The 71,893-nt window shown below is 37.5% G+C and overlaps 2 protein-coding genes and 1 pseudogene across 2 annotated transcripts; 1 reads left to right on the top strand and 2 right to left on the bottom strand.

The window, feature by feature from the left end:
• The first annotated feature begins 12,912 nt into the window (after window positions 1-12,912).
• On the top strand, window positions 12,913-13,893 carry LOC129264457 (uncharacterized; annotated as a pseudogene).
• A 6,522-nt stretch (window positions 13,894-20,415) lies between these two features.
• LOC129267881 (uncharacterized) lies at window positions 20,416-35,619 on the bottom strand. The gene is made up of 11 exons (XM_054905528.2): window positions 35,443-35,619; window positions 32,585-32,765; window positions 31,391-31,462; window positions 29,443-29,519; window positions 29,018-29,071; window positions 28,481-28,566; window positions 27,738-27,860; window positions 26,216-26,296; window positions 23,008-23,146; window positions 21,313-21,395; window positions 20,416-20,562 (listed from the first exon to the last, which is right to left on the bottom strand). The coding sequence occupies exons 1-11, from the start codon at window positions 35,566-35,568 to the stop codon at window positions 20,454-20,456; spliced, it is 1,131 nt and encodes a 376-aa protein (XP_054761503.2). The 5' UTR covers window positions 35,569-35,619; the 3' UTR covers window positions 20,416-20,453.
• A 21,007-nt stretch (window positions 35,620-56,626) lies between these two features.
• LOC129267781 (G-protein coupled receptor moody-like) lies at window positions 56,627-60,312 on the bottom strand. The gene is made up of 3 exons (XM_064105301.1): window positions 59,902-60,312; window positions 57,755-58,297; window positions 56,627-57,508 (listed from the first exon to the last, which is right to left on the bottom strand). The coding sequence occupies exons 1-3, from the start codon at window positions 60,310-60,312 to the stop codon at window positions 57,173-57,175; spliced, it is 1,290 nt and encodes a 429-aa protein (XP_063961371.1). The 3' UTR covers window positions 56,627-57,172.
• Between the last annotated feature and the right edge of the window lie 11,581 nt (window positions 60,313-71,893).

The raw sequence follows: 71,893 nt of genomic DNA, 5'->3' as shown, positions 1-71,893 counted from the left end.
TTGATCTTATTCTTTGATTTTTCTGCTTTCACAAAAGCTAACTTGCTCCAAGAGTTTCATTCTCCTTTAAATCATATTTTCCTGAAGATCTATTTACCACCAGGTTATATTGATTCAATTTTGATTACTCTTCTTAAATGTAAAGTTACAGCATTACATGAAACCTTTTCATTGTCTACATTCCACCATATTGTGATTACTGATGATTACTGATATTGGAGGTGTTGTGGCTCAGAGTATAAACCTCCTGACTTTAAACCACAATGTTTGGGGTCTGAATCCCACCTTGACACTCGCGTCATTTGGCTAGGCTACTTTTGCTACTCTTCACCCAGGTGTAGTAAATGGGTACCCGGTAGGAAGAAATTCCATGAATGCTTAAGTGTCCGATCAGGGTAGCCGTGCTGAAGCCGGGGTAATGGTAAGCAGTGCTTAGTCTTAGAAATATTGTATTAAGCACTATGTAAATGTTACATACTACTAACAAGAAACTTGGTGGGATTCACAATGATTTTTTTTATGTTGAAGCCACTCTCGTTCCTTCTAGCATCAGAAATCTGAATTTGTAATTTGCAAAAAGAAAGAAGAATAACATATTACAGGGCAGTTTATTTTCCTTTCTCTATTTGAATTCTCTATTACATTTATATATTTATTGTGAATTTTCAACATGCTAAAAGTCATGTATATTATGTAAATGCATATTTTGAAAGCATTTTAATTTTGCTTTTCCATACATGAAATGATAATTACTTGATCATGGTGATACCTTGTTTCATTCCATGTTGCTATTAAAATAGAGGGAAGATGGTGTGATATTGGGCATATGTAGAAAATTCATATTTAAGCTTTAATAATGTCACATTTTCTTGAAGATGATTTAGCATCATTCAGTGGTTTACCTCTGAAATTCTCAGAAATACGGCAAGGTTAAAGCCTGTTTAAAACTTTGGAAAAGGGACAATCATGTGAATTATACTCGGGTATCATAGCATACAAATCTTACATACGAGAAGTGGCCAAGGAATCCCAATTATAACCACAATTCTTTTTGAAAATTTGAAAGTTGATCTTTTAGATGTACAGTGCATTCTCTCTGCGATGTTTTTATTTTTCTTACAAAAGGGCAAATCTTATCTTAACAAAATTGTGATCGGATATAAAAACATTTACAGAAAAGATTGTATCCTGAAATTTTCAGCCCATTCCATTCCTGGGAAGAGGAAAACTAAAATTACATAAAATTTCTATGTTCTGTGAAAATTGAAAGAAATATGAAAATAGACAACTGAGTAATGATAATAATAATAAACAGTTCTTGTATAGCGCATATCACAATTATGAATAATGTCTCTATGCGCTTCCAAAGGACTTGGATATTATTACCCCAGCTGTAGCTTGGCTGCCGTAATTACTCAGATTGAGATTGAGTAGATTATCTACCTTTCTTTTATTTAATGTTATTTAAGTTGACTCTATAGGCCAAATTTATTTCTATGTGAAAGCTGCAAAGTCCTCATGGTCATAAGATTTTTTTTAAATTATGCATTGATTACTTATCCTTTGCTCATGCCTTGTAATTGTACATGCACTTGCACTTGTTATCTGTAGCCACTAGCCAGTACTCGGATTTTGAATGACCAATTATTTTGCCTTGTGATGAGCATCACATTTTAGCAACTCAGATTTCATTATTACCACGGCATGCCTCATGCAATCTATGCTGCATTCTGTAGAGCACTGAGATTAATTCAGCAATGAAATTATTTCACAAGTGTCTCTCTCTACCCAGGTGAGGCAGATGTTGAAATAATTCATATTCTGTGTTTGGAATGGTTCTTTCAGTGTGTTTAACCGTGCTATTCTATTTACTGAGAGCAAAGTACTGTATGTGTCTTTGTTTGATCAATAATTTTGGTATATTTGGGTATATTCAGTTCAGTAAAGTGAATAGAAAAATTAAGCTTGTATTGATTTCATTATGCAGTGAGACCCAGGCTGGGGTTTCACAAAACCATAATTAGGTTTATGAAGGACACGAGCATCACGTTATCCTGTTGTTTACCAACAGGGGCCTGTAGCATAAAACTTTTTACCTGAGAAAACTCTGGTAAAGACTGAAAACTAAGGTTAGTCTGATTTCTGCCATTGACTTTAACATAGGGCAAAAACTCCGGTAAAAACAACCTGACTTTTCTCTGGTAAAAAGTTTTATGCAACGGGCCCCAGGAGCTTTGTGGAAAATTTCTGGTAATGGTATCTGTGTGACCAAGTACACATTTTATTTTACCTACTCTTATACATCTCTTGCATTGATACAATAATGTCCAAGTGGGCTAGGCTAATTTGAATTTGAATCAAATTTTACTATTTACGTAACCATAACAAAATAGCAGGATGCCTGCGAATTTAAGAGAATATCTGTAATATGTGTGTTTTTTTTCTTGTTTTTTTTTGTGGGAAGAATTTCTTGAAAGAAATATCTGTGACATGTGTTATATCTGAAAATTAACTAATTAAGATCATGCAATAGGTTCGCTCACTAAAAACAATCACAAATCCCAAAATTAAATCCGTCTCTGAAAAAAAAAGAAATCACCTGTGAAAATTGCAATATTGCAATGATGAAAGAGATTACTTGAATAGCATGCCATATGCAAGTGTATCCCACAAAAACGAAACCCGTTTTCAGATATAGATTTCACTACTATTGTGAATTTGATAGGGTCGTCGTACCATTAACCAATCTTATCCATTTTTTTTGCACAACCTGATTTAGACATTAAAATTTAAAACTTGTCTTGCTTGGTGGTGCGTGAAGTGTTCATCTTGTATTAGGTATCAAAATATAGAGGAATAACTGAATTTTATGAAAATGTAAATGAAATATCTTTGAAGAAAATAGACATGGGAATCCAAGTTTTCTTTTTTCTGGGATGCACTGTATTGTCCATGTTATATCAGCCTAAGACTGCGAAACATTCCCTATATTCTCACGTTTCTTATTTTTTCTTCAAATCCATATGGTTTTAGTTTTCTGTCATTCTAAGAACTACCTTGCACCACAAAATGTTATTAAACAAAGTACATTGGTTCACTTACAATTTTATCATTAAAAACATGATTTCTTTATTGAAAACACTTTTCCCAACATAGAATCCCTGAGGCACATGACAAAAAGGGATTATTTCTATGACATCCTTTATTTTCTTATACACAATAACACTGAATAAAAACATCAGGTTCCAATAAGAAAAGAGAAGCGATTTCAAATTTAAATTGATTCAATAAAAACTTCTCTAAATTCTATAAATCAATCAAGCAGGAAAATTAATCTTAAGCCTCTCCTGTAGTTTAAAGGCAATTCCTGTTTTGAAAGACCCTAAACATAGTTTGTGAGTTTCTTGGTTTGAACTGATCAGAAGCATAAAAATGATATAAACTCGTCTCATGTTATATATTAAATAAATAAAAGATAATTTTTTCCCTTGGCAAGTGGAACGATTCTAAAACATCTGCTCTGGTGACAATTGCTTGGATGAAAAATCGGCATGTTAAGCCAAACACAAAACCCAAAACTAAAAAATGAAATAAGACCCTAACCTTACTCTACATTATTCTGAACAAAAAACATCTACAATCCTAACTCTAACCCTATGCCCTCTGAGATATTAAGACCAGAGCATATATCACAAGAGCAAATGTGTCTCCAGTGGAATATCAAGAGCTCTGTTTGCTCAAGAGAATGTAAGAATAGCTGTGGAATCACATCCAAAGACAGGTTAGGGTCAACCCCCCCTGACAGATGTCAAAGTTTATGCACTCAGAAATACATGGAAGTTTTACTTCAATCATGATTGGAATATCAGATAATTTGTAACACTTATTAAGCATTTAAGTTGGTCAATATGACACCACTATGACTAACCAATTACAGATCAGCAGTACTATTCTTCATAACAAATTAGTTATGATCTTATTGTATAAATATACAGCAGGCAATGGAATGTCATGTGTAAAATAATTATCAAAATGTACTCTAAAATCAATCTATAGAAAAATGAAACTATTTTAGTCCCTGTTCTATCCATACAAAAATGGCTGAAACTCATCCCTTTCCCTCTGCTCATGCAATCTGAAAATATCATGACTTAATCACTGGTACACTATCTCAAAGTGAGTGGGCAAGAAAGAATCTACATCTATACCACTTGGAAGGTACTTTCGCCACTTTGCATTGATCATTGACATTTTGCAGTGGATGGGTGGTGTCAATCAATCTGAACCTTGCCCTAAATTCACGACTGCTACACAACATGTGCTGTTACCCAGGAGCCATTTCTTGTGAGAATGAGTCTTCCAAAATTTCCAGTTTTATGGTCCTGAACTTTCTGTAATCTTGATCAATAGCACATTTTTCATTCATGTCCTTGTTTTACAATTTAAAAAATGCACATTTTTTAAATAACTGATGAAAATAAATATTATTGAGAATCAGAGTTAGCACAAGAAAATGTCACCTGGGGGCTGTTTCATAAAGCTGTTCATAAGTTAAAAGTGACTTTAAGAACTGGTGATCTTTTGTAATGGTAAATGATATTCACAAGTAAATGTTCATTGGTGATAATTTAGCGTGTAAGAAAGGATCACCAGTCGTTCTTTAAGTCGCTCTTAACTGACGAACAGCTTTATGAAACGCGTACCAGATGATCGTAAGGCCATGGAGCTATGTTTAATAGCTCCATGGTAAGGCCATGCATAAATCACGATCAGCTATGTGAAACACAACCCTTGTTAAGGGAATAATTAATTTGTTGGGTGATAAGGACAAGAAATAATATATTCATTTTTCTCAAACAATACTGTACCACAAGGGTATCACATGCAACTGCTGTGTGAATTTTTTTCACAGGCAGACTTCACACAGCAGTTGCATGTGTTACTCTTGAAGGTATTGTTGGAGAAAAATAAATATCTTACAACCCTAGTTGTATACAGTATTGAAACATGAGTGTTGCAATGAGAGCGATGAGTTATGTGACTGCCCCTCTCTTTGGTGGGCAGGCATACAGAAGTGATGCAAGATATCCCAGTGCATATCCTAGACGGGGGGCTGTAACAAGGAGCTTAGTGATTGATCATATAGTTGATTTGTACGCTTGATTGTGCACAATGATAAATGTAATCAATCATAAAACTCAGCCCTATAATCAAACACTAAGCTTTGTAATACATGGCTTAAGGGGCTGTCCAATACACTAGTAGCTGTTTGAAAGCTCACACACTTTACAATCAACTGGTTTATGTTCTATTCTACATAATCAAAAATTCTTCCTATATTTCTTTTAACAAAGTGGACTTTAAGTTTTATGTAACCCCTATAAATTTGGACAACTATTGCTTAATTTCAATAACGAAAGATCAGTTTTCAGCTTGAGCTAATGTGATAAAAAAGGATCTAGAACCCGAGTTCAATAGTAAAAGAATCATGTTCCAGTCATTTGTACTATATATTGATCCCTTTATGAAATAGCTGCCTGATATCTTATCCAAATACAGTCTAACTACCTACAATAACTAACTACAAAACCTATCAAAGAGTATGAGTGATTTCATAAATTGGTGGCCCAGCTTGTGTGATTTTGGGGGTTGTTGCTCATGAACCTGAGGCGATTTCCACTGTTTGATATACTAAAGAAATATAACGGAATGTTATTCTTCAAAAACACCCCCCCAATAAAGAAGAAAATCTCTATTTTCCATTTTGGGAAATCATTTCAAACAGATCAGGGGGCACCTAGTTAGTTTATGTTTCAGGGACAAAGTAAGAATCACACAAATTGGTCACCAACTTGATGGAATCACCCACAAGCAGCTATGAAGTTAGGGTCATCCACCCTTGGTAGATTTGGCTTGTCGTTGCCTCCAGTGTCTGACAAGTTTCTTGATGGGCTCTACCACTGCGTTTGGATTGCGATATAACATACGATGGTCTGCGCCATTTATTAGAAGGTGCTTGGCTGATGGGTGTATTGAAGAGACGAGCTTTTGAGTTGCCTTGGCCCATACCTAAGGGAAGATAATGGATATTCTTTTCGTAAAGTGTTGAATGACACAATGCGATGCAATTTCTGTATTTATAGTGAGTTTAGTGACAAATGGAAGAATGGCGCCAGCTGGAGACTCGAGAGGATACTAGAGAGGATGTATTAAAATGATAGTGCACTGCACAAATTTAACCAAACTCATGAACGTCATGTATTTTGGGTTAAGGAAGTTCTCAACTATCCTGAATTCTAGACTCCTAGCGGGTCTTGTGATATTTTAACCCAACAAATCATCATGTATCATGGTTATACAAGTATGTTTCAAAGTGATTGTACAACTACCTAAATGTAGGGTTTTAAAAATAGACTGCAGAAAAGAAAGTAGACATGGACTGTGTCCATGATACAGACACAGATGCCCTCTCTTGTTATGAACAGTTTCTTATGGTGTGTGAAATAATTGTTAGGGGCTGTCCATCTTCTTTTTATCTTGCATTGTTTTTACACAAAACTAAAGATTGTTCAGAAACTATGCCCCCTTTCTAGTCTCTTCTTGCTAGCAGATGTCAAATCACCAAAGAAACAAATGAAATTAAATATTAAGATTGACTGAACAATTGACTTGTAAAACAAGACAAGGAGAGTGCTATCTATATGTATTTTCCTTAGTTGTCTGAGGAAAAAGAGCCTTTGATTACATTGACTGTATAACACTAACATTACTTGACCAGTCTAACTTTAAGGTAGTGCCAAGGTACTTATACTCACTAACTTGCTTGACGGCAGTGTCCTTGATACAAAGGGGCATGTGATCTACCTGGGTGTTCATATGAAAATCTATCACCATTTCTTTCCTTTTGGCTACATTAAGTTGTAAATGGTGGTTATCACACCAATGAATGAACCGTTGAATAGTTGAAAAGAGTCGGCATTATCATTCCATCGGATATACCCCATTATGACTGTGTTTTCCGTTTATTTCATCATTACACAATTGTTAACTGTACAGACACAGTCATGTGTTTAATGGACTGCTGTCCTCTGCACAACAAGAAGTCTTGTACTGTCATTATAAATTGTGGGTGCATGTTCAAACTGATCAATTTTCTCGTAAGAAAATGTGGTATGAGTGCTGAATGCACTAGAAAAATCTATAAATAATGGTCGAGTGTATGCTTTCATATTATCTAAGTGGTCATATAAACGGTGCAAAAATACCAATATTGCATCTTCTACGTCCTTAAGTGAATATGTAAATAGGTATGAAAGATTACCCCAAGCTAGTTTTCCTCACTTGGACACCCCTATCTGGACCTCTCACTTGGCGACCCCCTTTACTACCCCCTCTTTGATGCCCCTCTCTTGGACCCCGATCTGGCCACCCACCCTGCACCTTCACCCATCATCGTCATCATCATCAAATGTAACTACTAAAAATACTTGAACGAAGAAATTTGTCAGGCCGACTGAATATTATTTTTTTGCAACATAAAGTGGACTGCAACAAAGAAAAGTATATTTCAAGTATTTCAGACTGTTGGCAACTGGAAACCTTCATTCCTTTTGCTATAACCTATTGAGTTCTTCCAAGTTTGCGCCAACGTCTTCATCAATTAAACTCCAGTCCTCGTCCTTCACTGCTCCTGTCGTCGTCGCCCCATTGTTCCCGCTCTTGTCGTCACCTTATCGATCCAGTCCTTGTCATCACCTCCTTGATCTAGTCCTCGTCATTGCCATCATCGTTCAAGTCGTCATTGAATCGTCCCTGTTCTTGTCATCGCCCCAATCAGGAAAGTCCCTGTCAGCAACTGAACTGTTTAATAAACTTGCGATTGCATATGTAAGTGGCCACTTAATTTTTACAAACATTTTCTCCATTTACTAATTCCTCTCCTCCCCATCTCCCAAACATTCCCTGGTAAATAAGTTATTTGAACGTTCATTTTAGTTAGGTTTGGATAATATGTCTTATCATATATACAGTGTGAAGATAGAAGAAATATAATAGTTATTCGTTGTTATAAGTTTTGTTTGATTCCGTGACAGTTTTGAGGTCAGAGAATTAATTAAACGTATATGACACCTTATTTCTATTGTGTTCCAGCGCTTATGTTTGTTGCATTTCTTTATAATTTGAAATACATATTGTCATTTGGTGGTCATTGAACTAGCCCCTCATCCGAGTTGGAACTCAGCGCTAACAGACCTAAATCCTGGTTCCTTCTCGGTATCCCGAACTCACTGCATTTCCAGTGAGGGACAGGTGTGTAGGGGTTAGACGGAACTCATGACCCTCGCGTTATCAGCATGATGCTCTACTTGCTTTTGTTGTGCTTTCTGTTCTGATTTTTGGGGAAGGAATGATATCTGATTCCATCAGTGTTCAGTGAATTAATGAATGAGTTGATTGAGTGTATGATGCTTTAGGTACTTGATTTGACTGACATTTTCCCCCTCCCTATACCTTGAATTATCAGATTGTCCTGTTTACCTAATTTCAAGACTCTATTTTGTGCTTGCAAGAAGGTTTACAAGTTGCTCTGCCCCTCTCTCTGTCTCTTCCCTTCAACTTTTGATATTAGTGTATTGACTGTTATAATTCAAATATGGCATCAGTAAAGGGAGATTGAGTTGTTTTAGTAAGGCAATTACATGTAAGTCCCACAACCACTGAAGATAGTCTCAGGGATCTTTAGAAACGGTAGGGGACACTTTCCATATCCAGTTCGGGAGGGACTCCTTAACGGGTGAATTGACTGGTAATGCACACTGCACATTTAGGCACTGTAGTGAAGCTGCTAAAGCAATAGAAGAACTAAACAAAAAGAGCCTTGATGGCAACTCCATTGAAGAAATGGAACTCCCCACATCTAATCTTGTATTCAGCATCAAATCAGAATCCCTTCCAGATAATACAACCAAAACTCAGACCATTATTCAAATGCCATTTAAGTTGTCCCTGTTCTCGGGTGAGCTCAAACCCAGAGGTAAGGAAGTGCCCTTCGAAATATGGAAACATGAAATTAGACATCTGCAATTGGACGAGAACTGTGGTGCGCAGTCGCTAGTAAGGTTAGTTAGAAGGTCACTGAGAAGAGAAGCAGGCCAACTTGTCTTGAATATGGGGATAGATTCCTCTATCGCACAAATCCTTGACAAAGTGGAAAGCTTTTATGGAACCGTGGAGTCGGGGGCTGTATTGCTGCAGCGACTCTACTCTGTTAGGCAAGGGTTGGATGAATCAATCACTGCTTACAGCATGCGCCTCCAGCTGGCCATTGATAGGGTAGAACAATGGAAGGGTATTACCCCAACCGCAAAGGATGAAACCCCTCGACTTGTCATTTAGAAGGGTATGTCAGACGAGTCCCTAAAGCAGGCTATCCGACATAAATACGAAGTAATTACATTCTTTGACGAATTAGTTCGTACTGCTTGCCAGCAGGAACAAGAGAACAGAGAATTTCAGAAATTCCATGCCCCTCACAGCGCTCCCGTCAAAGAGTAGGTGGTTCCAATGCACAGACTGTAGATGCAGATGTAGACTTAGTCAAAGAACTTAGAGAAGTTCAATACAAGCTAAAAGAGATGAAAATCAACAGTTGTAGCTCTAATGTTAGTGGTAGGCATGACAATGATAATAGTAATAGAAGACCATATCGCCCTCGCCCAAGGGGACTGTGTTAAAATTGTGGTCAACCTGGACAATCGCTTGAGAGTGTCGTATTCCTCCTCCTGCTCACTTTCCATCTCATCCTTCTCATTTTCCTTCTCCTCCTTATTAGTGTATTGACTGTTATATTTCAAATATGGCATCAGTAAAGGGAGATTGTGTTGTTTTAGTTTAATAGGTGATTACATGTAAGTCCCACCACCACCGAAGATAGTCTAAGGGAATTTTTAGAAACGGTAGGGGACATTTCCCACATCTAGTTCAGGACTGACTTCTTAACGGGTGAATTGACTGGTAATGCACACTGCACATTTAGGCACTGTAGTGAAGCTGCTAAAGCAATAGAAGAACTAAACAAAAAGAGCCTTGATGGCAACTCCATTGAAGAAATGGAACTCCCCACATCTAATCTTGTATTCAGCATCAAATCAGAATCCCTTCCAGATAATACAACCAAAACTCAGACCATTATTCAAACGCCACTTGAGTTGTCCCTGTTCTCGGGTGAGCCCAAACCCAAAGGTGGGGAAGTACCCTTCGAAATGTGGAAACATGAAATTAAATGTCTGCAATTGGACAAGAATTGTGGAGCGCAATCGCTAGTAAAGTTAGTTAGAAGGTCACTGAGAAGAGAAGCAGGCCAACTCGTCTTGAACATGGGGATATATCCTTGAAAAAGTGGAAGGCTTTTATGGAACCGTGGAGTCGGGGGCTGTATTGCAGCAGCAACTCTGCTCTGCTAGGCAAGGGCTGGATGAATCAATCCCTGCGTACAGCACGCGCCTCTAGCTGGCCATTGATAGGGTACAACGGAAGGGCATTGCCCCAACCGCAAAGGATGAAACCCTTCGACTTGTCATTTAGAGGGGTATGTCAGACGAGTCCCTAAAGCAGGCTATCCGACATAAATACGAAGTAATGACATTCTTTGACGAATTAGTTCGTATTGCTTGCCAGCAGGAACAAGAGAACAGAGAATTTCGGAAATTCCATGCCCCTTCACAGCGCTCCCGTCAAAGAGTAGGTGGTTCCAATGCACAGACTGTAGATGCAGATGTAGACTTAGTCAAAGAACTTAGAGAAGTTCAATACAAGCTTAAAGAGGTGGAAATTGACAGTTGTAGCTCTAATGTTAGTGGTAGGCATGACAATGATAATAGTAATAGAAGACCATATTGCCCTCGCCCAAGGGGACTGTGTTAAAATTGTGGTCAACCTGGACAATCGCTTGAGAGTGTCGTATTCCTCCTCCTGCTCACTTTCCATCTCATCCTTCTCATTTTCCTTCTCCTCCTTATTAGTGTATTGACTGTTATATTTCAAATATGGCATCAGTAAAGGGAGATTGTGTTGTTTTAGTTTAATAGGTGATTACATGTAAGTCCCACCACCACCGAAGATAGTCTAAGGGAATTTTTAGAAACGGTAGGGGACATTTCCCACATCTAGTTCAGGACTGACTTCTTAACTGGTGAATTGACTGGTAATGCAAACTGCACATTTAGGAACTGTAGTGAAGCTGCTAGACCAATAGAAGAACTAAACAAAAAGAGCCTAGATGGCAACTCCATTGAAGTACAAGAAATCCCCAAATCTAATCTTGTATTCAGCATCAAATCCGAATCCCTTCCAGATAATACAACCAAAACTCAGACCATTATTCAAACGCCACTTGAGCTGTCCTGTTCTCGGGTGAGCCCAAACCCAAAGGTGGGGAAGTACCCTTCGAAATGTGGAAACATGAAATTAAATGTCTGCAATTGGACAAGAATTGTGGAGCGCAATCGCTAGTAAGGTTAGTTAGAAGATCACTGAGAGGAGAAGCAGGCCAGCTTGTCTTGAACATGGGGATATATCCTTGAAAAAGTGGAAGGCTTTTATGGAACCGTGGAGTCGGGGGCTGTATTGCAGCAGCAACTCTTCTCTGCTAGGCAAGGGTTGGATGAATCAATCCCTGCGTACAGCACGCGCCTCTAGCTGGCCATTGATAGGGTAGAACGGAAGGGCATTGTTAAAAGGAAGTTAAAAACAAGCTAAAAGAGATGGAAATCAACAGTTGTAGCTCTAAATAATGTTAGTGGTAGGCCTAACAATGATAATAGTAATAGTAGACCATACCGCCCTCTCCCGAGGGGACCATGTTATAATTGTGGTCAACCGGGACACATTGCTCGAGAGTGTCGTATTCCTCCTCCTGCTCACTTTCCGTCTCATCCTCCTCCTCCTACACACTCTTCTTCCTCAAATATCTCTCCTCAATACAACAATCCGAAGGGAGAAAAAACGAACGAAGACCTCTGCCAAAGGGCGGGCAGTAGGTCTAACTTCCTCTCAAAAGGCCAAGCATACGAGCCCCACTTCCAATAGAGTACTGAATAAGATGATAGGTAGGGCAACCAAATCTGTAGCTAGGGTAAATGGTAATGATTGTAAATGTTTGATTGATTGTAGTTAGAACTAAAATCTCTCAATCGTACTATAAGTCTCCTCTCCCCCAAAATTCCATGCATAGTATCGATGAAATGATCAAAGTAGACTGAGGGAGCCAACGGCTTACCTGTCACATCCTTACATTATGTAGATTTATCTATTCTTTGTCCCGGTTCTCTCCCCTCCTCCCCAGAAATTGATGTACCTGTATTAGTAGTGTGAGATATGTCATATAATAGGAAAGTGCCTTTGTGTGTAGGGACCAATGGCAGTGATACATGTATTGATGTAGAGGACTTATCACATATATGTTCTTCAAAATCTTTGAAAAAAAAGAAAAAAGTTAATAATGAAATAGGAGGAAAGACAGAAAGCTTTGGACCAGAGTCAGCGACGACAACACAACAGTATAACATTTGCCCAGCTCACTGGACGACAAAATTTAGGAACCTCCAAACCTACAGTGACAATGAACTATCTTCAGCCAAACTACTTGATGATGCTAAAAGTTCCAGCCAAAAACAGATAAGACACAGACGACAGATGACAGAAGGACCTCGACAAACAGCTACGATGACTTCAGCAGACTACAACCATATATAACACAGCACTTTTCATTGTTCCGTCCCATGAGTGAGAGATGATATTTAGCATTCCTTTGTATCTATTGTTTATCTATTGATTTAGACAATTACATGGTATTAGATTTAATTCCTTATCCTGGAATTTCATTTCCACCTATATTAGTATTAAACAGTGTAGGAGTAGATTTCCCCTCTTAAAGTTCTAGATTAATATTTGGCTGAACATTGCCTACCAATTATTGAACAGTAATAATTTGACCATTAATATGACCACAACATCGACATCGAATATGCCACGACATACACTTCGACAGACAGACTTTCTTCCATCCCGTTTTTCTGGCGATCGGCTAGATAGGGAAGACTTGACCGCACAGACGGACTGATGGATAGACGGACTGACTTTTAATTCATATGACGACATGAAAGACGGGTTTGTAAGGAGGTTTAGCCCAGCTAAGTCTTCATACAGCCATGTGAGGGACTTTAACACAATGACAATGACTGATGGGGAGAGCGCAGAGGCGTATCTCCAGCGACTTTGACAGACTGCGTCTTACATCAATTATGGCGAGGCACAGATTAAACACAGATTGCTTGACTCTGCCTAATGAATGCTGCGCTACAATATTGATGTCTGCCTCAGCCTCTGACATAACTTCTGATGAAATAGCAGCTAAGGCGCAGCTATTTCTTGACTTAAGAAAGGACTCGACTCCACAGACAAAAGAGCTGACATTTTCTGCCCAAGCAGAAATTGATCTTCTCAGGGAGGAGATCAATTCAATGAAAACGACCGACACACCAATAATTACAGAGACCGTGGAGAGCTCCTCACCGACGATCTCTGACACCACGACGAAGCAACCTTAAGAGTATCGAACATAGTTTTTCCCAATGACGACAAGACCGAAGTCGTGAGCGGTATCGTGACTATCAGTATCATGATACTAGACGCGGTAAGAGCCCATACTGCCATCACCGTGATTTTACTGACCAGCGACCCAGACTGACATGTGACTATTGTCGCATTCCAGGACATGTCTGGCGGGAATGTCGACGGGAGATGGAGACACAGCCACGACCTGACTACAATGGACAGCGACAACATTACTACAGACAACAGACGGGCTACGGCCAACAGCAACATGATTTTTAGGACGGGAAGGAGTCAACAGCGCTCGTTGTCTTCCTTCCCGATCTAAAAATCAGACCAGACCAGGCCTGACATTGACTTGACTTCGACTCATTTAGGAACCGAGGACGTAGAACTAAAGTTGACAGATAGAAACTTTGTGAAAGGTCGCTTACCAAATGGCAAGAATGTGTTCATTTTGTTTGATAGTAGAATATAATCTCCGCTAATTATGTTCAATCATCTTCCTACCGTTCTAGCCACCCTAAACAGAAAGTAAGACCAGTTAGGTTTAAAATCGGAAACGGTCAATTACTAACGGCCTTTTCTGCTATCAAACTACATGTGTTCATTCAGGGTCATAAGTTTGAAATTTCCGCTTTGGTAGTAAACAATCTTGTGGGAGTAGACATGATTTTGGGCAACAATTCCCTTTCTGATTTAGACGGTACACTCCATTTTAGGAATCATGTATTCAAGATTAAATCTAAGAAGAAATATATTGATAAGGTTAGAACTATTCTACAAGGATATCCACAAGCCTTTAGCCAATCAGATACTGACCTAGGATGGAGTAACATAATAACACATAATATTTCCCTTACTTGGATATTATCATCTATAGTAAAACCATAGAAGAACATGTCACCAGGTTGGAATCTGTAATCCAATGCTTGTCAGAGCATGGATTCAAGCTGAAAGCATGCAAGTGCAAACTGCTCCAGACGGGTGTGAAATATCTAGGTCATATAATGTCTTCTGAAGGCATAGCTAGATTAGAGTAGAGTAGATTGAATAGTTCCCCTGCCCTGCAATATGCAGACTTCTCAAAGCCCTTCATCTTGCTTACAGATGCAAGTACTACTGGTTTAGGAGCAGCCCCATACCTTTTAGATGAGAAAGGTAAAGAAAGGGTGATAGCTTATGGGAGTCGGTCACTGAACAAGAGTGGAAGAAATTGCTCCGCCCATAAATTAGAGTTCTTAGCTTTAGAATGGGCTGTGACTGAGAAATTCCATTATTTTCTCTATGGTAACGAGACCCATGTACTAACTGATAATAACCCCTTAACTTATGTTCTCACCACTGCTAAACTAGATGCGACTGCAGAATGTGCCATAGTATGTGATGGAGTGTGTGTGTGGGTGTGGGTGCTTCTGTGTGTTTGTGTGTTTTTGATGAATCTGATGATGACACAGAGGGTAGGGATTTGTAAAGATTTATTTCTTGTCTATTTTGTATATTATGTACTGTATATATTTATCATTATAATTTGTATGTATTTTAATTAACAGGGCCCAATTGTAAACCAGCTTTTTATCTTTGTTAATGTTTTTATCATGTATAGCTGAATTGGTTACTCTGTATAAAGATGTGAAATAAATAAATAAATAAATAAACCACTTCACCCGATACTCGGTAGCTATTTCCACAAAGAATCAGACAGCACAAACTACTGCCAAGATTTTATTTGATCCCTTTCTTGTTCATTACGGATTCCCTGAACGACTACATTCAGATCAGGGCATAAACTTTGAATCGGATGTCATCCAACAACTCTGTAAGCTAGTAGGTATTGAGAAATCTATCACCCACAGGGTAATGGGAGTTGCAAAAAGATGAATCGTACCCTAGGCACGATGCTAGGCACCTTGACTGAAGATAAGAAATCTGACTGGAAGACTTACGTAGCTCCTTTAGTTCACGCCTATAATTGTACTAAACATAGTGTGACTGGGTTTTCTCCCTTCTATCTAATGTATGGCTGACATCCCTGCCTCCCTATATTTTTAGGACTTGATGCACAGGGTGATGATATTGCGAGTACTCCGATTATTAGGTTAGACTATGCTTACAAAGTTACATCTGAAAGGAATGATCAAGCAGGAGCTGAGAACAAGGGACGATATGATCAGAAGTTTAAAGAGAACAAAATTGAATTAGGAGATAGGGTCTTAGTTAAGATCAAGGGTGTCAAAGGAAAGAATAAGTTGGGTGATATATGGGGAAAGGATCCCCATATTTTGGTCGAGCAGCCTAGTGAAGACATCCCAGTATTTAGAGCCAGACCTGATGGAACTAGGGGTAAGAAACGTGTCTTACATTGTAATCTCCTTTTGCCGTGTAACTTTCTCCCCAAAATAGACTCCCAGTCCAACCGTTAAAATGTAGCGAAGAACAAAGTAACCCCACCTACAAACCTTGATATTAGACAGGACTCAGAAATAAATGAAGAAGAAGAAAGTGGAATTTCCCTGTTGACAGGCAAGAACAGAATAGTGACAACGATTCTGAAGTGAACTTTAGTCGATCATTCCCTCAAAATAATGATAGTACCTTAGGCCCAACTAATCCCAATCCTGATGCGGAAATTGAAAGTCTTGTGGATAGTGAAAGTAATGATGCCCCTGTTAATGTTGATCCCACTCCCGTCCCTTCAGATGACGAGCAAGAGACTGCCTCTGTCGAAGAGGAAGACTGTCCCCCAAGACGGTCACAAAGATGTTCTCGTGCACCTGATAGATTAGCCTATAACCAGAGTTAAATTGTCCAACAAATTATTGGAAAAAAGTACAATTGTATGGCCTGCTGGTATTGTTTTTCGTGAAGTGTGTGTTTTTGTTATTTTCACCATTAGAGATTGTTGTAAGTTTAATGACTGTGTGTGATGATGATGACGTTCTTTGGATCAGAGAGTGAGATATGCCATTAATAGGCAAGACTACTCTGTTAGAGACAGAAATAAAAAAAAGGGGCAGAAGTGATTTCTCCTAATTGATATTCCTCTGCTTTGCATTATCGAGTAGGGTATTGATTATTGCAAATTCTTTTATTTTGTTTATCAATTGCCATAAGGAACGGATTGAGTATGTTCTATTAGTGTATGGTTATTAAGTAAAATAACCAGGTTCAATAGTTTTGGACTATGATGTAAATATAAATGAATTTCATTGACTAGGTTACATTTTGTTGCAACCGAATATCATAAATTTGTATTCATTTTAATAATTTGAAGGTATGGATACTCTATACTTTCGAAGATTGCTACCTTGGATTGGAGTAATGATCTGTTTATCATATTAGTAAATAGTAGTTGACAAATTGAGAAACAGAAGAGAAAGAATATAGAAGACTATTTTACTTTCTACTTTATGGGAATAAGAGTTAGTTTGGTTATGAATTTTGACATGGCATTTGTGTTTGATTCAGTCAGTATGTATTATGTAATAGATCGAAAGTTCAATTTTATGGATTTTTTTGGTATGTAAATGGTCTGCTAAAGCTAAATGATTGAATATCAGTCATTATTGATGCTACATGTAATTTTCTTTATTCATTATGTTTTGTCTTTAATTGACGAAGTATAGATATGGTTTGAGTATTGTGATATAGTTGATATCGTTATTTTGACAACACAATAAGGGGTTTTATTTTAGGCGAATTGGGAAATCTATACAGTTACAGCATGGACCTTAGTAGGGTCCATGGTTACGGGTTGATAGTTGAGTGATATTTATTATATGTGACTTAATATTAATGATGCACGTTTTCCTATTTTTTTTTCTTATTTATGTAGAGTTTCCTATGCGCTTAAGTCTAAGTGTAAATAGTTTTTCTTGAATGTTATACATGTAGCTAGTTACCATCGAAGTTTTTGTGGATTCTCCTTGATCCGTTCGTATTACTTCATGACTGTATAGAACATGATGTATGCAATCAATAAGATTGGTTTCAAGGTGTCATATATGAAATAGGATACTTATTTTAGTAAACAAATGTTTTTAGTAAGCACTCAATTTTTTTTTTTTTTGGGAATGGCGAGGTCTCCATTCTGGTGGCAGAGGGGAAAAGGTCATGAGTTCCATCTAACCCCTATGCAGTGAGTTCGGGATACCGAGAAGGAACCAGGATTTAGGTCTGTTAGCGCTGAGTTCCAACTCAGATGAGGGGCTAGTTCAATGACCATCAAATAAGAATATATATTTCAAATTATAAAGTAATGCAACAAACATTAGCGCTGGAACACAATAGAAATAAGTTGTCATATACTTTTAATACTTATATCTTTGATTCTCTGACCTCAAAACTGTCACGGAATCAAACAAAACTTATCTTATAACGAGAAATAAATATTACATTTCATCTATCTTCTCACTGTATATATTATAAGACATAATATCCAAACCTAACTAAAATCAACATTCAAATATCTTATTTACCAGAGAATGTTTTGGAGATGGGGAGGAGAGGAATTAGTAAATGGAAAATATGTTAGTAAAAATTAAGTGGCCACTTACATACGCCATTGCTGACAGGGACGATTCGATGATGACTTGAACGATGATGGCGATGACGTGGACTGGATCGATGAGGTAACGACAAAAGCGGGAACGATGGGGCGACGATGACAACGAGAGGAGCAATGAAGGACAAGTCGAGGACTGGAGTTTAATTGATGAAGACGTTGACGCAAACTTGGAAGAACTCGATAGGTTATAGCAAAAGGAATGAAGGTTTCCAGTTGCCAACTGTCTGAAATACTTGAAATATACTTCTCTCTGTCACAGTCCACTTTATGTTGCACAAAATAATATTCTGGCAGCCTGGCAAACTTCTTCGTTCCAAGTATTTTTAGTAGTTAGTTAAGGTATAGAGAATATTTGATGATGACGATGATGGGCGAAGGTGCAGGGTGGGTTGTCAGATCGGGGTCCAAGAGAGGGGCATCAAGGAGGGGGTAGTAAAGGGGGGTCGCCAAGTGAGAGGTCCAGATAGGTGTGTCCAAGTGAGGAAAACTAGTTTGGGGTCATCTTTTATACGTAATTACATATTTACTAAACTCAATTCTAATTGGACAGGGATATCTGCTGATGGGTGTGACTTAAATAAAACTACACTTTTCATTGGTCAAGTTTAAGGAGGGTGTGGATGCATGTTTCAATTAGTTTGTCTAGTCAAGACTCATTAATAGAACAGGATGTCTGAAAGTACTTTGTTCATAGTGTGGGCAATTTGTGTAGGGGAACAAAGAGGGCACTTTGTGAACAAAGGTTTACCAGAAATTGGGGAGCTTTAAGGCCTGTAGTAAAGAATAAGTTCATTACAAAGGGGGATTACTTGTAAACAAAATGGGGACTTGTTGGGGATGACTATAATGGATTAAATAGAGGTACTGGTTGGGAGAGATTATAATGTCTTTAATAAGAATACATGTGAGCTTACATGTGAGCAGGAGAAGATTGAAATAGCATAGAGGAATGGAAATAAAGAGAATATGAAATGCAGAGAGATAGCAAGGAATAAGAATATGAATTATTGACAGAGATATTAAGACAGATAGATAACAAGATGTAGGCAAATATGCCACTCTACTACACTAGCATCACTGTAAGGAATTTGAAATGTGCCATGTTTAATAAACAAGTGGAATGCCTCTGGCCGTCTCACCTGCATCACGCGATTCAATATAGCAGCAGTGCTGATTTTGAAAACTACTATAACTCGCACAAGATGTTCAGTGATACTTGGTTACTCTTATTTCCACGTTTTAAGAACTAGACCAATACACTTATAGAGATATGATGGCAATTCAACAAATACCTCCAACGTGGCCAAAGTTCTTTGACCTTACATGACCTTTGACCTTGATCATGTGACCTGAAACTCGCACAGGATGTTCAGTGATACTTGATTACTATTATGTCCAAGTTTTATGAACTAGACCAACACACTTTCAAATTTATGGCTGTAATTCAACAAATACCCCAATTTGGCCAAAGTTCATTGACCTTAAATGACCTTTGACCTTGATCATGTGACCTGAAACTTGCACAGGATGTTCAGTAATACTTGATTACTATTATGTCCAAGTTTCATGAATCAGATCCATAAACTTTCAAAGTTATGATGGTAATTCAACAGATACCCCCAATTCGGCCAAAGTTCATTGACCCTAAATGACCTTTGACCTTGGTCATGTGACGTGAAACTCATGCAGGATGTTCAGTGATACTTGATTAACCTTATGTATAAGTTTCATGAACTAGGTCCATATATTTTCTAAGTTATGATGACATTTCAAAAACTTAACCTTAGGTTAAGATTTTGATGTTGATTCCCCCAACATGGTCTAAGTTCATTGACCCTAAATGACCTTTGACCTTGGTCATGTGACATGAAACTCAGGCAGGATGTTCAGTAATACTTGATTAACCTTATGGCCAAGTTTCATGAACTAGGTCCATATACTTTCTAAGTTATGCTGTCATTTCAAAAACTTAACCTCAGGTTAAGATTTGGTGTTGACGCCGCCGCCGCCGCCGCCGTCGCCGCCGCCGCCGCCGCCGCCGCCGCCGCCGCCGTCGGAAAAGCGGCGCCTATAGTCTCACTCTGCTATGCAGGTGAGACAAAAAAACCCCACACCAACATTATGTATTTCAATTTACAGAGTGACCGAAATTGTCATTAACTGTATACCCCTAACTATTTTGAAAATCTGAAATTTGAGACACACTTTCATAATCATCTATATACATTGACCTCTAAGTAGGTACATTAGATCATATTCATTGATATTGTCTTTTTCAGGGACTTACCTTATTTAATTGACTTGGTAGTTCTTCATCATAATAATTGCCAGTTATCACAGTAACAGATACATTCTTTGGAAAAGGCTTTACTGTGTATGCAGTTCTAAAGACAAAGACAGTGTGAAAGTAGAGGATAAAAATCTGTTGGAAATTATCTAATAATGGTTTTCTGCAATAATCATACACCCAGAATTTGTTAAGGTTACCAAACCTATCAACATGATTGAAACAAATACTACATGGTAAATAGGCTGAGAAACTGATGATGCTACACACATGTAATGAATTTGATAACATACCTGTTGCAAACATTTATGGAAAACAAAACAGAATTACAAACTGGATTTTCTTCATTACAAGAGAATAAATGCCTGAAAAGAATATACTGATCAACATTTTATTTGTTCACAACTTCTAATAAAATTTGGAGATCCCAGTTATCACCCCCCAAAATGTAAAAAATACCTGATTCAAATTACAAATTGAAGAAAGCATATGTCAGCAGACAAGTATAATGAAATTGCAACAAAAGTTTTTATTGGCAAATAAAAAACTTACGGTGAATTTTTTATTTTATTTGTATAGATCAATAATACAACCATTAGAAAATGAGATAGGGAAAAAGAGAAAACAAATCATACACCTGTAGTACAGTTCAATTTGTTTAAGAACCGCTGTGGGTATATTCCCATATCTTTTATGGAGTATATATTTTGCATCAGTGGCCCATAACAATAAGCTTGGCAATGATCATAGAACATTTATCTACGATGATTCCATTGACTACAATGTACAATCAATCGTGAAAATCAAGCGTACGATAAACGCTAAACTTACGGGACCCAGTACTCACTTTATTTGAGATAAACTTTGGTTGGCCCAAAAATATTCTTCCACGGCTCCTCTGATATGCCTTGGCAAGCACATTAAATATTTCTGCGACAAAAAATTGAGGAAGAAATGTTAAGGAGAATTTAATTTACAAGACTACATTGATCAAACGACCCACGCTGCTGCAGAACTAAATGACTTCTCAGTGGCATTGACCTATAACAACTCTCATTCAGGTTTCAGATGGTTATAATCACTGCAAAATTTTTTGTTGTTCAGTCAGTATTTAGAGTAGAATAAATCCCTACAGAGGACCAACATCGTGAGTAATAAGAAACACAGAGTCTCTTTGACAAACCATTTGCACGAGTCCTAGATACAACTCTCATGAACAGTTTAGATATTTGTTTTCAAAATAGAGCATTAGTCTTGATAGAAAAATAGTCTTGCATTGTGATAACCCCCGAGTCCCAAACCAAGTGAATGTGCTAGTACCTGAAAGCAATAATTGAATGGTTACGAATAAAATGGTTCACCATTAACATGCCAAAACTTGATGTTGTGGTATGCACCTGTAAAGCTGTTTGTGGAAATTAACGCGTTTTAGGGGTCTGCGATTTGTTTACATCCTTTGGTTGTATACTAGAAGATGATCAAAAACATGAATAAGAGTCATATTTCATCAACACGCTCAATTAAAAAAAAATGAACAAGCGCTTGCACAACTTATCAGAGAAGGAGCTGAGTAAAGAAGAACTAAGGGCCAGGGTTGGGCTCAATACAATGTAATTGATCAATTACGCAATTAATTACATTTTTTTGAGTAATTGTAATTGAAGTTTTGAAAGGGAAAGTAATTGTAATTGGAAAAAAATGTAATTGACTTCAACTACTGTCAATTACTTGTCATTACATTCAATTACTTTACAATAAACTTAATGAATTTATGATTTAATTTAAAGACCTTTTTCGTGTGTCAAATGCTTCAGCATCAAAGAGAGTAACAGGCAGAATCCGTGCTTTTTAACCTAAACCTTCATCTAGTCGGTATCTCTGTAACTTGGAATTATGCTGAAATAGGTGGTACTATGTACAGAATATTTAATTTATGACTTTTCTAGAAAGTAATTGAAATTGTAATTGACAAAAGTAATTGGTAATGAAGGGCAATATTGCTGAGATCAGCTTCAAAACATTGCAAACATTTACTGATTAGTCATTTCACACATATATCTTTTGCCATTTAAAACTCTATGGCCCGTATTCTGAACTCGGGTTTAAATTAAACCCTGGTTTAAAGTTGTGGTTTAACTATGGAGAGCCAATTGGGGCACAAATCCCGAAGAGTGCACATGTATCCAATTTATTAACTCATATGACACCCAGATTGTCTGGGAATGATAACTGAAGTATTTTGAAGTATTTTTCTTCATTATGAAAGCAAAAGGAAATTAAATACTAAACATAAGAAATATACAATATAAACAAATTTTTTGAACTTTTGGCTCCCCATAATTTTACCACAGAGTTAGACCGTGGTCTAAGTTAAACCCGACTTCAGAATACGGGCCAATGTATTGACGAGACAGACCGTCATTGACACTCCTAACTTATTCAAGTACATGTATCAGCAAGCATGTGCTTGTGAATACAAAGTGGTTGAACAGCATAATCTACATCACTGTCATAGTTAAGACAGTATTGAATATTAACTTACTTGTCTAGCATTGACTTCTTCTGATATAACCTCTCCTTTGATTGGCTGCTCTACCAGGCCAAGCATCAATCCTAGCCTGGTTAGACCAATAGCAGCTGAGAGCTGCAAAGACTGAAGAGTGGGCACCAGATGACCATACCTTCATTTAAATACGCAAAATAAATTCATAAGCCTTTGAATTTAAAATTATATTGTCATAGAGTGTTACACCCATTCAAGATATGATTTGGAGGGTCCATGGACATTGGGCAAATATATCATTAGTACAGCATTAAAAATCAATAGAAATAAGATAAATTCATTATAGCTTATGTATTAATTCATGATATGATTATAATCCCCTCTTAAGTTTTGGTGAATCACCCAAGAGTGTCTCATTATTTGGTTTATTTTGACATGAATTTATGAATGCGTATGACCTACAATTGCATGAAGCGAAAAAGTCTTCTTTCGGAAAATGTATTTTGCAGTTTTACATGAAAAAATATTTTTAATGGATCACACCCAAATCTTTCAAAAAAAATTCAAGTTTTTCTTATTTGGTAAACACTTTCTCTAGAATGAAATAGGCCTAGGCTGCACATTACAGAATATAATCTTTGGCTTTAATTGCACCTTTCTGATATATACACAACAAAAAAAGTAAGTCCCCCCTAAATCAAATTGCTGTAACTTTTGAACGGAATTATTTTGAGATATGACATTCCGTAGGTGGTTTTCTACACTCATTAAGCAACTCCTGGGGAAAAATAAGATTGATCGGTTGAGTCATGCATGAGTAATTAAAGATTGAATTAAAAATGACAATTTTTGAAAGTCACAAGAGTCGTTTTTCAGATTGTGCAAATACAAAATAGGGCAAATGTTGTCTTTAGGTGAATTTTATGGTGTTATGCTGTTTTACTATCCATCATTTAGCCACTCCACACACAATTTTGATATAATATGTTCATGGTTGAGTGAGCAAAGTGTATTGCAGGGGCCGTGGAAGCGGGGGGGGGGGGGGGGGGGCTGGGCGGGGAGCTTCAGCCCCCTCCCTTTTACTTTTTTTTTTCAAAAGCATGTACAAAAATGTAAAAATGACAATACGATTGTGATTTTTTGCATGGTCAGCCCCCCCCCCACTTTGAAAACCCTTCCCCGGCCCCTGTATTGTGACGTATCATCATAGGGGTTTATGGTAGTATCCTCTACAACTTGTTAGATCATGTTAAAATTTGAAAATGTTGGTGGCTCCCCCGATTATAGGCCCCTCCCCCATTTAAAAATTATGGACCCACCACTGATTTGTCCATAAATTAAACTGATCATGAAAAATTGTTAGGAAAATAATACATTTACTGTATGCAGTATAAAGAGTATTCATTCCTAAGTTTTCGAATGTGCTCGCTCAACCATGAAAATGTTTAAAGTTCGGAAAGTGTGTGGTGATAGAAATGATGGATGATAAAAACAATAGTAATTAAAGTCTTATTTGAAACCGTATTGGCCCCCAATATTCACTTTATTACCCTTTAAAATGAGTCTGTGACATTGAAAATACCAATTTTCCCACTTTGATGCGTGCTCACTCATCCATAAATAATTAAATCGATTTCATTTTTGCACAGAATTCTGCCCATAGGTTGATAAACATTACTGCCAAATGACATTGCTAAAGACAGCCGTGAAAAAAAGTTCCACCATATTGAATAAGGGGTTACTTATTCTTAAACATGTGCACCCATAATGTACACAAGTCTATGAGAGACGAAGTCAAAATTTTAACAAATATGAAATGAGAGTTTGTTTCATGGACGGTTTTTGTTACTTCTGCCAATAGTTATTTCATGAAACTTCGTACATGGCTTCAGAGTAACACTATCCAAAAGGCGCGCACATCAAAATAACCATTCGATACGACACAGAGTGGGGCCAAGGCCTTGAACTTTCTTCTCATTTGCATAATTTTCTAATATTGTGTGCTCACTGATGCATTAAACATCGGGATTTTCATAAAAATCAAATCAAATGAACTATGCAAGTAGGTTTGTGACAGATATCCATAGTAACAAATTGCATTTTTTCCAATAACGTAAAAAAGAGCTAATCGCATTTCACATGTTCATTCAAGCATGGATATGTAATTAAACGCCTTTGAATCATTGAAGCAAGTTAATTGGTCATGAACATAACGAAAAAGTTGAGAAAATATCATTTTCAGTTCCCAAAATGAACCAATACTTGCCTATGATATTTGAAAATCATATTTTTTTTTTCAATAAATGTTCATTGAACCGTGAAACGATGAATATTGTTGAAGAAACTCTTCCAAAACTAACTGTCATCATATTCTATCATTTTTATTGATATAAATGTGTAAAAAAATCCAATTATAGCAAATTTGTACTTGTGTTTATTCAACCGTGAAATTTAGCCCAAAAAGTTGTATCGTCTTTTAGAAAGTACCTCTTACAAGCCTTCTGACTAGTTTTTATGATGAGAATGTGGAATTAGTTCCAATAAAATGGAATCAAAGTCATGATATTTGGCTTGTGACTTTTGAAGTGACATTTTTGCCTTCTGACGGTGCTCACTGAAGCATGAAGTGAAATACGTCCATAACGTTTACTCAGAGGGTAGCTTATAAAATTACCTACACGCTAATGTAAAAATATATTAAAAACTCGCATTGGTTCAGAAATTATTGATGTTTGTTGAAGGGGGGACTTACTTTTTTTGTTGTGTATATAATCACTAATTAATGTTGGTTCCAAAAGCCATTTTTACAGAAAGAAGTTCTTCACTCAATATCCAAACACTTATATATACAATTCAAATTTTCACAAAGAATCAAGGGAAAAGCAATTATTTTATGGATACCCCTCATTTGCAAGATTGAATGTTGGATATTACTCCAATATAATTCACATTACTGAACCTTTTCTAAAGCTTTAGACAGACTTTGAACTATTTATATTTCAAATAGGGAAACTGAAAGTAAAATGCTTCTTTGAATAAACATGAATAAAAACATTACTTATGACAGAGAATCTATTTTTTTAAATTAAACTAGAAACAGAGTAAACCTGATGAAATATTACTGGTTGGCATGTATGCAACTATGTGTTTAAGCTGAATACTTTACACAATTTAATACCAAACCTTGCCAAGTTGCTACCATACAATCTGTACTCTAAAAATATCTTATTTGGAACATTGAACTCACCAGAATTGCTCTAAGACTGCATCATCAATTTCAAAGATGCCCTCAACAAGAGGATCTATAAGAACTACATCACTTACTTCTCTGGAGGGTAAAGAAAGTAATAAAAGCAAGAAAACTTTATATTGGCTAGTCCTATCCTACTGTTATCATTGAAACTGTACATTTTCATCATGTGTAAAAAGTGAGTAAAGACTAAGGCCCGTATTCTGAAGTCAGGTTTAACTTAAACTCAGGTTTAAAGTTGTGGTTTAAGTATGGATAGCAAATTGTTACATAAATCACTAACAATAGAGGTATCATATTTCAGCTCATTTGGCTCTCAAATCATTCATAATTGTGTAGGAAGTATAAATAGATGATTGTCTTCACCATCGATGACTCAGAAAAGAGCACAGTAAACATAAGAAAAATATAACTCAATAAAAATTTTGACACTTTTGGCTTCCCATACTTAAACCACAACTTTAAACCTGAGTTTAAGTTAAACCTGACTTCAGAATACGGGCCTAAGTGTTGTCCATAGACAGGCATACAACATTGGATGTACATAAATAACACTACATTATGATTTTAAAAAATGGTGGTGTGTCTGGATATATTGATGGACTGTAGAGGGGGCGCTTCATGAAAGTTGTCAGCACTGACTAAATTGTCGGTGCTGACAATTTCAGTGAAATCCTTGGTTTTGATTGGCTGTGAGCACTTGCCTCTGACTGTTACTATGGTAACTGTCGGAGAAAGCCAACTTGTCAGTGCTGACAACTTTCATGAAACGCTCCCAGAGGGTTTTTGGCCCAAGACCCAGTGGTACCATGGTTCCTTAGAAAGGTATTAAAACTGAATGGAATTCTTTGAATTCGGTCAGCACTAGAAAATTCAACCTAATACATATTTCACCCTGTTACAGAACAGCATTTAAATCAATTTGGGTGTTGACAGCTGTTGGTGTTTGACTCCGTTTTGAACTATACACAGCACCAACTTGGAATAAGGTTGGTGCTGGGACTGACATCACTAGGTGTTGGTTCTAATTGGCATGAGTTTTGTACACCCTCTCTAGGTGTTGGAGTCAGGTCAGGCAACCTTACTAATACTGTTAACACAAAGACCAAACCCACATGATTTGTTGGAGCTAGGTTATGCAGTCTTATTAATACTGTCACTAACACCGACATCAACACCAAACCCACATGATGTGTTGGGCTAGATTAGGCATGTAACTCAAAACACCAACACCAGCACTGAACTTCAATTTTCCCAATGAATATTGAATGTGATGATCAACACTAACTCTTTATTATATGGTATGAATTTAGATCTACTATTTGCATCGATCATGCTGTTGATTGTATGTCCTCATACAACAGGACATGAGTTGATATTCAGTCAAGTTGAAGTGCATTGAGCACCTTGCCTGGTTGACACTTGACCCCCCCAAAAAAAAAATGAATATCCCATTATTATCCATTTAAATTATGCCAGTAAAACACCCATTTGTCACAGCATGTAGAAATGATCTTACTTTTCAAACATCTGTGCATAAAACATGGCATTTGTGGCTCCTAATTCTGACCCCACAATAATAAATGGCGGCTTGGTGTATGTATAGTTGATGTGAAGCAAGGAGTGTAGGTCATCCACCATCCTGTATAAGAAAATATTGAAGGTGTTTATAGGATACATGTATACTTGATGTATTTACATAATACCAACAACAATCGTAACCGAAATAAATTATTACATCATCATTACACGCATGTACCATGTGATAAGTACTTGTCAAGATCGATTAAAGTTGATTAAAAATGTCCAAACACCATACATTCTCCCTGTAATGTATTTGTATTCTGTAACTGATTGTTGATGCATCTGCCTCATCCCGTCCCCATTAACCATATTGATATTTGTTGAATGCAAGTGTACTCAGTTCCTCCTCTGCTTCCACTCCTTCTTCCTTCCTCTTCTCCTCCTTCTTCTTCTTCTCTACCATCTTCTTCTCCTCCTCCTTTTTTCCTTCTTTTTCTCCTCCTCCTTGTTCTTCTTCTCTCCCTTCTCCTTCTTTTCCTCCTCCTTCTTCTTCTCTACCTTCTTCCTCTCCTTTTTTCTCCTCCTTTATCTTCTTTCTTCTTCTCTCCCTTCTTCTTCTCCTTCTTTTCTTCCTTCTTCTCTACCATCTTTTTCTTCTCCTCCTCCTTTTTCTTTCCTTCTTCTTCTCCCCTTCTCCTTCTTCTTACATCCTCCTGACATCCCCCCTCATTGTTTTACCTCTCTGTTGTACTTTCTTGTCCTTTGGTAATCCTGCTTGCCATTTTGCTTGATATGGGACCAGGAGTATCATCATTTTCTGGAAACTGAAAAGCAATACTTCAATCAACACACTGTCGTTTTTTTACAAGGAATATATCTTCAACCAAAATATCTCTTGGAAAAATGGAGTCATCACTAACATTTTTCAGATAATCAATTGAAATTTATAATACAATTAACAAGGAGTCAGTTTTGGGCACCTGAAAGGGGCGCGTAAATTGGATGAATATGAAAATAATGAAACTTGTCGAGGTAAACACAATATATAGCGGATTCCTTTCTGGATTAATGTTGCTGAAAAGGGTCAAATTGAATCAAATGAAAACAGTTACTTTTAACCCTACATACACTTCAATTCTAAATCACCTCAGTTGAAAATCCTGGGCCATTTTCATATCACATTACTACCACAGAATACACATGATGGCACATCCCAACCTGACATCAGGAAGGAGTTCCCTTTAAAATTGATTAATTGATTGATACGTAACCAACCTGATACGGGTATGGAGAGCTAAATCCCAATGCAGTTCTATCATATGAACAAACCTGAAAATCAATCAAATAAAACAAGAGAATAGATGAATTACGAATAGGATTAAGGGTAGGATGAACAGATACATTGATGAAGCACTGGTATTTTAACAAGATCTGAGGTTCAAATCATAAGTAGACCAGCAGCTAATGTCCTTTGGTAGGGCATGGACATCAATAATAAATCATAAGATAGTAGTAACATAGTCTGACTCTGGAAGTATTCATGTGATATTTTATCATAAACTATGATTCAATTACTCAGATCTTAACCACTGTTCTTGTGGATTTTTTTCAAGGACATGCATACCTCCTAGTAGACAGTAACACAGACTGCTGTTATTCCCCTTTCAGGTATTCACATAATTTAAACGACATTTACTTACTCGTGTAAACTTTGCTATTCTTGGCTGGACCAGACACCAAACATCTGATGACATACCAGTAGGGGCATCTAGAATCACTATGAAACAAAATTGAGACTAATATAATTATAAGCATAGTGCCAGCACTTGATGAGTTTCTATTTGCAATATCATCAATCAACACCTTAGATTAGCAGAATTCATGGAATGTGTTATGAGGAAAATCAGAAAGAACTGTCACCTCCTTGGCATTTGATCAAAATTGGTACATCAGTGTAGGGTCATGCAGGAGGTTCATTTGCAAATGACTGTATATAAGTAATCATATGTTTATTATCATTGCGTAAATGTAGAATGTATTGTTATATGTTTACAATTTTATATAATTTGATGTTCTAGTGGTTCTGACTCTCGCCTTTCGAACAGAGGGTAGTGGGTTCGTATCCTATCCATGGCATGTTTTCATTCAGTACAAAAATTTTCCACACTGAGCTACACTCCCGACCCAGGTGAGGCGAATGGGTACCCGGCAGGATTAATTCCTTGAATGCACGAGTGCTAAAAGGCAGCTCGAGCTAGAGCCGGGGTAACAATAATAATAACAATGCACATCCGAATAGATTGTTTCTAGATAAATGGTGCCATACAAATGCCTACTATTATTATTATTTTATTTGGTTTTTGCACGGCATATATTTAAACAAGACAAATTTCCATTTATGGACGAATAAATACTTACAATTATCAATTTCAATTGTAAGTTTGCAACTGATAGGTCAATTTTAGACCACAGATACATTTATGTTTCAAGATCTGACCAGTTCCTAGCTGCAGTGTAAATCCTTGTGCTAATTCAATAGCATTAGTCTTATTCATTATTACACAGACTTGATTAATAAGGTTTTTTTCACTAAAAGCAATATTTAACAAATATGTTTACTTTGCCCCACATGCTACATCCACTTATTTTTCAAGCAGTCCACTTTCCAATGTTGTGAACACAGCTTCTGTCCAAAAAAAAATTAACCAAGTTACAGAACACGTAACTAAAAGACCCTATTACCGATGTGTTGGCTCAGTTGGTAGAGCGTCCGTCTCACAACCGGGAGGTCGAGGTTCAAACCCCGGCTGCATCAGACCAAAATACGTTAAAATATTGGAGTTGCTGCTACCCTGTTTGCCGTTCAACGATTAAAGGGATAGAGCCTCATCGATCTGGCACTGCACAGCGGCTGCCGTGCCCACGATCAATTGAGCAAAGCAAATTTTGAGAGTATTTCATTTCATGTCTATTTCGAACAATAAAATATGGATTTTTTCATCTATTACATTTATGCTCAATTACTGTAGAGTGTTTAGGGACTTCTGATAAAGTAAGTGTAAGAGTTATATAAGCAACTTTAATTATTATAAAACAGTAAGTGGGTGACCTAATGCCTTACAATTTTAAAAGAAATAAAATTTCACCGGTTTGTAATAATAATAATAATAATAACCGTATATTTACCCAGGTTAGCCACTTCAATTCTGAAAACTGTTCTCCCAGGCCCTGCTAATATTATCATTACCCCACCTTTAGCTTGGCTACCTAGGCGCTCAAGCATTCAAGGAATTTCTTCCTACCGGGTACTTAAGTGCAGCACAGTGTGGGTAAATTTCTTGCTGAAGAAAAACACGCCATGGCTAGGAATTGAACCAACGTCCCTCACAATGAAAGACAAGAGTTACAACCACTAGACCACGACACATAACACATAAAAAATATAAAATATCAAGAAAAACAAAACAACTTTTTTTAAAATACTAAATAGGTTCATTATTGCGGAATGAAATAATCGCTAGAGGGTATTCATTTGTCTCGCAATCTACTATGGTCAACAAGGAAACTTTTTTTTATTAGGCCATTGCGACAGATAGGTATACCCTGATTGTAAAACAACCCTTATAGCTCACTAAACAATTCTCTTACCTGTGGGTTCTCCTTCCCCTGAACATGTGATGAACATTTTGTGATCTTCTAAGCCTACAGATAATAATTCACCTAGAACCAAAAGAAAGATCAAAGAAAGGTTAGAATAGAGCCCTTGTAAGTTAATATCAATTTTTCAAATTATGAAATCATTGTTCACAGCCAACCACATGCAATAACATTGTAATGCGCAAATCAATGTCAAGAGGTTTTATGACATGCTGTCCCATCCTTCCTTACATTTTAATACCCAATAAGTGTTTCATGTTGTTCTTGTTTATTTGATATGACTAATTGAATTTCAGACAAAACATATGAACGACTTAAAGGTCAAGTCCACAACAGAAAAATTTTGATTTGAATATCTATAGAGAAAAATCAAACTAGCATAACGCTGAAAATTTCATCAAAATCGAATGTAAATGTAAAATAAGAAAGTTATGAAATTTTAGAGTTTCACAAAACAGTGATATGCACAACTCAGTGACATGCAAATAGGCCAGTCGATGATGTCCCTCACTATTTCTTTTGTTGTTTATTGTTTGAATTAAAAAATATCTAATTATTTCACAGATTTGACAATAAGGACCAACTTGACTGAACCATGTAGTATTAAACAATGCTAATTTCACATGTTCAGGGAGGAATTAATTGTTGTTTCACATGACAATGAGAAAATTTGAATATTCCATAAAATAAAATACAAAAGAAATAGTGAGTGGATAACATCATCAGTCTCCTCATTTGCATACCAACCAGGATGTGCATATAACTGTTTTGTGAAATTAAGCAAAATTTAAAAATGTCATAACTTTCTTATTTTATATCCGATTTTGATGAAATTTCAGTGTTATGCTTGTTGGATTTTCCTCTTTTTATTCAAATCGTCGCCTTCCTGCACAAATGCCGTTAGCGCGTCGCTTTCCCGTGAAAGGGGAGTTAGCGGACTGCGTGTCGTCTTCCTGCACAAAAGTCGTTAGCGCGTACTGTTCACTGCACCATAACGTCCCTTCCGCGGGAAGGCGACGTGTTGTGCGCAATTACAGCCTTTGTGCAGGAAGGCGACGAGCAGTGCGCGCTAACGGCCTTTGTGCGGGAAGGCGACGAAATGTCCATTAGGTAGCATATAATAATAGTTGTCAGTGAAAATCACTGTCAAGACAATTCATGAAATGTCCGTCATCAATTTCTCACCTTTTGGTCTCAGGTATTCTGCTTCCTTGTATAGAGATGCATGGTTAAGAATCGCTGGTAGGACTAGTAAGAACACGACCCACTTCAATGAATGTAGACAGCGACAGAAACAATCTCTCAGAAGAGACCGTCTTTCACCAGATGGTTCATTCTGAGGTCTACTACCTCTTGAATCAATTTCCTGTTAATGGGATGAACAGGTAGTCATTATGTTCAGTTTATGCTGCAGTCACATTTCCCCTCCGGCAGCCATACAGCGAGTCGAAAACAGTTGTTTTATTAATTTTCATTCAAACCACCTATATGTAGCTGGTACATATAATGTTAAAACGGCTGTTTTCGACTCGTCATACGGCTGCCATAGGGGGAATGTGACTGCGCCATTAATATAATGTGATTTCTACATCTTACTGCCATAAACTGCTCATGGTAGAGTGGTTAAAGGCTATGAAATAGACTTACATCGGTCTACTTTACTTTACTCCAACTAAGGCAACAAGTTGAAGGACTAAGCTTAGCCTATTCATTGATCAAAGTAGAGATGTCCATTGCTGCGCTCCTTCAGACAAAATTACAGATGCATTAGATCGACTTGTATTGGCAGGGTCAGGAAGAGGGGTGGCAGGGGTATCGTGGACAGCAAAAAAATCCATGAAAACACAGGTCATATCACAGCAGTCAGCGCATCATGATTCATTTTTTAATTTTATAAAAAAACTTACTTTTAGAGTCTAACGTTACTTAAAACTCAGTGTGGAATGGCTCTTTAAAATATTGCAATACTAACTGACAACACTGTTTAAAAAAAAAAAAAATAAATATGTAGGCCTATGACATATCATAACCCCGGGGGGGGCACTCAGTATATAATGCATAGTGGGTATGTGCCGCGGAGGGGACCCCCATTTTTACACTCAAATATCCGTTCCAAGGCATAGCATTTTTGTCTTTTTGAGAAAAAGAACAAAGAAAGCCGCTCCAAGGCATAGCATTTCCTTCTTATCGAGAAAAAAGAAGAAAGAAATCCGTTTCAAAGCTTCGCATATTTTTCGTTACGCCGTTCCGGTCGCATTGATCTGCTACAAGGAGCTGCAATTTTGGTGAAAAGCGGCCGTAGAGCGCTTTTCGACCATCGCCTAAGCGCGAGCGCACCCGGTGGAGGCCGCGCTAGCTGCGTCATGCACGATTGCCCGTTCCATAGGGATGCATACGCACTCACAGAGATACGGAGATCCGTTCCGAGGACCCCCGTTTTCACAAACATTTGTAGTTCCGAAGCCCGTTCCGAGGACCCTCCTTTTTACAATAAGCCCGCTCCAAGGCCCCCGTTTTTTGCCTCGCCCGCGGCACACCCCTACCACTTTTTTGGTCGAGTGCCCCCCCCGGGATCATAACCTTGTTCATGAAAGGAGTGGCCTATACTACAGTGCATTTCAGAAAAAAAGTAATCCAAATCTAGAGGGCTGATATTCAAATCATATTTAATTTTGTGAAATTATTCTGTATGGATGTGACAGAGTAACCCATCAGCTTTCCATTTATACCCTATTTGTGCCACGCATGACAGAATTAATTGATGTTGAAGACAACAGGTGCAGATATCACTTTTTCCAAGTTTTTGAAAACTTGATGAAAGGGTAGATGCTGATGTAAGTACTTTACGATACTCTGAGCTGGCAAAAATCTTTTGATTGGACCTTTTTTCTTCCAAAGGAGTGTAAATGGGCGAATGTAGGCCTACTTGCAAATGATTAATGAGGAGATTGTACCACATTAGAACAACATTTTGAGAGACAGGTTCGAGGAGTGTACCTGCATCTTTGGTGGATTCAGGACAGCACTCCTGTCCATCCTTCCAACGTTGTTCGAGATAGACTTACTCACTTAGAGAACTCTTTGGATCGACATCAAGTTGTTGCCCTCAACCATGACGTACAATGGCCACCAAGATCCCCTGACCTCATCATGCCCTGTGATTATTTTGTTTGGGGGCACTTGAAAAACAAAGTGTTTGCAACTCCTCCCCAAGATCTTGATGATTTGCAGGGCCAAATTCGACAAGAGGTGGATGCTCTTTGTGCAATGATCCGGCAATGGTAAGACAAACTGTCCAAGATATCCTTAAATCCAACTCCAAGCCACGGTGCCAGTTTTGTGTGCAAAGCCCAAAAAAGCGGAGGATTGTTGAAGGTGCAGGTGAATTAAGACATCAACCTTTCAATAATCATTTCACAGTAATGTAAGCCTGGCTTGATACTTCATTCCAAAAATTACTTTGAAAAACAATTTATTATATCAATCGCACATTTTACTCACATTACCAAAACTTGGAAAAAGAGGTACCTGCACCTGTTGTCTTTAGACTTTGTTTAACATCAATTCCTAATTCGGTCATGCGTGGCGCAAATGGTACAAATACTAGGCCTAGGTCTACTCTAGGGTATCAATGGAAAGCTGATGAGTTTCAAAATGTTACAAAATGCCCATTTGAAGAACAATTTATAGATAGATATAGCCGTCTGTGTACCTACTACAAGGAGAAATTAAAAATGTTAAAAAACTCCTCGAAACAGACAGCTGCCAGCTGTCTAGATCTACTGACAATGATTGACAATGACTTTATTTCTTTGGCGGCCCCTCCTGGGGACATAGAAGAAATATAACAATTGATATAAATGGCAATAATACTATTACTAGGCATAAGCCATAAGAAAAATACAAATGTAGGCCTAACACAGAGAGAGAGAGAGAGTATGATTATCAAAACATGACATGATTACGCATATGTCGGACTGTATTTACCGATACCGGCCAAGAAAATGACTGGTGTCGGGTACTCCACAGACCACAATACTTACTGTTTCCATGGTATCATTTCCAGCCCAAAAACCAGTCGTTTGCTTCGATTTTGCCATATTCTTGCCATCATCTTTTAATTTGTCCTTATCCTTTTCTTTTCGCTTACGTGGTCCTTGATTCGGCATGACGTTGGTTGGCCAGGTGCCGTGCCAGAGATGCGATACGCGATGAGCCGAGGTTGGTTAGTTAGTCTCCATTGTAAATCGAAACAGCGTTTAAAAATAATTATAAAAATATTATTATTCTTTGTGCTTTTTTTATTATGGATCATTGATATAGAGAGAGCAGAAGTAAAACCAGCAAAAGCTATTCTTTAGTTCATACATTTGATGAATTATATAAAAAAGAAAATAAAATAAAAACAACTATGCATGCTGGAAAAATAATCTGAAGCACCTGACCCTAAGGCCAATTTAGGGGATTTTCCCTGGGCGTTGTGGCGTGCGCCTGTAATCCAAGCTGTGGGGAAGTTGATGCAGAGGTTCGAGCCTTGGTCACGTCTTTCGGATGGTGACGTTAAATGTCGGTCCCAGACGTAAATAATCATATCTGATTGATACACGTCTGACAAAAAACTCAAATACACACACACACACCCCATAGAGATAAGGTCACTAGGGCTATTATCTAAAATGTGAATGTCCTATACATTTAGCTATTAAAATGTACCAAATGTGCCGTAACACCGGTAAGGGAGTAGATTTGCAATAACCCACTGATGTCTCGTTCCCAAATGAAAACTTTTACTTTTCAAATTAAAAAACGTTCTCGCTCGATCCGCGATTGATCATGCTTGATGTTCCAGCTCTCTCAAGAACATTTTTTAGAATCAATTCATGCAAGCAATGCTTCTACGAGAAAGCCAACGACACGTGAAATATTGCCGTGCACACACCCTGAACATATTCGGGGGGGGGGGGGGGGCAAACATATCGAACTGCCACCCCGATAATTTAGTCTACTTGAAAATCTAATATGCAATTAATGCAAAAATATGTTTTAAAATACATTGGAAAGCACTATAAAAACGTTAATCTTGGCATAAAAATACTGTTGATAGTATTTTCAGACAAGTTCAACGGTTTAATTGAAAACATTCAATTAACCTAGTCATTGTGCGCCGAAATTTTTAGTTATTTTATTGTACTTTCGCCCCTCATCCTGTTGGGTAAGAGCAACAGAAATGCTGGTGTAAAATAGAATCTAAACACCGTCTTAATCCGATGTCTAATTTAGTCAAAAGCACTCTAAATATTTCAATAGTTTGTCTGTTGAGAAATTTGTCATGCACGGCTCAGTAGCTACAATGTTCAGTGACCTAAACTATTAAAAAAAACATTTATTTATTCATACAACACGATGTCCCAGTGTGTGCCACAGTGTTTCACTGTGTAGAACACAATGTGAAATCCCCTTCACACTGTTAAATTTAATCATTTCAACAGTGGGAATCACATATTCACATAAGACTATGTGAAAAGTCAGGCTGTCGAGGTGTCCACAGTGCGAAAATATCTTCACGCTGTTGAATTTAAGCATTTAAGCATTATTCACAGTGTGAGTAATATTTTCACATGGTCCACTAAGTGAACACTGTGATCACACTGTGTGACACTGTGTTCTTTTCAGTTCTTTCCAGCAGGCTGGCGCTGTTTTAGGCCGGGGGGGGGGGGGGAGGAGGCTTTGGTGACTGAAGCTCCCCCCGTCATTTTTTACCACAAAGAAAAAACATGGATATATTATGTAGGCCATATATGCGTGTATATATTTAATGCATTATTCCATTCATGTCGTCAAGAGCTCCAAAATCTAAGTTTTTATTATTCAAATTCGATTTTTTTTTTCACTCGGTCACAAATGCTCCCTTACAAAATAAAATCTGAAAGTGCGATAACAGGAAGTCAATGATCGCCTGCAATATAGTAGACTGCCTTGCAACTGTTTTTTTTTCAAATTGACCTCCCTATATACTTCACCTATTAGGATATGTTTTTTTTTTTTTTTAGAAAATGGCTCTGTCGCTATATAGTCCCTAATTGAGGCTACTTTTTTTTAAAACATATAGTTTAGAATTTTTTTTTAGAAAATGGCTCTGTCGCTATATAGTCCCTGATTGAGGCTACTTTTTTTTAAACATATAGCTTAGAATCAGGAGTGTCGATTTATTTTTCGGATGGCGAGAGGGGGTAAAGATAGTGACCAAAATTTTCGCGCCAAATTATGATGCAGAACTTTGCACTTAAAGCGCACCGAAATTTTTTCTATTTTATAAGCATGTTTAATAGTATTTTAATAATAATAATAATAATAATAATGATAACGTTTTATTTACCCAGGGTAGCCACTTCAGTTGGAAAACTAATCTACCAGCGGGCCCTGAATAACATACTAATGTTATGTCAAGTTTGATGGTTTTATAGCACCTTCAGATGTTTTTCAAACACATTTTTGTAATGGATTCATACATTTTTCATTTTGTCAATTGGGCAGGGCAAGTCCTGCCACATCCCCAATATTTCCATGGCGATCGCCCCCTGCCCCCCTCCCCATGATAGAAGCAGCATGGAAAATGATTTGACTCTATACTCTGCAATACTCTAGTGTAGAATTTTGTGTTATGCAGCTAGGGCATTGATCAATAGGTCGTATTCTTTTGCAGCCTATATGCATGTTGAGTATCTCATTCAGAAATTTAACGATTTTGCAGATGTTATTTGGAAGTTCATAAAGTGCTACAAATGCAAAGATTTTCTCCCTGTCGCCACATTCCCTCGTATCGTGGCATTGTCATGAAAACCCCATCTCCTGCCATGTTTTATTATACATTCAAGTTCTAAGTCTCTTGAGAATATCGCTCTTAAAAAGAAATGCATTGTGAGAGTAACAACACAAACCCATTTCCTATTGTTTGTATCTCTGGTTCGACCTCATCTGGAATATGGGCACATTTTATGGCATGTGAGATTCAAAATGGATGCAGAAAAAGTAGAGAAGGTGCAAAGGAGAGCTACTCGCATGATTCCTGGTCTCCAGAGCTTAACGTATGAGCAACGCCTAGAGAGACTAGACCTTCACTCGCTGTTTTATAGAATACGAAGAGGAGAAATGATTACTGTTTACAAACTGTTAAATGGAAAGTTTGGGATATCGAGTGACACATTCTTCACACCAGCGATCCATTCAGCAACTAGAGGTCACAAGTTCAAGCTTTTCACAGGACGATCTCGGCTGGAACCTAGGAGTATTTTTTTCAGTCAAAGAGTAATTTCTGACTGGAACAAACTGCCTACAGAAGTAGTGGAAGCTAAATCAGTGGAAATGTTTAAACATCTGTTGGATAAATTTTGGTGGGGGGAAAGATTCAAAACCTCCATTTCTCAACGCACGTAAAGTCTCACAAGTTTAAACTATCTAGATAATCGTCAATTACCAGAAGTAAAGACCGGAAAACCTACAGGAGAAGTCCTTCATTTCCGTACCTGATGTGATGTGATGATAACCAGTCTTATACCCCCTTATCTTTAAATGCTCTCATCTACACATCCACGAGGCCCTAATGCATGTTATAGATGAATAATTCTGAAGCATTTTGATTTTTTTTCACTCGGTCGCTTCGCTCCCTCGCATATACTTTTAATAGGGTGGAGGGGGGGGGGGGGGGATAGCTACTTGGGCAGTATAAGGCTACCCACAATAATTCATTTTCATTGTATTGAATAAATCAACGTCGAAAATTTCTCAAGCTCCCACAGAAGCACCCCCCCCCAAAAAAAAAAAAAAACAAGAAAAAAAAAAATTCGGCTAGAAACACACCTGCCAGCAAGGATAACCTATTGTTATCTGGTTTAGAGCTGCAATTTCAGGGTCGGGTTTATCTAATGAGTAGGCCTATTCCATTCCGCCCTGGGAGAAATATAATGATTATGTATATTATTGGGAATCCCCGCCATATACAGTGCGTCTCAGAAAAAAATAGACAAGATAGGTTCGCAATACGACAACCGTGCATATTTAAGGATTGGCTCATTCGCATATCTTTTCTATGCTTTGTTAAGTTTGACTTTCTGAAATGAGAGTGGATTCAGATTAACACGTGAGATTCTGCGCAAATCGTTTCTGATAGGCCTCAATATTTATTGTTTGTAGGCTGCCATATGTGAATGATTTGCTAAGCTGTTGGTCTCAAATTAAATATGACATTCCACTCTTACCATAAGTATCGAATTCACTAAATATTTGATAATTGTGAAATCTATCTCTGAAAACGGTTTTCATTTTTTGTGGGACGCACTGTATTGCCGCCAAATATGACGATAGGGGAACTCCCGCCAGACATTGCAGCCACAGTACTGAGTGACGATCCCATCTGTCGAAATTTCCTCTCCAGCTCCGACGTTGGAATTCCCCAGGCCAGGACGAAGATCATATAGAATGCTCAGTACTGCAGTACTATAGCGGTCATCATTTAACTTTTGCTGCCTCTTTCTATAAACAAACATAGTTTGTAACCTGTACCTGATCGAACAAACTTCTCTATTAATTTAGTTTCCACGACTACAATGATCATGCATTTATTTCTCCGCTTAGCTTACATTCTCCACTCCCTTGTCTCACAAAGGACTTTGCTTACGGCATTCATAGGTAAGTCATTACCAGCTTACCTAGTAATACTGTACTGGCTTTTATATCAATGAAATCATTTGCTTTTTATTGGTTGAAATAATAATAAATTGAAATTGAAGGAGTATCCTGTACGAAGGCAAAGTTTTATAATTTCACTCTACGGGATAATATGTAGTTTTCACTACGGGGTATAACTCCGGGGTAACTCTACAGCACAACGATTCTTTTGAAAATGCAATTAAAATAACAATCGAGAGCTGAGAGGCTTTTGTAGAAAGTAAGTTGTTGGACTGGGACAGCAGATCATCCGAAGATTTGCACCGGACGAACAATTGCAAATATGTCGTTGTCCAGAGTCAAGATGCTGCCACGATCGTTCCACTACCTTCCGACAAGAGCCTCTCAGTGAAAGGTACATGTATGTGTCGCAAGGGCGGGAATCTCTCCCCAAAGGTAGAGGGGACAAGGGGCTGGAAAATTTGATAAGCACCCCGAAAAGTAAGGTCATCTCAGATTAATTCAACGATCCGTCATAAACCTAAGTCGAACGCGAAATTATAGTTTCAAAATCGCCTGAGCTAGAGTTTTGATAGATTGCCGACATTGATAATTTTGCATCTCTTATGGAAACAACCGTAAACACCACTGCGCAACATTAAGGGGATGCAACAGGCTGAAAATATTATATCTAAATAAATAGAGTAAAATTCATAGAGCAAAATGCTGAAAATTTCATCAAAATCTGATAACAAATATCGAAGTTATCGAATTTTAAAATTTAGCAATATATTGTGAAAACAGTTACGTCGTCATGAATATCATTAGGTGTACCCTAGCTGATGATGTCACATCCTTACTTTCCATTCCTTATGTTATTACATGAAATCATAATTGTTTCATCTTTTTTCATACAATTTTGTGAATGATATGTCTCCCTTGTAATGAACTAAGTTGCAGCAATAAATATATAATGCACCCAATCAGTTGTTATTCCAATATATATGGTTCTTGAAGGAAAAAAAATTAATAAACATATTTCATATAATAAAATTCAAAAGAACAAGTGGGGATATGACATCATCAGTCTGCTCATCGAATATGCATGAAGACGTGCCGAGAACTGTTTCATGCAAATCTTTAAAATGCCATAACTTTGTCATTCCTTGTCCGCTTTTGATCAAATTTAATTTGATTTGATTTGATTTGATTTCTGCATTCACTTCAGAGATATACAATATAATTATACAGAGGTAATACCTAATGCACTTTTCCTGCACGTTCTCCCTATTTCCCTTTCCTTTTTCTCCCTCTTCCTTCTTTTCCTTCGCTTTCTCTCTTATTTCTCATTCCTATATTCCCTCTCCCTTTCCCTCTTTTTTAAAATAAAAGTTTCAAGGGGTGGGGGGGGGGGGGGGGCACGGGCCGAATGTGCCACCCCCTTGGATCAGCCACTGTGTATGTGCTCAATAGAATTATGGACTTATTACTTTGACCATGCATGGTAAAGTCAAACAAGTGCACACACCAAAGAAAACACATTGACGTTGCCTGAATTCACTTATATAGTTTCAGATGTTGATATCATTCTAACTTTCATAGAGAAAAAACGCTTTCTTTTTCGTTTCTGATATTACTTTAGCAAATAATCACCTTTTGGTGCCAGTGAATGAGACACACTTCCTTTGCGATACAAATGTATATACATGTATGTAAGCAATATTCCCTCAGCTCTTCTTCGGTAAGATGGCAACATCTATATCGCCTCGGAAATGATAGTTTCCCCATCATAGTCTTTCACCAACGATAATTATGATATAGAGAATTAGAAGCCAATAAAATTCACTTTGGGGGGGGGGGAGGGGGGGGGGGTGTCACGAATTTGATTGGCCGGCTCGAGATTTATTTTTAGTGAGGATGTTGGTTACAGCTGTCATCGGAAGTTAGCTGTTGATTCCCAGATCGTCTATTGTTCAGATGAAGAATATAATATTGACTAATTTCACGCTCGTTTAATCTGGTCAAACATTAATTTGTACGGGCCTACATAATTATCCCTGTGATCAATAGTATACATACAGATCATAAATGGAGAAAGATATACTTACACCACAACCGACATTATCAGTTAGAAAATATAATTTTGTAGTTATCAATGAATTTTCTTTATCAAATTTCCAATTTCTCGCAATTATGCAGACATTATGTTTATGATTTTACAGAATTACTTTGACCTGAAATTGAAAGCAATAGCGGAGAAATGGCGAGAGTGAGTGGGAGGAGAGAGAGAGAGAGAGAGGGGGGGGGGAGTTAAAGAGATAAAGAAAGAGGGGTAAGAAGGGGGAAAGAACCGGGGCAGCTTAGAGAGAAATGTATTAAAAAAGTATATTTGATCTTTAGTCCTTACAACGAATATAATTATTCCTCTGAATTTAATGCAGGACTTCTTTTAGCGACTAATCCATATGTGACCCAGCTATGGTCGTATCTAGGGAGCTCTGATGATTCCATGATCTCCAGATCGATACAGGAGAAAGGTCACAATCTGCAGTACCAGTCAGCAATGGAACGACTTGGAAGACATAAGGTAACTTTTGCCACGGTCATCTAGACCCCTGTTACATCATTCTAGAAAATCGGTGGCCCCGGGCCGGCCCGCGAAATTATTTTTCCCACAGTAGTTCCGGTCCTCAATATGAATATTCATGACTTGCGGCTGCGTCTTCGAAATAAGAGTACGCGCGTGGCCGCTCGCGTTGCATGTCATGAATGAATCAGCACCCTCAAATTACCGGTACCCGTCTAATGTTGGTAGTTATTTGATCGGAAAACCCTACACTCACCCATTGCATATGACAGGGGTTCTCAAATGTGCCGGAAAGGACTCCAATGATAATAAAATCTGAAATGGCCAGAGTGAACTAAAAACCAGTTGCGAAATGGGCCCCCAAAATTGAGGGGACCAGATGTGGCAGACGTAAAAGTAAAAATTTTGACCTTTTGAATACATAACATAATTTGGGATAGACTTTGACATATTGTTCAATGGCATAATTCACTCCCCCCCTTTGAAATCATTTCATGTCTTTTTTTCTTGGACGTGTAATTTTAAGGGGCTATGGCCCCAAGCGCCCCCCACCCCCCATTTACGCAAGTGTTGGAGACCTCCAAAAATAAACAAGTTGCGCGGAGTGGACATCATGAGCACGGATTCCCTTGAGGCCGGGATCCAGGGCCCGCTTGAAGTTCTTGGTTCTAGATGCCCCTCGTGCAATCTGGCCCTTATTTTAGAATCATTTTATCCAACAAATATACATATGAAACACAGGCAATATAAGACAAAATTGTCAAAATGCTGGGAGAGTCAGTAATAATAATCAGAGAAAATTGTATTTTTAAAGGATGTTTTGATCATAATTATACCTATATGTTAGTTTTGAAAGCAAAATATTTGGAACTAAGGACACAAATAATGTAATGTAGTTTAAATAACTTGCATTGACTTAGCCAATGTGCTCCGGTATGAGTTCTTGAAAATGTTCACTGTAAAACTGCACTTTTGCATGTATGCAGACCCAGCTGTCAGGATAGTATCTATGCGATTAATCTTTCTAACGAACTAAACATACAAAAACTTAATTGAAACTTCACTGAACTATGTTCAAAAGTAAAACTTCAGATAATTTGACTGTCATTACTTTTATCATGGTTGCATGGGCACAATATCATACTGTGACAAAAAAGTGATTTGAAAAGACAAATAACAGCTGAGCCTCGCGGGCCTGATTGAGAAGTTCCATTGACCGGATCCCTGGCATATGGTATACACCCAATGCACAAGTCCTTCTATTTTCACCTTATCTTAAAGGGATTTATAGCTTAATACATAGAGTCGAATTCACTGAACAAAATGCCGAAAATTTCATCAAAATCGGATAACAAATAATAAAGCTACTGCAGTTTAAAATTTAGCGATATTTTGTGAAAACAGTCGTCATGAATATTCATTAGGTGGGCTGATGATGTCAAATCTCCACTTACCGGTTTCTCATGTTATTACATAAAATCATAATTTTTTCATTATTTCATACTTGTGTGAATAATACTTCTCCCTTATAATGAAATAAGTTGCAGCAATTAATATATAATGCTCTAAATCAGTTGTCAATCCAATTTTTCTAGTTCTTGGAGGAAATAATTTGAATAAACCTAATTTCATATAATAAAATACAAAAGAACAAGTGGGGATGTGACATCATCAGCCCACCTAATGAATATTCATGACGACTGTTATCACAAAATATTGCTAAAATTTAAAATTCAATAACTTTGTTATTTGTTATCCGATTTTGATGAAATTTTCGGCATTTTGCTCAGTAAATTCTACTCTATTTATTAAGCTATAAATACTTTCAGCCCGGACCATCCCTTTAAGAGAAGGTGAAAAGAGGAGGACTGAACTATGGTGTATCCCAAATGAAATGGGTGAGTGTAGGGTTTCCCCAAGTGAATTTCATTCGCTTGTCTGCCATCAGGGAGCTTATCTACTGGGTGCAGCATTGAGGATTTGAACAGACAAGGATGTACATACAAACATGAACTAGTATTGGGCAATAAAAATTAGCTTTTCTGAAGTTATTGTGATTTATAAGATTTGCGGATTTTGTGTCCATTTAGGTATTTTTCAAGTACCTTTTGGGAATTTTCTTAAGCTCTGACCTGTCAACTGAGGTAATCTGCTATTTGAAAGAAAGAAACATCACATCACGCTTTTTTATTTATTAATTTATATTTTCTGCATCACAATAATGTACAAGGAGTCCTATTCCTGTATAATATTACTGATAGGTACATTGTCATTTTTCTTCATTGAAATTGCTTTATATATACAGTATATATATAAATATATATATAAGAGTTTCCAAAGCTGTACGTGTATAATTTCTCATATTTATATATACATGTATATATATATATATATATATATATATATATATATATATATATATATATATATATATATTTATAAATGTGTAAAGTTATACATGTACAACAGCTTTGGCAACTCTTTTATTTAAATATTGTAAAGAAATTGATGAAGAGAACAATGGTAGGCGTAGCTTAAATCAAGGTTCCCCAGAGCTATATCTACCCTTTGGAAAAATTGGTGATGCCGAAAAAATGTCTCTGCCGGGAATATATATATATATATATATATATATATAAATGAATATACATAAAATTTTTAGAATTTTCAAAACACATATAACAACAATTAAACAAGTTTTAGATATCATTACACGCACAGAAGAGGGACTGTTTTAAGCATTTTGCTTAAAAGAAAGTGTCATGTAAACTTAGGTTTTGCGACTTGCCGTTAGAAACCAACAGCAAGGAGTAAGTCCTTATACAATTAAATAATCGTTTTTATAGACAATTTCCACCACTTGTGTATTTGGACCTTTGCTGTCGGAAAGTAGTGCTTATGCATTGCACAGGTGAGACTACTATTGACTTGATATGCATGTATCTCGAACTGCCAAAAGTTTATTTAATTTATTTATTTATTCAATTTTATTTAAAAACAGGGTAGTCCTTTTAGAGCCCAAAGGCCTGGGGTGGTATTCTGAGATCCATTTTATCTCAGATAAAATAAAATATATTATCTCCGTTAAAATCAGTGAGATAAAATACCCTTAAAATCTCTCCGAATTGGTATTCTGAGAACAATTTTATCTTCATTTTATCTCTGTAAGACACACCTATTTTGTAATCAATATCCAATAAGAAACACGCTTTTATAGCTCTCTCATATCACTCAACCAATGGAAATCCATTCCGCTAGGAGGTGTGGCGAAGAGGTGAGATTGCGTCAATTTATACCGTGTTTACACTTAATCGGCAATTGGTTCTGAACCAAATGCCGATGCAGAATTGGCATTTGGATTGCGTTTACACGTTGTTACAGCTCGCGGTTCAGAACCGCGAGCCGATGCAAAAACCTGAAATGATACGCATACCTACAATATACGTCATAATAAAGACGACGCTGGATCAGTGCGCTTACAATTACGTCACAATGGTAAAGTAATTGAAATGCGCACAAATTGCCGGTGCAGAATCGGCTTTCTGTTTACACGTAGTAAAAAAGCCGATTCTGCATCGGCTCGCGGTTCAGAACCTACTACTTTGGTGGTGCAAATTGCCGGTTCTGAACCGCGAGCCGATTCAAGTTGCTCGCGTTTACACGCTATGAAAAAGCCGATGCTGAATCGGCTCGCGGTTCAGAACCGCGAGCCGATTCAAATGCCGATTAATACCGTGTTTACACTTAATCGGCATTTGGTTCTGAACCAAATGCCGATTCAGAATCGGCATTTGGATTGCGTTTACACGTTGTTACAGCTCGCGGTTCAGAACCGCGAGCCGATGCAAAAACCTGAAATGATACGCATACCTACAATATACGTCATAATAAAGACAACGCTGGATCAGTGCGCTTACAATTACGTCACAATGGTAAAGTAATTGAAATGCGCACAAATTGCCGGTGCAGAATCGGCTTTCTGTTTACACGTAGTAAAAAAGCCGATTCTGCATCGGCTCGCGGTTCAGAACCTAGTACTTTGGTGGTGCAAATTGCCGGTTCTGAACCGCGAGCCGATTCAAGTTACTCGCGTTTACACGCTATGAAAAAGCCGATGCTGAATCGGCTCGCGGTTCAGAACCGCGAGCCGATTCAAATGCCGATTAAGTGTAAACACGGTATAAGTGTAAACACGGTATTATTGACTTCAATACGCTTGCACTATACGCTTGCGCGTCTTTACAGAGATTTCTTTTTAACAAAAATGGCAATACTCTCATCTTTTTTTTCGAAGTCTATATCGCATCTTTTCAAGCATCATTTCAAAGACAATATTAGTCAAGAAAAGTCTTATGAAATGCTTCCTGATTGTACAGGAATAACTTTAAGGTGTTGTTCTCAATGAATATATCATTTTTCTTAATTTTCATGCCAACATTTGGAGTTAATTCACTTAAAAATATTGACGAAATCAACGTCGCGGAGATAAAATAGCCCCTACCCTCTTTTAAGTTTATTTTATTTTTTCTTCAAAGTAACTTGGGCGCAAGCACATCACCCGCGTTGCAATGGCCAGATACGCGATGGGTATGTCTACGCAGCCACTGCTCTGTTGCGTATCATCATAGATACGCAAGAAAAAATTTATACGCAAGATAAAATTGTAAATTTAATCTGAGAGATAAAATGTCATCTCAGAATTCCAATTTCATTTTAAGAGATAAAATAAAATATTTTAAAGATAAAATGACCTCAGAATACCGCCCCTGCTTTACAAAAGAGCCCTGTAGACATAGAGATATTTACGAAATGAATGAAATACAATTAATATAAAGTAAAATACAGTACACAGTCAAAAATACATGACATATCAATGCTATCACATTAAATGAATTGAAACAAAAATTAAAAACCTAGATTAAAACCAAAAGACAGTTTAAAAGACAAAGAATATCATAGAAATAAAGGAACCTCAAAAACATGTGACTAAAATCAAACTAAGTAAAATTGATAAATAAGTTACAAAACTGACAATTTAAAAGACAATGAAATTTTTGAAAATGGATGGGTAGGTGTGTGTGTGTGTGGGGGGGTCCCATCATTTATGATACGCAAGTGTCGCACGGTAATTTCATAATGTTTATAGGTGATATCCAGTGGCGCAATTAACCAAGAATTTTGAGGGGGGCTTGATATGGCATATCGCGTAAAATTGGTACAAAGTTGCAAGCGAGCGAAATGAGCGAGCAAAAATCTTGACATTTTAATTACAACAAGTGGAACGCTTCTGGAAATCTCGTCTGCATTACGCGGTTCGATATAGCAGCAGTGCTGGCTTTGAAAACAACTATTGAATAATTATTCACAAAAGAAAACATTCATATAATAATAAAATACTATTTACATTGACCCAAACTGACATTTGACCTTGACCATGTGACCTATAAGACTTGTGCAAAACAATCTTTTATACTTGATAACCTTATGTCTATTTTTTATGAACTTGATCCAATTTATGACGCAAATTCAAAAGATGGCCAAAGATGGCCAAAGTTCGTTGACCCTAAATGACCCTTGGTCATGTGACCTGAAACTCACACACGATGTTTAGGGATACTTGATTGCTCTAATGCCTAAGTTTCATGAATTAGATCCATAAAATTTCGAAGTTATGACATTTCCACAAATACTCCCAACATGGCCAAAGTTCGTTGACCCGAAATGACCATTGAATTTCATCATGTGACCTGAAACTTAAGCATATTCTTTAGTGATACACCATTATAGTCTAGGTGATTGGTGAAAAAAATGTTCAGAAAATGGTAAAAGCATGAAAATTGGCACAGAGGTAGAGTAAGTTATTCTAATCACTTTTGGCAGGGGGTGCCAACGTAAATTTGCCAAACATAGCAACGGTTGCTAGGTAAGATATTTACCTTAGTAACTGAGCTTTATTGGGCTTAAGTAACATTTTCATGAGCGATGTGTTGCATGAATTTTAACCTAAAGCATGTTCCTTTGTATCACAACAGTTTTGATCCATTTATTCACAGCAACGGCTGCTAAGGGACCATTTTCCATAGCAACAAATTGTTTATCATTGTTCAGATGAATATGATCAACATGTTTTACTCAGAATAGCTCAGAAATTAAATCTGGCCCATAGATTCCTCATGTGATGAATTTTTCCTTAGGTAGACCTAATAAGCACCATAGCAACGTTTGCTATGCAACATTTTTTCCACAGTAACCAATTCTTATAGGGTATTTTTTTCATGATCATAATTTATATGAACCATATCTTTTCTATTAAAGCATTAAATACATTAATCACAACAACCCAGGAACAATCATACCATGTAAACACGCCCATGCGAAATACCAGATGATGTAACATGTTTTCTGTAGCAACCAATGGTTAAAGGTCTTACGGTAAGATTATTGATAGATGCTTAAAAACGTAAAATCTTGCACAAATTAAACTACCTCATGGTATGGTTCATATTTCCAAAGACGATGTCTATGGGTTCCATATTATTGGTATAGTAATGCTTGCTGCATGTTAAAAAAACTCACCTTAACACCAATTTTTCTCCATGTAAAAGATCGACCATCGATGTAAATTATTTGGTGTCTTTCATCGCAAAGGGTACCATATAATTTAGTTACCCATTTATCAATGAATGATAATAGAGCTCATGATTACTTATCTGAGTGATTGACTATGGAGGTAGAATTGATCGAATTTGTATCATCGAGAATTAAAAGTCTAGACACCGTTGACATTCTGGAAATTTGTGGCTATGTATTTGCCCTATGAATCTCCTTTAAGACCCTGTATAACACCTACAAATGCCCTTGGAAAGAATTCCACAAAACCAACATTTAACAAGAGAAGAACAGTTAGAAGAACAGTTACAAGAGCTCACTAGGATGCCATGGGTGCTTACAAGTTGAATATCTCTGATCTTGGAGCGATGAAAAAATGACCGCCAAGAATTGATCGAGTCAAATAAGAAATTATTTCAAACATCAAAATCCCGCCAGAAAGTAATTTTCAAATGAGTGCTTGGATACCACTTTATCTCTAGCTAACAGTAGTCGTTCTCTTGAAAGCCAACACACTATGCCTTGGTTTATCCCCTCCCTTTCGAAGCCTGCAATGAAGATCATATTAGCTTTCCATACCGTTTCCGGACCTAATGCCATGTGCAGGAGTTGATTTTGACCTGTCAATTCCGTCTCCAGGTGTTTTGACTTGGATCAATCCTGCAGCTCTGTGATCTATCATGACGTGAAAGATCCTGCATGCTAGAGTTGATTTTGACCGATCAGTTCCGTTTCTAGGCATGTTGGCCGGATCCTGTAGCTATATGATTGATCTATCATGACTCGACCCTGCAGAAGTTGATTTGGACCTGTCCGTTCATTTGTAGGTGTTTTGACCTGGATCAATCCTTCAGCTTCAGGATTTATCATCACGTGAAAGATCTCCCAAGAGTTGATTTCGACCGACCATCAGTTCTGTTTCCAGGCTTGTTGGCCTGGATCCTGCTGCTCCGGGATCTATCATGACTTGAAAGCTCTCGCAGAAGTTGATTTTGACCAGTCAGTTCCGATTGCAGGTGTTTTGGCTGGGATCCTGCAGCTTCATGGATCATTACTTGAAAGATCTTGCAGGATGTACCATATGATGCACTTGTGATATTTGGGGCCCGTTGCAGAAAGAGTTGCGATCAAACGCAACTCAAAAAATCTTGCGCAACTTGATTTTCAGCCAATAAAGCACCCGTGTTCGGGACTTGCGTTTAAGGACGTTCCACAGTTAAAGTGAAATCCATGTCATTTTCACCAAACTTTCCACATTGATACTTTAGAACCTTAATATTCGAAATATGCAAAAATTAACATAGGTCCATGTGCTTGATTTTTTGCTATAGAGCTTCAAAGTATACCCAAATTGATGTTCTTAAAAATTGCGCATTCAAAAGAATTTGGCATTTTTAGACCACCCAAGATTACTACAATGAGTTTAAACCTATATTACTCAGTCAAAATACATGAAAAAGTCATAAAATTTCGCAAGAGAGTTAATAATTGTATCGTTAGAATGGAGAATATATTTATAGTGCTATTTGTTTGCAATTTTAAGTTTAACAGCACTGCCATTTCTTAAAAATTGCGTAAAAGACAACAAAATCCCAATCTAAAAAATGTGAAATTTCAGTTACAAACTACAAACGTACAATAAATGCTGCACTTTATTCAAAATCCATGTCATTTTCACCAAAATTTGCAGAGTTGTAGAGGAAGGTATACCTAAGCGGTACAAACATTAAAAAATAGGGGTTCATGTGCTTGTTTTTAAACTATCAGCATTTTTATTAGAGCAAATGTGCTTTTTAAAACACCAAAAATGCGCCGAATGCTTTGTATCTATGTGAAGAAAAAAATCAAAACCACTCTACCATTCATTCAAACTCGGGGTAATATTCGTGATTCTTGGCAGCACTGCAGAGTAAAGTATTTTGAAATTGTAGAGAATGTTTTTTTGAATGGTCCATGGAATAATTCCACTTTATAGCTTCATGAAATAACACATCGGATCTGCAGTTAAAGTGCAGAAGATGAGAAAAATCAGCTCATACCCGCAGCTAATTAATCACCTGTTCATCCATTGTGACGTCAGCGCGCAGAGTGTAAACTATGCGCAGATCCGGGGCCTATTTCATAAAGAGTTGCTATCATAGCAAGTTGCTATGATAGCAACTCTGGTAGAATAGCAGCTTTTACTTGCTATGCTAGCAACTTGCTATGATAGCAACTTTGCATTTCATAAAAGCACATTCGCTGGAAAGTCAGCTTGACTTTCCAGCGAATTATTTGAATAGTCATGTACGAGGCTGATTAGGGGGAAATCCCCTTTCTCTCCAGTTTTTTGTTTTCAATTCAAGTCATAAGTTTAGGTAGAAAGTACTGGCGGATCTGGGGGGGGGGGGGCACAGCCGGCCTGTGGCCCCCCACCTTTGAGAAGCAAGATTAGAAGAAACAAAATTGAAGGAGAATATATATTTTTTTTTGCTTGTAAATTTTTTTGGGAGCGAAATTGTTATTTAGCAGCTGCAAACAGGGTCTGCAGCATAAGACTAGCCGTTGATACAGAGTGATGGCTCTATGGTGATGCCTGGCTTGCAATTCTAGAAGAGAGTAAGAAGAAAATACTAATTTTTCCTAGGATGGCATAGCATTATTCTCCATTGTGTAAGTTTTCAGAGAATTGATATATTTTAGCCCTATGCCATGGAAAAAATTATTTTGAAAAAAGTGAAAAGGCATCATTATTGCCGGTCGAAATTTCACCTTCAACAAAGTTTCTACCGTACAAGTTTAATCCCAGTCCCACACTTGACTATTTGTGTCGGTAATGCAAGGTTGTATCAACAACAAGGCAGGCGCAGGCCACTGCTGGTGCAGTGCTGTTAAAAATCACCCTGAAGCAAGTAAATTTGTAGGCTCTAATTATGCATGAAACATCGAAAATGACCTTAAAAGATTATTTTTGTTCAAAATGGAAATGATTTTTAAGTTATCGGTTTCAACGGTGAATAACCATTCAGTAAATGGATTCAACAATGCCATGGCCACAACTTTTTTTTTTGAGAAAGTCAGAAACAGAAAAAAAAAAGCAATCATTTTTTTATCGCATACATTCGTAATTCCGAAGCTTCATTATTCCGAAGGTTCGTTGGTCCGAAAACGAAGTGAGGTTCGTAATTCCGAAGGTTCGTTAGTCTGAAAATGAAATGATTAACGAACGTTATTTCGTTTTCGGACTAACAAACTTTATTTTCGTTTTTGGATTGACGAACCTTCGGAACAACGAACCTTATTTCGTTCTTGGATTAACGAACCTTCGGAACATCAAACCTTACTTCGTTTTCGGATTGTCGAACCTTCGAAATAACGCCACAAATGTTCGGATTAACGAACCCTTTTACGTTTTCAGATTAACGAACGTCGAGGTATAGGCAATTTACGTGTTTCGGAATTACGGACCTTCGGAATAAAGAACCTTCGGAATTCCGAAGTGTAACCTTTTTTATGGCCTAGGGCTTTTTTAATTTAGGCCTTGAATTAAACACTTCCACATAATAGATCTACCTTCCTCTATTTTTTCCCACAAGAAAAAAAATCCTCTCCATTTTTTTTTTTTTTTAAAGTCTGTCTATAACCTCCCTTTTTTTCCCTTTGCCTGCCCTGGGAAAGACTGAAAAATTTGCTGTTTCGGAGGAATTTTTTAACATTTTTTTTTTTGGGGGGATAGGTAGAACAAAAAAAAAGAAACGGCATTTCTACTAGAAAGCATTACCTTAATATATTCTTCATTAGCATTATTATCATAGACATTGCTCTAGATATCCGTTCTCTTGTAAGAGCCCTTTGGGCATGCCTGAGCACAACGTATGCCATTCTTCACAATGAAAAACCTTTTACAGTGTCAACTTGACGCTCCCCCATGACCAGCGTCAAATATTTAACCCTATTTGACGCTCCAGTAACCATACTTGACGCTCCAGTAAAAAGTTGACGCTCCCACTGGAGCGTCAACTTTTTATGAAATGCGCTGCAGCGTAAAATATTAAATTTGACGCTGCAAGTGAAAATTTGACGCTGTTTTGGGACTTGACGCTGACGCTGTACCTTTATGAAATGGGCCCCTGATTGATTCATTGTTACACCGAAGACGATGATGGCTGTAACTTTCTTGATGTATTCCTCTGTTGCCTCTAATATTCTTTGTCGAGCATAATGCATGCTTTACAGTGGTTTTGCTTTTCCCTAAATTTTGGACTAGATATATGCCCAACTCTGTGAAGGCATGTGCGACACATAAAATGTACGTTCTATTCATTTACTAGATTGGTGCACAAAGTCCCAAACTACTGGAAACTGCACAGTTGTACATTATATAAATATTTTTTTCTTCATTATCTAGATAGAAACTATTGCAAAATAAATGACTCAACTGTCCAGCATTATAATCAAATGAAAAAGGCGCAACATACATACAGACAATGATGCTTGAGCTGTTTCAGGTCTACTGCACATGCTCTACAGTGCATATACAGGAAATGATTCTTGAGGCTGTTTCAGGTCTACTGTACATATATGTTCAAGTCAGTCAATATGCTATCAAAATTTTACTGACAAGTGCATATGCATTAATCGCCATTACTTCCCAAGAAGGTTTGTCATTTAATTGGGAGCGATTAGTTAATGTCAATAAAATTTCAGCTTCCCTTTTCCCTCAAGGTTCGGTGTTTTTCTAAGTGTTCCATGCTACATCCACTACAATACCCTGTTTCAGTTTCATAACAAGAGAGATCCTAAATGCACATTCAATGACTCAATTATGATTTTTGTCTGTGTGTTAGCTTTGTCATGTGTGAGTAAAAAGTATGCAAAAATAGAAAATTATGTATATCGAAATTAGGTTTGTTACCTAGATAAGATTAGGCCTACTATGCAGGCATTATAATTATTTGGACTGTCTCTGAACTTTTTAGGGATCTGGTATATTTTTTCATTCCAGAGTCATACCTTGACCAATTTTCTAACCACTTTCATTCAAACACTATGTCCATATGTTGTACTAAGTAATATTATCTATAGTTGCTATGGAAAATGTGTTGCTTAGCAACTGTTGCTATACATGGTTGGAATGTTTCTTGATATGTGATTGTAAAATGGGTGCTTCGAAGTCAAATATAGTTTTTGAAATGTAGATAACACCCCAAAAATGGTGGTTGCCAAGGTAAATATGTAACCTAGCAACTGTTGCTATACGAGAAGAGGTCCGGTTGGCACCCCCTGCTAAAAATGTTCAGCACTATTTTCTCTATCTGTCAGCCAAATTTCATACTTTTACCATAATCTGAACAATTCTTGCTATTTTTTGCACCGATCATCTAGACTATTACTCCTATGTCTAAGTTTCATGAACTAGATCCGTAAACTGTCAAAGTTATGACGACATTTCAAAAACTTAACCTTGGTTAAGATTTCGATATTGATTCCCCAACATGGTCTAAGTTCATTGACCCTAAATGACCTTTGACTGTGATCATGTGAGCTGAAACTCAGGCAGAATGTTTAGTAATACTTGATTACCCTTATGTTCCAGTTTCATGAACTAGGTTTATATACTTTTTAAGTTCTGATGACATTTCAAAAACTTAAACTGTTAAGATTTCAACGTTGACAACGCAGCCATTGCAAAAGCAGTGCCTTTAGAGACAAAAATCTAAGTTTGTGATAGATTTTGACATAATATTCAGTAGATAATGTATTTCGTTCCTTTTCAAAAACCTTAACCTTGGTTAAGATTTCGATATTGATTCCCCCAACTTGGTCTAAGTTCATTGAACCTAAATGACATTTGACCTTGATCATGTGAGCTGACACTCAGGCAGGATGTTTAGTAATACTTGATTACCCTTATGCTTTAGTTTCATGAACTAGGTTTAAATACTTTTTAAGTTCTGATGACATTTCAAAACGTTTCAACGTTGACGACGTCGCCTTCGGAAAAGCGGCGCCTTAAGAGACAAAAATCTAAGTTTGTGATAGATTTTGACATATAATATATTTCGTTCCTTTCCTTTTCTCTCTCTCTCTCTCTCTCTTTTTTTTTGGGGGGGGGGGGGGCAAGAGCCCCCAAGCCTCCCCCACCTATACGCCAGTGATGATATCAAGGAGATAATAAGAACAATGAATCATAAACCTGGTTGGTGTTTGACATCGATTTCGAGCTTTAACAAAACCATGCAAAGATTTACTTATACCAATGATACCTGATACAAACTGATCTATCAATGAGGAATTCAGCTCTTACCCCTGAGCATTCACAAGCATATAGCCTACAAAAGACTTCAATCTAATCATGTCCACTGCATTAGGATCACTCAATTAAGGCATCAGTAACAAAAATTATATTTGCTTACAATAATCATTCATCTTCCGCAATTGACTTTGTGTTCAAGAATGTATATTTCTGATTTATTGTCCAAAAGGCCTTTGCTATACCGAGTTACCATTATTGTTATGCATAAGGAAGTAAATAAGTCAATATAGAAAATGGAATTCGCACCTCATGTTTTCAGGGCAGAGTAACGAGTGTTGTAAAAGGTACAAGTACTGAATCATTAAAAAGCCGAGGGGTTCCCTGTCATATTCTAGTAAATTTTTAATGTAATATTCAATAACATCTGAATATTACCTCTAGGAAAATGGATGCTTTTATATTGTAAAATTGGTGGTGCATTTTATGTATACAAATTCATTTGCGTTCACAATACATAATCTAGTCGGAAACGGGGGTTCCCGTGCATCAAAATGTGGAGGGGAGAAAAAAAGAGAATTTGTGCAAAAATGTCCATACTTTGATCAAAACTTTGGATATACATCTATTTGTTATTATTATGAGCTAATGCATAATGTAAGCGTTCGACCCGAATTAGAATAAATTAATACGCTTCATGGCAGTATTGATGTATAAACTTGCTAATATATAGGGCATATACGTCAGAATCTATTACTCGATATTGCACTAAAATGAGCCCCGAAGCAACCTCTTTGTTGTTGTTGGTGACTATACCGCAATGCATCTTTTAAATACGTGCGTATAGCAATAGAAAGGTACATTATTGAGATTGGTGTAGGAGCGCAAGGTGTTCTTTCTACATTTTTATGATACCACTTGGAGAAGTTATAAAATACATTGCTCTGCATGTCTACATACACTCTAAAAACTGGAGTGCTAATTTAGCTCTTAATGAGCGTGTATAGTGACTGCACTTCGGAGTGCTGATTTTCTCGTTCAAATTTGAACTAAAAAATCAGCACTCCGAAGTGCAGTCACTATACACGCTCTTTAAGAGCTGAATTAGCACTTCGTTTTTTAGAGTGTAAGATTAAATTTCGCCACCTCAAAGCTTAACCTCGCAGTAGCCTGCCGAAAGTTACCCATATCTGTATTTTGACTTTATGGAGATATCGTGCTTTGGGGGCAACAAAGTTGACCAAAATAATGGCAGTCTGCTATATCGCACCGAGGAACCGTCCTGGCACATCAAAGCCTACACTGAAGGGAGTCTATCGAATTTACCCCCACCTCTATCCATATTATGACTCATTTGAAAGATATCGTGCTTTGGAGCCTCTAATGTATCTGGTAGATTATAAAGCAACTTTGATTTTTAGGGGAAACATTTGGAGGGGACATCGCTCTGCATGTTATATGTGATGACGATCTGTCACATCAAAATCTACCCTAAAGGGAGTCTGTCAAAGGTACCCCAATCCTTTCGGTTGTTGGTCATATGTTCTCAGATGATGCACGGGACCCAGTTTCCGATCAAGCTATAGTGTATCTCAAATGAGTTCCCATTGAAAGTGCAAAATGACAAAAAAGGAGAAATTTGTGGTTTATGACAAGTGCAAATCAAATAGTTAATAATTGATCAAGTACTCCCATGGTTATCAGTAGCAGGATCGACGGTGTTACTCGTGACAAGTGCACCTGACAATCGTCTCGAGAAGATGTTCCTTATGGCAACCCTGAAGTGTGGATGCTTGGTACCGTAAATCACTGGGTTCATGCAGATGTTGAACAGGAGGAAAGCCTGTGCCAAAGGCGTACCCTTGACTCTGAACCATTCTCCGCCGAGAATATAAAAACCGTATGGAAAGATACATAGAAAGAACCCTAGAGTCACATAGAAAGTGTTCTTCGTGATGCGGGTCTCAAGATCCTGGCCTTTCTTGACTGGGACTCTGCGGTTGGCAGCGGTGGGATTCTGCCGAAGAAGAAATATCAAGTTTGAAAGTTAAAAATACAAATATAGAAGCAAAATAAAGTTATTTATCAGTAACAAGATATGCATGTTCAATTGATGAAAGCCTTTATTTTGCAATCTCATGAAGTCTGTTCGTTAGAAAAAAAAAGATGGTTGATACTCGTATCAATAAGGAGAAACACACCCGGAAACACAACACTTTGCAGCTTTGTTTATCAATTCTTGAACATACAAGTAAAACAGTACCTGAACAGTGCGCTCCGTCGGATTGTTGTACTGGACTTGGGCCCCAGTGCCGGTCGATTCTGTCACGGCGCTCGCTACGGTCGCGCTAACAGACGCCACCGCGATGTTCTGCTGCTTACCGCTCGATTCCGGGTCTTGCACGGTCGTACTTGTGCCATTTCCCGCGGTATTCTGCTTTGATTGCTGCTCGGGTGATACTGTGTCTTGTGCGGTTGCGGTCGTTCCAGTAGTTCTAGTGTTCTTCTGTTGTTCACCAGAGGACCATGCTTTCTGCTTCCTCACATGCTGTTTGACGTGTACGAAAATTCGCAGATACACGCATATTACAATGGACAGTGGTATACAAGTCAGAAAAGTCCCGGCAAGGTAGGTATGGGTAAGGTTTTCAGTTCCGTCCGGCCGATCTTCAAGATCACTGCAAAGCTTGGGACCGTCATCATAGCCGAGTTGCGTGGCACCGATGGCATAAGGCACAATAATGACGGAGAAAGGAATTAGCCACGTGACAAAAAGAATGATGGCAGCGTTAACACGGCTGTATATCTGCAAAATGGAAACAGATACAAACTGCTAAACTGGGATTTGAAATAAAACTTCATCATCGTTAGTTATTTTTCGACTGGTCTTTTTTGATTGGAAGAAACGTTTTCTTGCAGTTTCATTTGCAGGGGGGGGGGGGGGGGCCGGGCCCCTCGGCCCCCCTGGATCCGCCTATGGATGGAGCCCGGGGGGGGGGGCACTCAGTATATAATGCATAGTGGGTATGTGCCGCGGAGGGGACCCCCATTTTTACACTCAAATTTCCGTTTCAAGGCATATAGCATTTTTGTCTTATTGAGAAAAAGAACAAAGAAAGCCGCTCCAAAGCATAGCATTTTCTTCTTATCGAGAAAAAAGAAGAAAGAAATCCGCTCCAACGCTTCGCATATTTTTCGTTACGCCGTTCCGGTCGCATTGGTTAAAAGCGGCCGCAGAGCGCTGTCCGACCATCGCGATCGCACCCGGCGGCCGGGCTGCCGGGGGGCTAGCTGCATCATGCACGCATGCCCGTTCCATATGCATAATAGGCACACGCTGGCGATCCGTTCCAAGGACCCCCGTTTTCACAAACATTTATAGTTCCAAAGCCCGTTCCGAGGACCCTCCTTTTTACAATAAGCCCGCTCCAAGGCCCCCGTTTTTTTTTATCTCGCCCGCGGCACACCCCTACCACTTTTTTGTTCGAGTGCCCCCCCCCCGGGATGGAGCTCAATTTTACAGCTTTCTTACGGCGTACGTTTGATTCCAAGATACTCGAGAATGCCTTGAGTACTTCTTACGTCAAACGTACGGCCGACGTATGACTCTGTGCACTCCCTTTGTCTAGGGGGTAATTGTCCGGGGGTTGTTGTCCGGGGGGTAATTGTCCGGGGGGTAATTGTCCGGGGGATAGTTGTCCGGGGGGTAATTGTCCGGGGGTAGTTGTCCGGGGGGTAATTGTCCGGGGGTAATTGTCCTCGGGGGGTAGTTGTCCTCAGGGGTTAATTGTCCGGGGGGTAATTGTCCTCGGGGGGTAATTGTCCGGGGGGTAGTTGTCCGGGGGGTGATTGTCCAGGGGGTAGTTGTTCTGATACCGTTTCGGTTACTTCCTAACCATTAGTGAAAATAATATCAAGGTTATCCCGGGGTTATCCAAAAAGCTGATTCCAGAAGATTGCTAGGCGACTTAATTTGCATTATGTATGGTCCTCTTAGTAACACTATAACATGATCTGAAGAATGGAATGTTTTATTGAAAGAACATGTTTCGAAGAAAGTTACACAACTCATCTTCATCCTTGATAAGAAACACAATAATCGTTTGCGTTCATACACTGCATGTATTTTAGTAATTGGTTCCAGAAATTATGTACATAAGTATTCTGTCGTTTTAAAGAACAGAAAGGGACATATGGATGAACATGGTATGGGGTTATTAGATAAAAATCATCATCGATTTAGTTGGATTTTTGTCCAATTTGATGTAGGCCTACATCATTCTTTTATCTTCACTATTTCATTAACAAATTATTATCGTAACTTTAAGTAACTATAACATAGGAATGCAAATTGGACAGTAAAGCTCTTTTATTTCAAAGACATGATAGCATTTTGATAAAGGGGTCTACCTTTTTATACGTTGCCGTCGAAGTGGTGATGAGAAACATGCGGTTGAAACCGATAGCAACCAAGTGCCACACACTACTGCCACTGCAGGTGAACCGAAGTATAGCCACAATGATACAGGTTTCATCTGGAAACGGCCAACCCCTGGTAGATACCAGCCCGACTATGATCCATGGAATGGTCAAACATACCAGAATATCACTGACAGCCAGGCTAGTGAGGTACACGTTGGTGATCGTACGCAGCTTCGGATATAGGATGACGCAGGTAACCACGAGGACATTACCGAAGAAGCCGACGACGGCAATGGTCCCGAGCCATGCTGCAAGCCATCTTCGAGCTCCAATATTAACGTAGCCACCCTCCAGTTCATCACTGACTGGGGATGAAGATGTATTTAAGTCATCATCCATGACTGAAAAGAAAAGGTTTGAAATCGTTGCAGTCTGGGGGAAAAATGAATAAAACATTGTGGATCTATGACATGTCATACACATCACAATCATGCGGCAATTCGTAGCCTCTTTTTCAGTTGGTTTAGGGGACTCAGCTGTCCCACACCATACTTGTCAAGCATGTGAAGGGTACCGTTTTGTTTCCAATATTTGTTAAGGGTAGGGTTTCACACGCCAATACTTGTTAAGGGGGGCATTTTTAGAACATGGAAAATACTTGTTTAGGGTGCTTTGCTAAACCCCATGGTCACGCATGGTATCCACCCGTCAATGGAAGTGCCTATATAACCTTCAAAATATTTTTCAATCGACTTTATCCTCACTGAACAATTCTACCCCACTCCAAAATTAAATTTATGTTTTTTTTATTAAGGCGTACTTTCTAAGCCACTGTGTATGTATTTCCATGGAGTTTTTAAAATCTGAATTCGGGTAACTATGAAAACAGGGATATATTGTTAGGATTGGTGATATCTTTTTCCTGCTCATGTGGAATTTAGTTCCAGCCGTTGTATATACTTTAGGACTTCAGTAATCATACGAGAGTTAATTGTACGCATGTATATAGACGAAGGGCAATGGTAAACCCCATGCCATAATAATAAAATAATTAAGAAAGACAAATTGTAAATTCATTGGTAGAAAATAAAAAAGGGAAAGGATTCAACGTTTCATTGATATATAGTATTGTGAGATTGTTTCTGTATCGAAGAAGGAAGAAGAAATTGCCAATGAACAGAAACTACAGTGAATATAATATACATGTACTTATTTCGTATTTATACAGATACATAATGTGTGTACGTGTGTGTATGTGAGGATGAGGATGTGTACGCGCATGTGAATGTAGGTGTGATGTATACAGGGGCGGCGGAGTGAAATTGAAAGTGAGGGGGGCATAGGGAAAAAGGGCACCTTTTCTTTTGAAAAGGGCACTACCTTAAAACAATCTACAGTGGCATAATGGGGCAACAAATTTGATCTGGCTAGATGATTTATGTGTTGTATCACGCAAAAAGAAAGGCGGAGGAGCAAAGTAGAGCAAAGCCTTTTTGAAGTGATCTCTGATCATCGGTAAGATATATATTTCGGCTTTATTTTTCGCGAGAGTGTGTAACGAGCGAGCTGTTTGGAAACAAAAATTAAAAGCTGATGTAAAATCCGTTTTTTTTTTTTTTTTTTTTTTTTTTTTTTTGGGGGGGGGGGGTGTTACACCCACAAATGTAATAATCGCCCACAAATGTAAGAACGCCCACAAATGTAATAACACTTTACCCACAAATGTAATAACGCCCACAAATGTAATAACACTTTACCCACAAATGTAATAATTTTGATCGCCCACAAATGTAATAATGACTTTACCCACAAATGTAATAAATTTGAAGGGATTTTTGGCGAATCCGTTCTAAACTGAAATCCTATAGTAATACGTTCATATAGCACAAAAGTGCACAAAAATAAAGAAAGTATAATATAATCCAAAGTCTTTTCTTCCAGACCCGGTTGTTTCAATAATTATAATATAAGTTCAAAGTCTTTTTTCCAGACCAAGTTGTTAAAAAAAAACTATAATATAAGTCCAAAGTCTTTTTTTCCAGACCCGGTTGTTTCAAAAATTAAAATATAAGTCCAAAGTCTTTTTCCAGACCCGGTTGTTTAAAAAATTATAATATAAGTTCAAAGTCTTTTTTCCAGACCCGGTTGTTAAAAAAGAATTATAATATAAGTCCAAAGTCTTTTTTCCAGACCCGGTTATTTCAAAAATTATAATATAAGTCCAAACTAAGATATGATAATGATATTCCAGTGGAATAAAAATGAGAATTGAGCTTAGTCTTTTTCCAGACCCAGTTAATTAAAACTGGTGGAATTAGCGTCTTTGTTGTTGTTTTCACTTATACGGCGCATATTGTGAATATATATGCGCTAAGAGTAAATTGAGAATCAAGCATAGTCTTTTCTCCAGACCCGGTAACTAAAAAAAAAACCCTATAGTAATGTGTTCGTATAGCACAAATGTGTAAAGTCTTTTTTCCAGACCCGGTTAATTCAAAAATTATTATAAGTCCAATATCTTTTTCCAGACCCGGTTGTTTCAAAAATTATACTGCAAGTTCAAAGTCTTTTTTCCAGACCCGGTTGTTTCAAAAATTATAATATAATTTCAAAGTCTTTTTTCCAGATCCGGTTGCTTCAAAAATTATAATATAAGTCCAAACTAAAACAACAAAACAAAGACCTATGGTGTAGTCTTTGCTCCAGACTCAGTTATTTCAAAATAGGAAATTATAAGAAACAATAAAAACAAACAAACTATATCAACAAAGACCCCACAATATCATTGATGTAGAATAACGTTGTTATTGTTATCTTGAGTTTTTAGGTGCGTATCATTCAGATATGAACATTTATTCCTATGATTAATTTGTCGTTTTCGTGGTATGCGTTATCACAGGGTTTTAATAGTTTAGAAGATGCTGGGGTTAAGTTTTAAGATTAAAGTTTCGCTTAATTTGTATTTTCAGAGAACTTGGGGTACAGACAACACTCTAAACCCAAGCATTTTAACTGGGCTTAATTTTGAAATTTGGTCTTAGTTTTTTTTTTTTCAATATTTCTTTTTTTTTTAAATAACCTGGTCTAGACGAAAGACTAAGCATAATACTCGTGTTATTCCACAGGAATAAGAATATGACAAAGTCTTGTGTTTTTAAGACTGTTTGAATTATTTTTTAAATGGGTCTGGAATACAGACAACGCTCTAAACATGTGCTTTTCTACATGGTCTTAATTTGGAGGATTGTTGGTTCTTAGATTCGTTGTTGGGGTTGGGTTTTATTGCTTTTTTATTCTTAAAATAACTGTGTCTGGAGGAAAGTCTACAATCGATCTTCATGTTATTCCACAGTAATTAGATTATTGGGTATTCGTTTTAGAATATTTGTAAAAACTATCTTTTTTTTCAAATAATAACCAAGTCTGGAGAAAGGATGTTTGCTTTACCCATGCATTATTACAATGTTTTGTAGGGGTCTTAGTATTATTAAAAAAAAAACTGGGTGCGGGGTAAATACATATTTTTACACCCAGTAAGGGTGTAACTTTTGAAGATTGGTCTTAGATTTGAACTGTTGAAGTTTTTTTAATTCATTTTTTTTTCGAAATAACCGGGTCTGGAGAAAAGAGTACGTTTTAAAACTCATGTTATTCCAGAAGAATAAAAATATTATATAGTCTTACGTTAGAAGATTTTTTTTTTGTAATTTTTTTTAATGATTAGGTCTGGAATAAAGACAATGCTCTAAACCTCTTTTTAAAACAGGTTCTTAGGTTGAAGGATTGTTTGGTCTTAGATTTGGAATTTTCTTATTATTACTGTTAGCGTTATTTTGAAGAAAAAAAATAACTGGGTCTGGCTGAAAGACTATGCTATATGTCCATGTTATCCAGCATTAATAAGATTATGGGGTCTTTATAGTGTTTTTGTTTTTGTTGTATTGTTATTTATAATTTTCGAATAACAGGGTTTGGAGAAAAGACAGCTCGATTTTTATTTTTATTCCACTGGAATATCATTATGGTTTCTTAGTTTGGACTTATATTATAATTTTTTAAATAACTGGGTCTGGAAAAAAGACCTTGGACTTATGTTGTAATGTTTGAAACAACCGGTCTGGAAAAAGACTGGACTTATATTATAATGTTTGAAACAACCGGGTCTTGAAAAAAAGACTTAATTTAGACTTATGTCATAAATATTTAATTAACCAGGTCTGGAAAAAAGACTTTGCACTTTTGTGCTATATGAACGCATTACTATAAGGATTTAGTTTTTAGTTTTAAGTAACCGGGTGTGGAGAAAGACTACGCTTGATTCTCAATTTACTCTTAGCGCATATATTCACAATACGCACCGTGTAAGTTCAAACAACAACAAAGACATTAATTCCATGAGTTTTAATTAACTGGGTCTGGAGAAAAGACTAAGCTCGATTCTCATTTTCATTCCATTGGAATATCATTATCGTATCCTAGTTTGGATTTATTTTATATTTTTTTCAATAACCGTGTCTGGAAAAAAAGACTTTGGACTTATATTATAATTTTTTCAATAACCGTGTCTGGAAAAAAAGACTTTGGACTTATATTATAATTTTTGAAATAACCGGGTCTGGAAAAAAGACTTTAAATTAAATTATAATTTTTGAATTAATCGGGTCTGGAAAAAAAGACTTTGCACTTTTGTGCTATATGAACGCATTACTATAGGATTTTAGTTTAGAACGGATTCGCCAAAAATCCCTTCAAATTTATTACATTTGTGGGTAAAGTCATTATTACATTTGTGGGCGATCAAAAATTATTACATTTGTGGGTAAAGTGTTATTACATTTGTGGGCGTTATTACATTTGTGGGCGTTATTACATTTGTGGGTGCAACAGGGGGTCAATTACTGTTAAAAGGGCATCCTTGGGAGGTGTTGCGAGCGTGAATCGCAAGCTCAAACTTTGGGACATTTCATTAAGAAATGAAAATCATTCTGAGCAGTTTTTGCAATCACTAAAAAGATGTGCATCTAACTGAAGAATTAACACGAGCGCGAAGTGCGAGCTGAAATATACTGACTAGAAAAGAAACCTGTTACGGACCGCGTTTAGTGACTCATGAATAGGATACATCGAATAATGCGAGCGCGAAGCGCGAGCTAAAAAGATATTCCAGCCTGAAAACTGGACATTCTAAGCCTTTTCATAACTAAAAACGGTGAGTACGCATAATTCTCTCAAAGGGATGATCATAGGTTTATGAGGCTAGTTCATGTTTTTCTCTCATTGCTAGACCTGCAAAGCCATCCGCAGCAATCATAGCCAGCTTTTCGGAATGAGGGGGGGGGGGGGTGGGGCGGCACACGCTTATTTCACATGAAATTTATATGTGTATGGATACAGATGTGGATCCATCTTTCTCCAATAGGGGGGGGGGGTGTCATTCACAATTTCCCCGATCGGTTGCTTAAAGCTGTTTTTTCTTTGCAGGGATAGTCCGAACAGTGACCTCTTAGCTTTATTCTTATAAACAAGATCTCATAATCTCTGATTAAATAATGCGAACGCGAGAAGCCGAGCTAAATTTGATAGAAATTTCAGGAATTTAGTCCTAAAAATTGAACATTCTGAGCAATGTTTGTGATTATAAAAAGATGCGAATGGAACTAACTAATTACTTCGAGCGCGAAGTGCGAGCTGATATTTTTGATATACTGTCATAGAGAGGGATTTTAATTAATTTGTGAGAAGTATTATAGAAGTAGGCTAATAGCTCCATGCTTATACATACAATGGACCTACTACTGTAGTAGGTCCACGTACATACTAATGAAAATGCGAGCACGCAGCGCCAGCTGATATGTTTTGACGATCAGACCTGAAAAGAAATATTTTGAGAACTTCAAGGAATACATGAATTAACCTTATTTCATTTTCGGATTAACGAACTTTATATCGTTTTGGGACTAACGAACCTTCGGACTACGAACCTCATTTCGTTTTCGAACTAAGGAACCTTCGGAATTACGAACCTTATTTCGTTTTCGGACTAACGAACCTTCGGAATAACGAAACGTCGGAATTACGAATGTATGCGAGAGCCCCCCCCCCCCCCGCGCCATCTGTACGCCTCTGCTTAATATATATCCCACTCACATGACTCATGAAGGATTATCCTTACAAGTTTTGTAGTAACATCAATGAGAATGTTGTTTTCTTGTTTCAAAGGGGCACTCGTTAACACGTAAAATGGGTACTTCTCAGGTGAAAGCGGCACAAAACACGTTCATGTGGGGCACTTTTCTTGGGTAAAAGGGGCACTATTTCGAGATAGGGCACTTACAAGAAGGCAAGGGGGCACTTGCTCACACATAAAACGGGTCCTCCTCAGGTGAAAGGGGCACAGAACACGTTCATGAGGGGTGCCCTTCTTGGGTAAAAAAGGGGGCACTGATTCGAGAAAGGGCACTTACAAGAAGGCAAGGGGGCACTTGCTCACACATAAAAAGGGTCTTTCTCGGGTGAAAGGGGCACAGAGCACGTTCGTGAGGGGGTATCTTTCGGTAAATATTGGCAAAGATTCGAAAAATTGCACTTTCTAACACATAAATCGGGTCCTTCTCAGGTGAAAGAGGCACAGAACACGTTCGAGAGGGGGCATTTTTGCTTTAAAAATGGAACTTATACAGGAAAGGGCTATTGGTAACACCTAAAACGGGTCCTCCTCAGGTGAAAGGGGCTCAGTACACGTTCGTGAGGGGGACTTTTTCTTGCGTAAAAAGGGCACTTTTTCAGTGCTTCAAAAAGTGTGAGTATGTGTGTGTGTGGGGGGGGGGGAGGGGTGCACTGTGCCCCCGGCCCCCCAGAATCGCCACCCTGGATGTACATGTGTGTTTCTATTTGGATCGTCCGGATTGGAGGTGTGTGTGGGAGGGTGTGTGTGGGAGGGTGTAAGTGTGTGTGTGTGATTACGTGAATCTTAAGTTGATGGTATATGCGTGTGGTTTTCTGTGTGATTGTAATCGCGTGTTTGGGGGTGAAATAGAGAGTGCACTAGAAATGTACGAATTTCAGAGGAAAGACTGGGATATATGCACACAAGTACAGTATTTTAATAAATGACACCTTGACGGAGTAGCGTAAATTACGTGCACTTGATGTACAGAAGACTACAGTGCAGTCTTCAAAATTAATTGACCATGAGAAACGCAACAAGGAATATCGGAAGCAAAAGAGAGCTGACATTTATGTACGTCTACTTAAAGGAAAAATAAATATACGGCTTACGTGAACATATTGGGACGTTTCGTGGTTTTCCTGTTCTCTTTAACATATTTGATAATTCACGGGCGAATTAGATTCTTTTATATACTGTAAACGTAAAACCTATGTATATGTTTTTCGAACATGGCCTTTGTGTTGAGAGTCATTGAAGTTTAATTGTTTTTTTTTGCTAACGCCATTAAAAAGTATTCACTAGATGAACATCACAAATTATATTACAGATATGTCAAAAATGATAAAAAGGTCTTTCCAAAGGGTTTAAAATATTGAAATAGAATACAGAGAACATTGGCGTTTTCGCTCTCTTTCCACATAACACAAAACATAGTCAAATATCCGTCACCAATTATATTTGCTCTCTGAATATACGTCTTGAAAAATCCTACATCATATGAAGGAATTTCTTTATTAAGCATTTGAACTGTCAAGGCATCTGCAGATTATGTTCCACAGGGACTCTCCTATTCATAGTACTTACGGTATGTTATTAGTAAATGAACAGTTTCGCAATTTGTGAGAGATATCGAACAATGTTGTTGTACTATGCCCAATAAACGAAAGAAATTATGAAAATTAAATACTCGTAGACGCAAAGGATACAAACCCGTTTGCATCAAATTACATTAGGTGCATCTTTCCCCTATCAAATGTAATGCAAAATCTTAATTGTGTACTTTTGTATTCAAGTAGGGCCTACAGTACTTGAGTAAGATACTTTTTACTTTGTCTAATAATGCAATTACAGAACATGAAGAAATATTTTTTTTATATATCAAATCATTTTAATTTCTTCACATCTTACGACCATAAAAGTGTAACAAAATGCACAAATTTCTATACATAGCTAACAATAAGAAATTAAAGGTATAGTTGTAATATAATTAGAACAAAATTATACAAATCAATCTCCAGCAGAATTATATTTATCTTTCACGAAATCAAATGATACAAAATTTCATCTAGTTCTTTTATAGAGATTCAAGAGTACGAAAAAAAAACAACGTAGATAAGTGTTTAATGACGATGCGCAATCATCGTTTTAATTGGAAACATATATATTTGGTCATATAAAATGAAGTATCTAGATTTGACTCCTACATTTCCATTCAATCAAAATGAAATAATATTTTTACTTAAAATGTTCTATATCCTCGACCCATTAAGTAATCTGATTTTAATTTACCCTCCTAGGAAAAAAAAATCATAGAGCAAAATAGGCAAGTTATAACTTTGTATGATGAGGAAGATAAAACCACTTTTCTCTAGATTTGGTAGTTTTAGTCACGGTCCCACACCCTCACACGTACGCCATAGATGTCATAATCGGTGACTTTTCTACTCTTCGTTTTATCAGTAAGATGAAATGAATTAAGTTGATATCGTAGTTTTACTCACCACCGATTCCGGATTTTTTTTTTCGTTTGGAGAAAAGCAAAACTAGCAGGGAACGAAGGACGTAAACTGCAGAACGTTGAATGAAATTCTTGTGTTTTGTTTGGTTTTCGTCTATGATAAAGACAATGCCCTGAAGTGAACAACTGGTTGTAGCACTAACCGAGTAATGTAGTATTTCACATGCTATCCATCTCTTCAATAGTCATCCTCAAGAACTCCACATCACCAAAGGCGTGGTTATCTAAACGCATGCGCAGAGTGCTTATCAATTTCAGATGATTCCATAGCTAAGAAGAATCCTAGCGTGATGAGGTATAAACATGCGCAGAATTTCCGATTTCCATGTCATACCATTTATTGTTGAATATTTCATTTACACTGCATTCTCAAGGTAAATTATTTTAGTCAAATATTGCGACGCTGAACTCTTCCTCATTGCAAAATGCAAGTAAAAATTTCAAGAATCGATTGAGGTAATTATCATGATTATGGAGAATTGTTTGATTATATAGGACGAATGGATTTAGTCTGAAGGGTATTTATGAATCATAAATACAATGATTTTTTTAATGTTATTGACATAGATATTTCATTATATTGTTTTAAAAGAATACAACACAAATACACGTGCACATGGCGCACCGAAACAGAATGGAAAAGGGAAAAGCTTCAATAGTCATTTGCTTGTACTCTTAACACACAAACACAAAAACAAACCAAACCAAGCCAAACAAAACCCACTATACTAAAATATGAAAAGGATATCAGAAGGGTACCTAATACAAATACAATTGAAAAAAGTGAAGGATTTTTCGAACAAAAGTATCTTGTTATTTGAAAACGAGTGAATTCTTTTTATCTTGATATTATCTTCTTATTCTATAGATACATTTATACTGAGTGCCTGTTGCACCACAAATTGTCACCCCTGCACAAATTGTCGCCTCATTTAGGCGACAATGTGTGGAGGAGGTGGGACCACAGATTGTCTCCCCATTTCACTTAACACTTAACAAACAAACAAACAAAAAGGTCATGAAGAGTTGCAAAAGCAATTAGACCATTTGGCTATTAGGCGATTTGTTCATTAGACCAAATGAAAATTAGACCAAGTATAGAGTAGACCAAATGAGTTAAGCCCATGTGTTATTAGGCAAACGGAGAATTAGTCCAACTGTTGTTAGACCAAGTGAATAAAAACCGAATATTCCACTGTCTCTGCTAAGTATATTAGCCTCCCCAAAGGTAAATTGCCAGTTAGTCTTAACCCGATTTGACTAAGGCCGTTTAGCCTCATCCTATACATGGTCTAATTCCATTTCGTCTACAACCAGATTACCTTTCGGTCTTATTATCATTTTGCCTATTTACCATACAGTCTAATTTCCATTTGGTCTAATTTCTATTTGGTCTAATATCTAATAGGTCTAACACCACTTGGTCAATTGCTGTAACAGACTGGAAGTATTTACATGTATTTGGCATTCAGACAAAAAGGCGATTAGACCATTTGGCTAGTCGACGATTCGGTAATTATACCGACCAATAATATTCGAACAAGTCCTATACATTAGACGAGGTGGAAGTAAGACCAAAGTGTTACTAAAGCAAATGGGTTTAGCTCATATGACATTAGACGATCAGAGAGTTTGACCAACTGCTACTGCCAGACCAAGTGGATATAACCCCCCCCCCAAAAAAAAAAATACTACTAATAAAAATAATAATAATACACATACACACCCTAACACAACACTCACCTCTAACACAACGCAGCGCACACAGCCTTACAACGAATAACGACACACATAATCCAACGCACCCACACTACACACCAGACTGGTGGGTGAATACAATTTGTGTAGTGGGCGACAAATTGTGGTGCAACAGTGTCTCGCTAATATTCTAATTTTGAATAGATTATCGTAAATATGCGATTGAAACAATATGAGTACGGCACATGATATGAATGATTTAAATCTTTTGACTGTTTTGCTGTGTTGTTTGTGATGGCAGACCAAATAAACACTTTTTTCTGATATTAGAACGAATCACAATTTGTGACATGAAACTGTTTCTTGATATAATAATACACATACACACCCTAACACAACACTCACCTCTAACACAACGCAGCGCACACAGCCTTACCACGAATAACGACACACATAATCCAACGCACATACACTACACACCAGACTGGTGGTTGAAGACAATTTGTGTAGTGGGCGACAATTTGTGGTTCTAGGTTTCTTTTTGCCGAGACAGATTGGCACAATAAGCTTAACAATTGAGACCGCCACGTGCAGCACAAATTGTCACGGGGCGACAATTTGTCGTGCAATGTCAGTGTCTCGATAATATTCTAATTTTGAATAGATTATCGTAAGTATGCGATTGAAACAATATGAGTACGGCACATGATATGAATGATTTAAATCTTTTGACTGTTTTGCTGTGTTGTTTGTGATGGCAGACCAAATAAACACTTTTTTCTGATATTAGAACGAATCACAATTTGTGACATGAAACTGTTTCTTGATATATCACAAAATGAACATCTTATGCATGTTCACGTCACTATTGGACTTTTTATGATATCCATTGATCATGTGTGTGTGTGTGATTCCCCATACATATCTCATTTTTATATCAGATTTGTGTGTATATATATATATATATATATATATATATATATATATATTGTGAAAGGAATGGATGAAGAAAACAATGGTAGGCGTAGCTTAAATCAAGGTTCCCCACAGCTATCTGCCCTCATGGAAAAATTGGCAATGCCGAAAAATGTCTCTGCCGGGAATCGAACCCGAGCCCCCAGCTTTGAACGCCGGTGCCTTAACCACTAGTCCACAGAGACGGGTTAGTGGCTAGGGCGACCCCGATCCGACTGACCGTCAGATAGACAGATTTTCGACACTATACCAATTATCATTTCCTTTGTCGGGTGTAGGTGGGTTTTGAACAATGACAAGCCGCCATGCCTCAGCTGGATCAAAGCTACTGCTTTGATACAGTACACGTATAGGCATGATAGGAGAAAGTATACAAATGTGTGAAATTATACTTGTACAACAGCTTTGGCAACATTTTTATTCAAATATTTTGTGAAAGGAATGGATGAAGAGAACAATGGTAGGCGTAGCTTAAATCAAGGTTCCCCAAAGGTATCTGCCCTTTTGGAAAAATTGGCAATGCCGAAAAAATGTCTCTGCCGGGAACCGGCTTTCAAAGCTGGGGGCCTGGGTTTGATTCCCGGCAGAGACATTTTTTCGGCATTGCCAATTTTTCCAAA

The sequence above is a fragment of the Lytechinus pictus genome, chromosome 1 (genome assembly GCF_037042905.1).
Source record: "Lytechinus pictus isolate F3 Inbred chromosome 1, Lp3.0, whole genome shotgun sequence".
Classification (NCBI taxonomy): domain Eukaryota; kingdom Metazoa; phylum Echinodermata; class Echinoidea; order Temnopleuroida; family Toxopneustidae; genus Lytechinus; species Lytechinus pictus.
Note: the sequence above shows the minus strand (reverse complement) of the source record. Positions and strands in the feature narration are given on the sequence as shown.

What these genes read in the sequence shown, in the direction of transcription:
- LOC129267881 (XM_054905528.2), bottom strand. Translation starts at nt 35,568, where the DNA reads ATGCCGAATCAAGGACCACGTAAGCGAAAAGAAAAGGATAAGGACAAA. An exon ending in AGGGGAAGGAGAACCCACAG is followed by an intron (nt 29,520 to 31,390) that starts GTAAGAGAATTG and finishes TTTGTTTCATAG; the next exon opens with TGATTCTAGATGCCCCTACT. An exon ending in CAAGAAAGTACAACAGAGAG is followed by an intron (nt 27,861 to 28,480) that starts GTAAAACAATGA and finishes TTTCTTATACAG; the next exon opens with GATGGTGGATGACCTACACT.
- LOC129267781 (XM_064105301.1), bottom strand. Translation starts at nt 60,312, where the DNA reads ATGGATGATGACTTAAATACATCTTCATCCCCAGTCAGTGATGAACTG. An exon ending in CGACGGCAACGTATAAAAAG is followed by an intron (nt 58,298 to 59,901) that starts GTAGACCCCTTT and finishes TCCATTTTGCAG; the next exon opens with ATATACAGCCGTGTTAACGC. An exon ending in CGACGGAGCGCACTGTTCAG is followed by an intron (nt 57,509 to 57,754) that starts GTACTGTTTTAC and finishes CTTCTTCGGCAG; the next exon opens with AATCCCACCGCTGCCAACCG.